The 51,693-nt window shown below is 44.1% G+C and overlaps 3 protein-coding genes across 3 annotated transcripts; 2 read left to right on the forward strand and 1 right to left on the reverse strand.

Annotated features, from left to right (window-relative positions):
- Positions 1-2,358: 2,358 nt before the first annotated feature.
- Positions 2,359-14,132, forward strand: LOC128484148 (adhesion G-protein coupled receptor F3-like). Its single transcript, XM_053460469.1, has 16 exons — positions 2,359-2,394; positions 3,274-3,438; positions 4,053-4,229; positions 5,496-5,599; positions 5,975-6,033; positions 6,125-6,255; positions 6,594-6,821; positions 7,108-7,329; positions 7,755-7,886; positions 8,231-8,430; positions 9,121-9,303; positions 9,474-10,853; positions 11,894-11,932; positions 12,122-12,157; positions 13,166-13,245; positions 13,880-14,132. The coding sequence occupies exons 1-15, from the start codon at positions 2,367-2,369 to the stop codon at positions 13,241-13,243; spliced, it is 3,162 nt and encodes a 1,053-aa protein (XP_053316444.1). The 5' UTR covers positions 2,359-2,366; the 3' UTR covers positions 13,244-13,245; positions 13,880-14,132.
- Positions 14,133-15,481: 1,349 nt separating this feature from the next.
- Positions 15,482-26,332, reverse strand: MEP1A (meprin A subunit alpha). The gene is made up of 14 exons (XM_053461233.1): positions 26,264-26,332; positions 25,734-25,758; positions 25,506-25,559; positions 24,190-24,230; positions 22,938-23,016; positions 22,476-22,593; positions 21,944-22,119; positions 20,467-20,688; positions 20,238-20,387; positions 19,088-19,303; positions 18,110-18,583; positions 17,409-17,582; positions 16,461-16,692; positions 15,482-15,654 (listed from the first exon to the last, which is right to left on the reverse strand). The coding sequence occupies exons 1-14, from the start codon at positions 26,330-26,332 to the stop codon at positions 15,507-15,509; spliced, it is 2,178 nt and encodes a 725-aa protein (XP_053317208.1). The 3' UTR covers positions 15,482-15,506.
- A 3,884-nt stretch (positions 26,333-30,216) lies between these two features.
- Positions 30,217-35,110, forward strand: TDRD6 (tudor domain containing 6). The gene is made up of 3 exons (XM_053460470.1): positions 30,217-34,633; positions 34,858-35,017; positions 35,107-35,110. The coding sequence occupies exons 1-3, from the start codon at positions 30,217-30,219 to the stop codon at positions 35,108-35,110; spliced, it is 4,581 nt and encodes a 1,526-aa protein (XP_053316445.1).
- Positions 35,111-51,693: the final 16,583 nt, after the last annotated feature.

Below are 51,693 nucleotides of genomic sequence, written 5' to 3' on the forward strand. Positions count from 1 at the left end.
CTGAACACCAAACACTTTTGCTTTTGGTCCATTCATTTTTCAGTTTGGATGAAATTTGGAGGGCTCTTTCCATTCAGCAACGACATTCGTTGTTACGCACCCTCACTCACACTCTCACTCCCTCTCAAGCAAGAGAGGGAGTGATTAAGAGTGTGAGTGAGGGTGCTGGGTACCTTTAAGATACAGCACGCCGGGATATGACGCTTCGTAAAGGCACCCAGCACCTTTTATTGTAGTCTATGGAGGCTGTGCTGAGTAGGGTGACCGCGTCGGCCATGTTTTCCAGGACAAGTATAATTTGTAGATATTGCTGACCAGCCCAGATAAAATGCTGCCCTGCAGTATGTGGGATGTATAGACGTATGGAAGAGAACAAATTAGTCAGTTATACATCCTCCATACTGCAGGGCATTTGATCTGGGCTGGTCAGCAATATGTAAAAATGAAATGTGTCCCAGAAAACATGGATCATTATGCAGGGGTGCTGGATTGTCCAAGAGGTTTTGCCACCCCTGGACCTGTCAGGCTAGGCCGGGATTCGTCACTGGGTACCCAGCTGGTGCTTGAGTGCGGGGCCCCTGTCTGCAGAACCTGTCTACATCTGGCTCTCCAGGCTGGTGAACATTACATAAGCTCTGTATTTTACCTCAGGATTCCTGGAACCCGGCCCTCTGCTGTTGGATGCTGGGACGCTCGTATAAGATGCATGCGCGTGTCACCTGTCCACGCTGCCTGTTCGCAGGTTGCTGCAGTCTTTCTCATATACAGTCTATAAGCGCACTCTAATGTGAGACAGAGCGCTAGGCAGCAGTTTAATATCTTTCTGGCGTGTCAGGAACCGCTTTCTCTTCGGGGTCCATTTTTCTCTCCTCAGACTGTTCCCTCCTTTCTCTGGAAAAAACAACCCCTTCCTGTCATTGGTGGATTCAGTCACATGTCCAAAGGGGTTGCTCTGAGAAAACTCCTCCACAGAGCGCTGCAGATCAAACAGATTACATAAGCATTAAATATAAACAGGCTATCTAGAGACTGTTACTCTGGGGGAGTGACTTTATGAAGGGGCGGGCCTAGCCATATAAGGTTGGGGCTTTCAATACAATTGGCGGTTTGCCATGCAAGGGGCGGAGTTAGCCCCCAAAAGTATTAAATGGCACATTACCGCACTCATCATGTGACCGCTGGCCTTAAAGTGCCAGGGACGCCTCATCATCGCCAGCCCTGGTTATGGCAAAATGGATTAATGAATGATGTTTATAATTGATAATAATTACAAAATAATAAATACAAACAGCTCAACAAGTTCAGTAAATCAGAACACAAATAGGTAAACAACATATTGTTTTTCCCTTTTGATAACGCCTCCATCAGGAGAAGTATTGGAAGTTGACAGGGGTTTAATGATGACATTGATAAGCGTGTGGGGGTATGTGTTAGTGTACGGTGTTAGCGTGTGTGGGGGTATGTGTTAGTGTACGGTGTTAGCGTGTGTGGGGGTATGTGTTAGTGTACGGTGTTAGCGTGTGTGGGGGTATGTGTTAGTGTACGGTGTTAGCGTGTGTGAGGGTATGTGTTAGTGTACGGTGTTAAGCGCGGGTGCATAGTAAAGTGAGCTTAGGGTTAGTGTTCCCTAGGAGAGGGGGAGCAGAAGATAGGAAGAGTGTGTGTATATGTGTGTGTTTATGGGGGGAACAGTCCTATGTGGGCATTTACTTTTTTAATCCAGAGGTTAACTCTTACCATGCCTGTGTCACTCACTTTCATATAGCTTTTTGTTTATTAATGTATCTAAATTGTTGGTGTGGATGATCATGTTTTCTTCTGATTCAGACTGGACAGCTAAATTGTGTCTTCTTACATGTATACACAAAGACAACGGCTTTACATTGTGCTTTAGGATGGAAATCTCCCTTGCAGCTGTATTCCTCTGCTTGGCGACGCTTAGATTTGGCCAATGTCACTGGACTGATGAAGATCGCAAGATGATTTCCACTTCTGAAGAGGTAAAGTTATATGGATGGACGGATGGATGCTATTTATACAGCACGACTTATATATCCAGATCTCTGGTACTGGTATAGAATAACTCAATATAGTGAAAGTGAGAAGAAGTACAGAAAACTACCATGAACATTGGAGATTGGAATACAAGGAGTTAAAGGGACCATATAGCCACATGGCAAGTGCTAGAGGAGCTAATTCTGACCAGACCAGATCTCATGATCCTCATTGCTTGCAGGACAGTAGGGCAACCACCTTTTTTTCCAGGGGCCAAGTCAGCCTTAATGTGCAATTGTGAAAAAAAAATTTGGTAAATTTTGAGAAACAAATGTGTATTTATGTTTTGTTTTACATAGGGGGCAAACGCGATGAAGCACAGAATCAGAAGACAGTTGTGTAAGTTAAACGCTGAGTTTTTTGACCAGGCATAAATTCCAATCTTTGAAATGTTCAATGAGGGACACCTTACTTTATTGGGTGGTAACTGGAGAAGCGGCAAAGAGCGGGATTTTACAGCCACTTTTTATGACTTTGTGACTGATTGATGGCTTCTGATGTAATCAAGAGATTTAGAAGAAGGACAATAATTGATTTCTTAACAATTAACTCATTATAGGGTAAATAAGAGGGACATCGGGGAGGAAAGAGGGGAAAGACATCACTAATGGCACCCCATAATCCAAACCTGTACCTCATTGGCCAATAGCTATGTGGGAGGTGCCTAGACAATCAGTATCCGGTTAGATCAGGGACGTCCAAACTGCGGCCCTCCAGCTTCTGCAGGACTACATCTCCCATCCTCCTCAGCTAGCCCCTTAGCTGAAAGAGCATTATGGGAGATGCAGTCCTGCAGCAGCTGGAGGGCCGCAGGTTGGACGCCCCTGGGTTAGATATTAGGTGCACTAGTCATGCGCATGGAGGCTCTTAATGCCTTACTGGATATACAATGACTCCACTGTACTAGCACATCAGCTCTCATTGCAACCTAGGAGAAGTAGCGCCAAGTTGCTCCACACACACAAATTTTAAATGCAGAAGTGGGCGGGGATTGGGGTGAGCCACTCCCACAACCTGGAGTTGTCGCAGATCTCCCTGTTGTCCCACTTCAGATTACTAGATGGCAGCAGAGAGCACCTTGAGACAAGGCTGATGTTTGCAGCTGCATGCTCTGGAACCTCCGCTCTTACATCAGGTTCTAGGTGCAGAATTCAAAGAACTTTTCACTTAGCAAGGTTCCGGGTTTCCATAACACACTTCTTTGCGTATTTCTTCCAGCCACGGCAGTCATGCACGAGTACATGTTGTACACCGATGTTCTTCTAGAGGGTTCCTCCGCTGATGCAGCCGAAAGTTTTCTGATGAATCCCACGTTTCTACCGTACTCACTTGCCCTAAACTCGACCCTGAGAGTCACTCTAGTGCAGCTTTCAATAACTACAGGTAGGTAGCGCATGTATGAGAACCAGATGCACCCATATCAACCCAAAACATGGACATTATATAATCCATGTATGTATTATTATTTATTGTTTTATATAGCGCCATCATATTCCATAGCTCTGTACAGTGAGATGTGAGAAATAATTGTGTATGCTTAAAGTAATAAATATCAAGGTAGAAGGTACGTGCATAAATGGATCTAACAAAATGCAAGTTTATTTCATATGAAGAAAAATGTTAGAACAAGAGGCTGTAAACTAAAACTAGGGTCAGACAATTAGATAAAAGGAAATTTTACTTTACTGAGAGGGTGGTAGATAAGCGGAACAGCCACCCATCAGAAGTGGTAGAGGTTAATACAGAATTAAAAAATGCATGGGACATATGCAGGTTGATTTCAGACCTGAACAGCAGCACTAACGGAAAGAGCATGCGCTTTGTGGTGGACGCATGTTCAGTACAACCGGCAGTGCTGCCAACCAGCATGCGTGTGCCAGCCATGAGGAATCTGAATGAATGAATGAATACACCCACTGATGGTTCGAAGAGATTAGATTTTTCTTTATATGTATCCAGAAAACTCGTCAGTTAACACTATTGTGATATTTTTCTAGAGTGCAACGTTACGGATACAGTGAAGTCTTGCGCTTGCAAAGCAGGGTACCGATGGAATATCACCGTGTGCCACGTGTACCAGGCTTGTAACGGCTCCTCGTTCTGCTCCTGCATTCTCGTGCCGGACGATAATATCCCTTTCTGTGAGCGAGAAGTCATTGTTACCACGCAGAAGGGTAAAGTACCGGCTACGATGTATCAGCGTTCATAGTATTCATAGATCGTGGCATTCCATTATAGAATGCTTGTGATCTGCATGTATGTTTGCCAACCTATTGCCCCCTAGACGCGTGCGTTCGTTTTCGTACGAACTTTATTGTTAACGAAAATTGTCTGTTTCGTCCATTCGTACGACTCAATGATAACGAGGCGATCTCTGACAACACTAAAGAAAACAAATTGCAAAAATGATGACAATTCGTCATGATTTGTACATTCGTCGCCACGTGTAGCCGCCATTACAAACCATTTTGGCGCTCTTTGGCGAGGTAAAGTGGGAGGGGCTGATAGGTAGAAGTAGCCAAAAAATGTGGGTGGTCTTATTGATGGTTATGGCTGTGATTGATGGGTCCAGCAACCAGTTGGAGTTTTTCCTTGCTTTTTTTATTCTGGCCAATCAGCATTTGCAAGGGGAGGGACAAGCGTTAGATATATAAATGTGCGGACGCCATTGTAACTTAGTAGCAGCAGGTACAGAGTGCTGGGAGTTGGAGTGACAGTGGAGACAGTGACAGTTTAGAAGAGCCTGTGATTGGTGCTCATTACTCATATACAATACTGCGATAATGAATAGTTTATTTTAGTGCAGTTGTGGGGCGGCTTGGAGACAATATTGGTGATTCAGTCCAGCTCCACGGGGCTGCATGTTCCTATCATCTGCCAGTGTCTGTCTGCCTAGGCCCAGTTCCCTACCTCTACTGCTACTACTACTAGTAGACCACCCTTACTCTGGGGAAACCTTTGTAAAAAATTCTATAATGAAGGGGGAGTCCTTAAGGTGTCAGGAATATACCCCTTTGGTAATGCCCCCCAAATGTCATTCCGATTAAAAAAAAAAAAAGCCCCCCCCCCGAACAGCCAAGAAACTACATAAATTGCCCAAAAATGTATGCTGCAGAAACAAAGCGATTTTGCCCATTCTCTGATGCCCCCGAGTGTACAGAGACCTAATTGCTCTGGTAATCCCATCTCTCCTACCCCGTGTGTTAAAGGTTTGCCTATGGGACACCCCTACAAAGTCTTGAATAGATAGGCTACGCCTACATTGGATGTATCTCTCTCTCTGTATATATACCGGTACTATACGTAAAACATTAATCACATTCTAAACAAGGTGGCAGCCGTGGTCACATTTGGGTTTAAAGGATTAGGGAAATGTGTTTTTAACCGCAATGTAAACACTGCTCTGCGCCTAACGATAGATGTTTGCTTTATCCCTCCAGTGAACCTTACAGGATCCTTTACACTTAATGAAATATTTACAGTGGATCTCCAAGACCAAACCAGCCCATTATACAAAGCGAAGGCGTACAATATAACACTGGCCGTGAGTATACTTCTTAATGTGACCCTACAACAACTAAAACACTGACGTAGATGTTAACATAAGCAAGTTTTACTTTCCTGAGAGAGTTGTAGATAAATGGAACAGCCTTCCAGGGGAAGTGGTAGAGGGTAATACAGTGAGGGTGTTAAACACACATGGAATAGTCATACGGCTCCTGAATCTATGACGAGACCACCCACTGATTAAGGTACGAGCAGGAAAAATGGGTGACGAGATGAAACATTCTATGTTTCGATGTTTAACTGTGACATAGGCTCCATACAGGAGACCCACGTGTCCTTCCCATTGAACCAGGAGACGGATATGCTCAGAGTCACGAGGTCCTAACTTGCGCCATGTTTTCTTGTCTCCTAGCTGCTTGATGCTTATACAAGAAACTGCAACCTCTTGAATGTATCGGTGGTTGGATTCAGGTAGGAATGAGTTGCGTAGGGACAGAATTATCCATATGTTTTATGATATATCACACGGTGGTTTCTTTTTCTCCGTTAATGTTAGCCAAAGCCCAGGAAGTGTCGTCGCGAATTACAGGATGATGGTGGCTGCTCCGGTGTCCTCCCAGCTGCTGGAAGCCAATAGCCTTTTGGCCGTAGAGTCCATTCCCAATGCTATCTCATCCCAGCTCTCTACATCAGGTACTCTTCGCAGATATTTAGTGACGTTCTCAGAGTATCACAAGAGGAAACTAGTTACTTTATGTCATGATGATACTTACCAAGCGGAAAACATCAAGTTCTATTATGTAGTATTTTTTTTAGTTCATATTATTATTATTATTATTTTTTTATTATTATTATTTATTTATTTTTAATTTTTTTACTTTAATTAATTTTTTACTTTATTTTTTGTTTTTTGTTATTTATTTTTTTATTATTGATTTTGTGTTTTGTTTTGTATTGAGTTTTTCCCTTCGTAATGTGGTTGTTAGCAAAAAAAAAAATATTATAATGTTACGTATTTCGTGCGTTTACAGGTATTTCTGCAATACAACCCGAACAGCTGACAGTCAAATACTGGGATAGAATTCAACTGAGTTGCCAAATCAACGAAACATTGTTAACGGTGAACTGGACTCTGGTGAACAATAACAGCAGTAACATCATCTACAGTGCCGGAGGGAACGTCGACATATCCACCCGGGTTCTATCAAACGCCGCAATCTCTACACTTACGATTATTAAGGCAGACCAGTGGTGGCAAGGTAGGTAGAAATTAAATGTGTGTTTGTATATATATATACGGTATATATATATATATATATATATAGTGGATTGATGATTCAAGAATAACTTTCCAGGGTAGCGATCGATAAAATATAATGGATGTGTAAAGGGTAATTATATTCCAATATATACGTGATTATCCATAATGTTACAAAAAGTTACCAAAAGTTACCATGTTTATAAGACGATTTGGGCTAAAATGGGCTAAAATGATGAGGAATCAATATGAAAATACTATTGGTCCTCCATATTTTTTTTTTGCAGGGACGTATGTCTGCCAGTTTTTTAACGGCAGCTTGGTTCACGAAGCAAAAGCGCAAGTAAACGTTACTCTCCTTCCCACCGAGATCTTCGTCAACCCCATTCAAAAGAGTCTGTCTGCTGGAGAGACCTCCCAGCCGGCGTTAGAATGCTGCGTGCCGTTTGATGGGGAAACGTATGATGTCTCCTGGTCTTATGGCAACGTCACACAGGAGGCGCAGCCTAGTGAGTATATTTCATAAATACCCGGGTCAGGAAAAGGGTCAGCGAAAAATCCCAAGAAATACAAGAGTTCCATCTGGCACAATGGTCTTGCAACACTTCCAGCATTCTAAGAATGAAAGGAAACTCTCTGGAGTTCCTCGATCTGCATTACCCGGGGACTTGCCAAGTCCCACCGACTAACTGGAGCTATCCCTGCCCCTTATCACCTTATTACCCCAGGAGAGCAAGAGCCCCCGGCAGCCAACACTACGAAGCTCCCAGGAACGTCAATCAGCCTTATTCACCGAATTATGGGGCTCCACAAACATTTTAAGCATTTTAACGTTACTATATATTATAAAAAGGCCAATTGCAGCGAGCTGACCCCATCCTAGCCTGCTGGAGAAGTGGGTTTTAATCTGTAGATATCATTTCTGTATTTGCAGGTAAAAGGACCGATTTACGGTGTTATACGCTGGCTCCCCCTCCTCCGGCACAAGATACAATTTATAGTTGCGTATTCACCAATAACGCAGGACAAAAAAAGGAAAACTCCATTTCTATCACCGTGATCCAAGGTATATACTTTAAATGGTTTTATCTATTGGTTGTGTGAACGGACCAATCAGAAGTGCTAGATTTTATGGCCTAATCTCCCACTGGGGAAAGCAAGCAGACTCTTTGGGGGCTTTTTAATAGTTTGAGGACATTTGGTTAAAAGGAGCAAGCATTTTCTGAGAATTATTTTGGGAAATTTATTCTAATTTGCCCTGAGCACATTAAAAAAAAATGCCAGGGTTGTCTGAAGACAGTAGAAAGTTCTAACATCTCTTAGGTCGATTTTGTGTTGGCAAAGACGTTGGATGCGGGAGAAAGTAAAATTATATCTGTATTGGAAAATACTAACTTTTTTCTTTCTTAGCCGAAGACCCGTTTTGTACCGTTAATGTGAGCAGCGGCGTTACCTGGAACGTCACAAAGGCCGGTACTAGGGCCACGGCGAACTGCCCTAGTGGGAGAACTGGAAACTTGACTAGGCATTGTTCACTCGGTGGAGTGTGGCTTACGGTACAAGACAACTGCATCAGCCAGCTTCTGCAGTCTGTTCTAGACAGTGCAAAGGTAAGGCGATCCTCACCAGAACTTCTCCACTAAGGTGCTCGAGAACCCATGGGACTTCAGAATCTCATTAGCTAAACAGATGCAGGGCCAGACTGGGGATAAAAATGGGCCGTGGTACATTAAGGCCCGTGGCCGCACACGCATACATTTACTTTTGGGAATATGCGGACACTGGCCGCATGTACCCAGTTGGTGGCCGCACCCTACAGGGCCAGATCTGCCACGCAAGAAGCTATAAAGATAAGTGACCGGGGGGCCATCTATGGCGTTGTGCATTTACTAGGTTTGCCAGATGGCCAATCCTGGCCAGGACTATGCTTTTCGAGAACTTGATGATCAGCGTTGAGAAACATTGTTACGGGTTCTATAGCTAACATCTTGTTCCTACGCACATCAATGTGGCTTGTAGAGCAGTAGAACATTAAAGCCCAGCAAACATTCTTGGGATATCAGGGGAGGAAAGAGGGGAAAGGCACAGAGCTTTGGGTCTCCAAGAGGGGCTGTTTCTCTTGGACCTTGAGAAATGCCTTATAAATACCCATTTTTAGGTCACAAGAGCATTGAAGTCAAGGTAAAGGCCCACACCATATGCTCACCTCTAACCACAACCCCAGGAGGGACGCTTGGAAGGCAAGCACAGGCAATGTACCTATATTCTATTTAACATCTTTTTTATTATTATTTTTATAGGCTTTGGATCAAGGTCTAGGAAGCTCTCAAGTAAAAGTCCCAGAAATAATACAGCAATTGTCAAGCACGGAGGGGACGAGTATGACTAACGCTGCGGAGGTGTCTGCGTTAGTGAACATTCTCGAGACCATCGCAAAGGTGTCTGCAAATGGAAACAGCGTCTTTGATTCAACTGTAGTAACAGTAAGTATTCCATGTGTATCACTATTTTTTTTATAAGGAATCAAGCCTGGCAAGGGTTGCGTTTGAAGGATGTTCCCCATTGCCCATCTTGACGGTCGTGTGTCTTTTTTTTTTACCCCAAATTACTCCGTTATAACCCTGTAACCTTCAGCTTTACTTTTTTCCCTTAGAATTTCCTCTCTGTCGCAAGTAACCTCACCGATACAACCCACTCGTCGCTTTGGAAACAGGACAACAGCCCGCAAGCCTCTCAAGTCTTGCAGTCGGTAGAACGCTTCAGTCTGCTACTACAGGCAGAAAATGGGACCATAGACATTGTTCTACCCAACATCCAGCTGAAGGGCAGCTCGTACCAGAGAGGAAGCCCGGCGGGACATTACGAGAAGACCTTCGACACGGATCTTGGAGTGAGCGCGGTAATCGGAAAGCAAACCATATCTTCGCTGCTGGACCAAAATAATGTGACCATCACAAGCGTGGTGTTTAACACCATCGGAAATCTGCTGCCTGCAAATACCGGCAAATTTAACAATCACCAGTTAAACAGCATCGTCCAGTCCACTTCCGTCAGACTGTCAGACTCTTCCTCCTTTTCCGGAGACATCTTTATGACGTTCGGAATAAACAACTCAGACGCCGAATATTCTCAGCGTTGTGTTTTTTGGGACTTTCAGTCCAATCCGCCTTCGGGGGGTAGTTGGTCAGATTCCGGCTGCACGTCCAAAGTGGAACGCAACAAAACCTTTTGCAGTTGCACCCATTTGACATCCTTTGCGGTACTGATGTCCATAAACGTGGAGCCTTTGATTTTAATCGAGGAGATTACGTTGGTGGGGTTGGGGGTGTCCATCCTCTCTCTTTGCGTTTGTGTCTGCATTGAATGGGCCGTGTGGAAATCCGTCGTTAGGACCAACATCTCCTATTTCCGCCACATCTCGCTCGTCAACATCTCCTTGTCTTTAATGTTCGCTGACGTCTGCTTCTTGTCTTCTGCGTTTCCAGCCGTGAAGACGCACAGATACATCTGCCTTTCCATCACTTTCTTGAATCACTTCTTCTACTTGGCCCTGTTCTTCTGGACGTTCTGCCAAAGCATGATGCTCCTCCACCAACTCCTCTTCGTTTTCCACCACCTCAGGAAGAAGGTTTACGTTTCTTTCGCGTATTTCATGGGATACTTTATTCCCGCCTTTATAGCCGCCGGTACTTTTTTGTACTTTAAACCTAAAGAGACGTACATGCACGAAAAGGTTTGCTGGCTGAACCCTGGAAGTGGAGCCATCTACGCGTTTGCCATTCCGGCTGGATCGATCATTGTGTTTAATTTCATTACGCTTATCGTCGTCATCGCTAAGTTGTCCCGACCCTCGGTGTCGGACGCCAACACTCCTGAAGACAGGGAAACGGCTAAGAGCATCCTGAAGGCCATCCTGGTGTTAACGCCGGTTTTTGGATTAACGTGGTCATTTGGATTCGCCCTGCTGACCGATCTTGATAATCTTACGAGACAGGTTTTCACGTATGGATTCGCAGGAATGAACGCTTTTCAGGTTAGTGATGTAATGATCATGTTTTGAGCAAAAATCATGCTTTTCCTTTCCATAATACATTATTTAGAATGTCATATGAACGCCTCGGAAGAGACCGGGAGTTTCAGGACAGACCTGATTTGGGATCAGATGCTCCTTCTTAGGTCTGGGTTAGAATAGCCATCTAGAAGGACATTTAATGTAAAGAATATAATAAGTTGGTAAGGGTCCATGTTTTGTTAATTTTAGGCCCACTTTTGCTCCCGATTTCCCTTTTAATTTACCCGGTTGACCTCGGGGTGGGCACTGGGCATGTCAGGGGCACTTTTACTTGGCGGTCCGCACCCCCCTGGTCCTGAGGGCAGCTTTAAGCCTTTGCCTGCTGTGACCCTTGTAGTTACACTACCGTTTATCATATGTAATTGGGGGCTTATTGTTATTGTAGTCTAACCGTTCTTTTTTTATTTCTTTTTAAAGAATTTATTCTTGGTATATATCTTCCTTTTAAATATGTCCCCCCCCCTGTACACGCCATTATTAGAGTTGTAGTTCATACACTTGGTCCTTGGAAATGTCAGCGGGATAGTTAGGTTACATATATTTATAGGGTGCCCCCATAAAACTGTTACAAACCGAAAATGGCATTAACACGCTTTACGACTGGGGCAGAATGAGAAGAGCTCGCAATCTGTGATAGATTTCAGGGCGAGTGACGTAAAAGCGAATGGATCAGAGTAAATCACACGCCGCTGGCTGGCGACGTGTCTGCTTTCTAATGCCGCTGTAATTCTGTATGGAACACATTATGACTTAAGAGCTCAACGAATTATTGTGAAGTCTACAAGGAGTCCGGAGCTTTCAGTTGAAAAGTCGTATGAGCTTTTGGGACCTCAAGACCTGAAGAAGAGAACTCCGAGGTCCCGAAAACTTTCTATCCTTTTTGTACGTTGGCCCAATGGAAGGTGTCAACGAACTAACTCGGTTATAAGTTGCTGAAGCTACCCATTCTTATATTGTGTGTCTATCGTTAATCGCATCGTGTGTGTTTCTTTCTATTACAGGGGTTCTTTATTTTGCTGACTTGTCTAACAGAAAGAAAGGTAAGTTGTTAAAGCGGTCCGGGACCCTCAAACTCAAGGACCACATGAAGTGGCACTTTCTGGGGCTTTGTTTGGCTCCACTATCCTTAGAAACACTAAGGGTTAATGAGATGCACTGGAATTTTTTTTGTGTGGAAACTACAATTATAAAAAGATAAAATTGTAATATTTCTCTAAATTTACATTTAGGTGCGGGAGGCGCTCTGCTCCAAGGTTTCCTCAACTGTACGTATAAGTTGCCACTTTTTTTATTATTTCTGAGCAGTTTCTATCTTTTGTACTTAAAACCTTATCAAGTCTTATATTTTTATGGAAAAAAGGGTGGCACAGACCCAGAAAGGCCGCCTGGCCAATAGCTGGTGGGTCGGTGCCCAATAGAACCCCCGACTTACCCAGCCACCTGCTGGAGCCTCGCTGCAGCAACCATTGCATAAAATAAAAACGTTTTTATTTTTAAGACTTAGGACCCCCACCGATAAACAATGCATATGAAATATTAACTATACTGAGAAGTTGCCCCCTCCGGGGTCCCGTTGATTTCAATGGGAGATATTTCTGCATATGCGCATGGGGGGTCTCTTTGGACCCCTGGAACTCTTGGAGCCAGCTAGGGGTGAGTATAGCATGCATGTGCTTTGGCGAGCAGATGTGTTTGTTCTGGCCTAGGAATCAGGGGATGGGGAAGAGAGCCCATGGGCTTTTGGGGGAATTCTGCAAAGAGGAACCACAAAGTGCGTATGATGGCACGGTGTCCCTTTTAAGGGACCGTTCAGCCGTCACGTGCACTTTAATGCCTATGATAGATGCATGGTCCCTTTAACCTTTAATGCGATCCATTTTGCAAATACCAAGGGGATTCAAATGCATTCCCCCCCCCCAATGCCCTGCAGAAGTTACATTCCGCCAAATGCATCACCTCCCCCCTTCAGGTAGAATGTATATTAAATAACTCATAGAGGGTTAGGGATACTCACAGGGTACTTTAATATACATTCTTTGAAAGTGGGGCTGTCAGGGACATTAAACTGTCCCTTTAAGTATTAAACCTGACCTATCAAACCATAGATATACAAAACCCTTCATTCAACGAACAGCAGCACGTGTTTTATGCTTTGTTTTGCTCTATACATTTTGAAAAGCAGTTTTAAGTTTTAAGTTTTTTTGCCTTTAAGTAGACTTTTTATTATGTTTTTTTTTTTCATTGATTGTTGACTCGTTTCATTGCGATTACAGCCAACCTCCACAACCACCGTGATGTCCGTCTCTGAGGCTCCAAGCAAAACAGGTTCCTCGTTGAAGAAAGAAAAGTAGCGGTGAGCTCACATCACTTAATATTTAAACAAAAAAAAAGTTTTTTCTGATTTCCTTGCTAGTTGAGATGCCACGTTTGGCCAAACGCCGAGACGTTCTAAGCTCTAATATGCGAGGGACTCCTTGGGTCTCTTCTTCTAGATAAGCATTGAGAAATAATTTCGCTCTGTAGTGTTTTAACTGTAGCATCAAAAAACAAAGGGAAGTAGAGTAGATTCCTCCTTAATGGTCTGGGCGCCTGGATATGACGGATGGATCACTAATGGAGGAGCGTGTGCTGGTGGCTGCACATACCTTTGTCACGCATCTTCTGCATCCAGACCGTAGCGAGTGTTGAGGTGGACAGCTGCCGTAGGCCCCTAGGGTAATCCTAGGACAAGTGCCCCTTTTGACACCTATCCAAGATGGCCCTGGGTATCTGATGAGAGACTTTTCAGTGTTGTAATAACAGCTAGATTCACCGAAAACTGGGAGGAAGGGGGCCCGGCTGTATTAAGTAGGTAGTCCCGGTTATATCTGAAGGGCTGGGGAGTGGGTGTAATGTGAGAGGGTAGTGGAGGGGATCCCACCCAGAGATGGAACCGGGGGTTCATAACATGGCAAAAAAAAAATATTTCCTTTCTTCCCAGAACCAAGCTGGAAATATGAAAAGCGGGACGCAGCAGACCGCAGGCAACTAACACACGGCTAACAATAAATGAACGGAAGAGGACTTCTCCTGGATACAAAGATTCTAGATTAGGGTGTTTAACAGAAATGTCCGCAACAAGTCAATGGACTGCTGGTCGGTGGGGTTTATTCACTATACACAGAATGTTAGGAAACAGCCTAGATTCACTCAAAATACACACCTCTTTACTTAACCCTGCTTGGAGAAATCCTAATGTTAGAGGAAAGAGGTCTACTGCTTCAAATATGAATTATCTGTGTCTGCGAAACACTTCATTCACACACTTGTGATGTTTGAATTTGTCAGCCTTCTCATGGTGTGTTGTTTAATTAGGATATATGTAGTAAATGTATATGGGGGGGGCTTACTGCCTCAGAGTCAATAGCCTCAAAGGAAATGTTCTTTGGAATGTTTTTCTTTTAGACCCTTTATAGAGACAGGAGATGATAAATACTTTAAACATGTCATGGTAAACAAAAACCACGAGTTTTAATTTCCACAGTGTCCACGCATCTCTGCTTCAAAAAAGCACTGTTTGTTCATCCGTGGAGACATCTGGTGGGTGGTCTAGATGGTTAGCTGATGGGACAGCAGAAGACCCGCAGGACTGCTAAAGGTGACAAGACCAACTTTTAGACAGCTCCTTCGCCAAACATTAGAATATACTTTGTCATTCTTGGAATGATCATCAGGATCACATTAGCCTGATTCAGGTAATATACAGGAAGATGGTGATCAGATACAGGACAGCAAAATGTCCACAGAGCAGAAGGTCCAAACAAAGGGGCTCCGCGAGATTACCGCATAAAAAAAAAACACGGTAACCCGAATCATTACCTTCATTCTTTACGATCAGGAGGAGGAGGAGTGATTTCTGGTTAAAAACCTGATTATTTTCCCTGAAATTATATTACGGTCTCGTCACTCTGTAGTTAAGTGAAGCGATGGTAATGGATGGAGAGAAGAGACCACCAAAGGCAAAACCAATGTTCTCAAAGCCAACAGAACATCAGCCACAAGATGTAGACGATTTAAGGCTCTGAGGGTTGTCACCATGAACATCACAGTATCCACCGGCTCTAGCCACAAGTGAAAAATTATCCTACCACCAATGTTAAATTGGAGCGGTGTGCTTACAATGAGTTTCTTCACCATTTGACTTACACATTATACAGGGCTTGGTGGAGAAACCTGCCAGTGTTGGTCCTTCAAGGAACCAGCCTTGGTGTAATTTACTCGTCCCACGTCCCCAAAAGGAAGACAACAGAGAAGGCTTGTGCGTTGGCCTTGAGGAGCATTTGGAGTGGTTTCATCCTTGAAGCAGGAGGCCAATAGTAGCATTGACACACCACAGCATCCCTACGAACTTCCTTTGTTTCTTAAAATACTTAATATAAATAGCAGAACACATTTAATTTTATTTTTTTGACCCATTTCCTAGGATGATTTTACTTTCTTATCACTGGAGCGTTTCTTTAAATTGTTTATTTTTATTGTTACATTAAATGAATATATACAAATCATTGTTTAATATTTTATTATTGTGTATTAAGATATTTTTTTTCCAGTTTTCATTTAACGATTAACAGATTTTCATCTTCTGCTCATTACCGCGAGGACGGTTATAGTGAGCGCGATGGTCCCCGCCGCTCCTCCGATCACCATTCCGAGAACGTTAGCGTGGAACTGCGCCGTCTCGCATCGCTCTCCCCTGTAAAAAAACGCCTGACTAGAAGAGCACCTGTAGGGGCAAATAACTGGTTAATACCCTCAAAATTTCAAAATACCTCCCCAAATCTTCATTTTACATCTCAGCCTAATTTGCGTGAATATTCTGCCCCAGACGATGAATCTACCGCTTTGACGCTCTGATACGTCGTCGCAGGTTCAAAGGGAGTGAGAAGAAGCGACGTGGGGTCAGGACAGTTGTTTGAGTAACGACAAAGCACTCAAAAGAATGAAAACAGGCCTTAATTAAGTCTTCACATTTCTGAAACTATTATAAATCTTGAAAAACATAAAAACTTAAAGTTTGTAATTTTTTTTGCTGCAAAATAGATATTTCCGAGACATACGAAAAACCATAATGTCCGTTTGAGGATAATCCTTAATCTGACACTCGTGTCGTTTGGCAAAGAGTGATTTTGCTGCGCTGTCTGTGCCAAGACCTAATCAAGTTGTGACCGACAAGCCAAGGATTTTAGTATCCATCTTGTCTAGAAGCTCCCAAAAGAAATGATTGCTAATGGAACCCAGGTCTACACCCCAACTTAAACGAAAGACTCGACGTTATAATGCTGAGGTAGCATGGAAGGGTCAGTAAGTGGCCACTGGGGTTGTCTAATTTAAAGAAGTGGTCACTAGAATCCGATTTTTTGGAGGTGGGGTACAATTCCAGGTATAACCCCAACCCTCAAAGTCAGACTTAGACATTCCTTCCATCCCTGGACCATTACTACGGCTCTCCTAAAGCTTCTGATGCCGACACCTGCACAAGATACGGATTGGCCTTTCCAGCCTATCTATTATATATATATAAAGATTTACCTGCAGCTGGCAATCCCCCTCTCCATGACACAGACGCCACCGTTCAGACACGGGTTTGGATCACATGCGTTGCTATCCAGGGGCATCAGCTGGACGGAGTAATCGCCCTGGTTGCCATTATTCTGTAGGGCTCGTTTCTTCCTTTCTGGAACAGCCTCTATGGCCGCCTCTTCGGCTGCGGGCTCAGGTCGCTGTCTGATAGGAACTCCAGTTTTTATCAGGTGCGTGAGATCTTTGGGGAAATAACATGTTCAAATTAAGCATGACAAAAATATTTAACCAGGTATTTGCCCATAAGCCAAGCTGAGTCAACGTGTACTGTGACAAGTTCAACAACGTAGGTATTGCGCATGTTATACAGATAACGATGTGTCACTTGATACGGGGTCACATGTCACTTATATATTGTGCTAGCCATCTTGTTAGCAGGCGTACAGACAAAGCAGAACTTTACCTTAAATGTGTTACGTCAGCACAGACATGATTATCACTTGGTGTCACTAGATAAAACGTCGCCTATTCACCCAAGAGTACCAGTAAAACAACTAAACATCGCACACATTACCAGATTTGGTAATCAAAGGAAATTGTTATACTAGGCCAACATTTCCACCAATAAGGTCTTCATCGGGTTAAACCAGAGCAAGCGCATGTCGACAGGACCCCTTTTAGTAGGGAATTAAAGGACTATAGAAAATTCTGTGGAATGTGGGGGAAGGAATCTCACCTTGTGGGGGGCACTTCCAAAAACTATATTATGGCTGTGTTATATTAGACAATGACAGTAAGAGTCACTTACCCCCTGTTCTATACATAGGAACACAGCATTTGCCAGCAAATAAGAACCGTACAGCACGTCTAGTCTGCCCTATCAAAGTTCTTGATACAGTAGAGTCGTAGACATTAGCTTTCTTTCCTCTGTTAATGTTACCTTTAGTTAAAACGTACCTGAAAATTCCACAAAGATGATCAGGTCATCATTTTTCAAAAAGCTCCTCCGCTTCAAATGGTCGTGGGTTATAAACGTACTCCATCCATAATCGGCTGACCGGTTACAGTTGCAAGAGGGGTCATAAGGTCCCGTTAGAGAGGGTCGTTCCCAGCGTGAGATATTATTCATGGCTGCGGGAAAAAAATTAATCATAAAATGATGACTAATACAAATACATGATTTCTAAATGAAGTCCAATCAGATGCTACCTGAACCTATTTAAAATATGTGTTATATGTATTATATATATCTATATATATATACATATATATACCATACGTAATATAGTGTATTCTATATCAATCTATTCCATGCAGCGTATACATGCAAGAATTCTGATCTGGATTGTCCATGGTACATTGACCATGAAACTGCTGGCTAAGAGTGTTGAGAGTAGGAGTCTGGTTGCGGGTGGCAAAAATACCTACATACCAGGTGCGGATGCTAGGCATTAAAAGCAATGTACTAGATGGCCAGGGTAACCCCTGTGAAGGCAATAAATAGCCGTGGATTAAAGTGGATTGCCGTGGAGCTTTAGTGCGGAGTTTGGGGCGAGGATCCCTACACCAGGACAGGAGGCCAAGCTCTTCTCTCTGGGTTACATCCCTAAACGTCCATTGGTGTCCCAGCAGTGTCAGGACCTAGAAGGTTCACTTACATTCAATAACATGAGATGCCGCCGTGGTGAAGCTTCGGCTGGAGGACATCCTTAACGTGATATCCGGGTCCTGGTCGAGCACTGTGATCATAGCCTGTCTGTTGAGAGCAGGCCACTCTAAGACCGCGTCATCTTCTCCGCTGCACAGGTGGAAGGAAATCCCCGTGTAGCCCACATAAGTGGACTGGCTTTGGCCATGAGGGTACAAGCCCACGCCATAGCGGTAGCCCTCTGGACTGGTAAAGCAAGGGCTGGCAACGCGATCCCCTTTCACCGTGCTGGCCAGGACCTGGCTGAAATTGCGGACCACCCATGCTGTATTGGGGCACGCCGTTTCCATGAGCGTGATATCGTCGATCAGAATCCCACCGCTGGTTGCTTTGTCGTCACCCTGGACTCCTTGGAACACGTAGCGGAATTTCTTATCTGCGTTGAGGGTCACGTGTGCGATTTTCCAGTTGTGATCATTATCACCTAAACAAGGAGGCAAAACAAACAAGTTATTCCTCTACGGAATCTCTGGAGTAGCGTTGCACAGAGGTTGAGAGATGATACCGTAGCAATTTCATTAATGGGAACTTTGCACAGACTGCTGCTTACAACAGTGATTTACGGAAACGGACTTGAAGAACGAGGCAAAGTTAATTATCTCCGCTTGTTTTGTTCTGGTAATGCAGATATCGGAGCTTTTGCATCTCTGGTTGGTGTTCTATGTGCTTCACATGGCACAAACTGTGATAAGCTGTGTCATTAAATCTCTAGCTGGGCAGCAGAGACAAAATGCCTTTAACTGCAACCCTTGCCAGGCTGTTCCTTCCAGAACCAGAAGAAAAATACCTCCAAAGCTTTGGGACTTCAAAGGCAATTGAAAAAAAGACATCTGAGGTCCTGAAAGCTTATACATCTTGACCCAAAGTTGGCCTTATTAATGGCAACCCATCCGACTAAAGACTCTAAAGAGCAGAATAACGATAGTACCCAGAATTGTATGAATTTTCTTCATCCTCCTGACGTTTCCGGTGCCGTCGTCTATACGGAGCCAGATAACAAGTTTATCCTGGGGGTTTCCATTCATCTTGTAGAAGAACTGAAGACACTGCTCTGTCCTCTTGGGGTAAAGAATCCTAGATTCAAGGAGGGCTGTGCGGCCGACTGGTCCAGAAACGGTGTCGAAGTGCATGAAATACCCAGATTCTGCAAACAGGAAACGTGGCGAAGAAAACGGAGATAATTAAAAGCGGTGTAGTCATTGACTGGCGTATACGCGGAACAACCTTCCAGCTGAAACGGTAGAGGTTAATACAGCGAGGGAATTTCAGCATGCATGAGACAGACATACGACGATCTTCAACCAACGTAAGGTTTGAGGTTTTACAGCAGGTAGGATAGTTGGGAGACTAGAAGTCTACAAAGAAACAGACATTAGCATTGCCATAAAGCATAAGCTCAGTGTTGAGTTTGAGCTGGGAAAGTTACCCAATATATCACATGACTGACAGCAATGGCCACCTCCAGACATTACTGTATACAGCGCTGGGGGTTATTACTGTATAGTGTGTGGGGGTAATTACTGTATAAGGGCTGGGGGTTATTTCTGTATACTGGGGGGGTAATTACTGTATACAGCGCTGGGGGTTATGCTCAAGGCAATTTTTTTTTCTTTGGTATTTTCACATTAATAAAGCCGTCAATCAAGTACCCAGCAAAATGATCTGCATGCGGCTGCTTAATCTTACGGTTGACACCAAAATCAAAACTCCTTTGACACAGGTGTAAGCCGGGCGATCTCTGCATCGGGTCCCAGCTGAGGCAGAGTTTATGGTTAATGCCCCAGCACTGAAATATTTTTACAAGCCAACAAACATTAGCGGAGTTCATAGTGCACTTCTAGTTATGGACGTTATATAAACGGCTCAGGATGAAGAACTTCATGGCCTCAAATACATTTTTAATTTTCTACTTATCAATAGAGACAAACAAGGCAATCTAACCTTTGTATGGGCAACAGCCTCAGAAACCTGTGTTCATGCCTGCAGTAAAGCCATAATATTTGGCCTTTGACTCGAGATTAGCCTTGCGGTGTAAACTAGAATGTGTTGCCAGGCTGGGGCACGTGACGCCTTATTACCTCTGCAGCGGCCCACAAGCGTGTGATCCTCGGACGATCCCGAGACGCTGAGCTGATGGACCCAGTCGGCGTTATCGTTGGCTCCCTGCACCATGCCGCAGATGTTAATGTACTCAAACGAGCACTGGTCCAAAAGGGTGTGAGAAGCCGCTGCAAAGACAATACATAAAGGGTATATCTGCTCTGAATGTACCATCAGACGTCACGGAAGCCGCTGGATCATACATACTGCAGTTGTACATGCGGTTCAGGCGCTCCAAGTCCAGCTCGGATAAGTCGAGGCGCTGGCCGATGACGTTGTTGAACGCGGGTATCTTGGCGGTAATGGTGGGAACACTCGCGTTCTTGTTGAAAGAGAAAGGGCCGTAGTGCATGACGGACTCGTAATCGTAGGGGGTGTTCAAGTCGGTGATAAAGCCGTCGTCGTACTTATTGAAATTGTGCTCTAAGCCTGCGAAAACAAAATTCAACAGGGTGTGCGTGTTACTCTTTAATCATACCCCTCCCAAGTGTCCCCTGTTTGCCTGTCCCCCTTTAGAATTCAAACCCCTCTTTCCTTTATTCCTCCCCTGATGCCCCTCTAGGAGGTCAGAATGTTTGCTGGGTATGAGGGTATGGCAGGTTTCTACAGCCTTAAAAGCCCCGGTAATGTGTCAAGACATTGCAGGCAATAAACTGTGTAAATAAAATTCATTATTCTTCTAAATATCACACTTGGTTAAATTTATCTACTAACATGTACAGATCTCCTAACATGTACAGCTCACCGGCCTGGGAAAAACAGGTACGCTGGGGGGTATTGTTAATACTGGGGGTATGATGCTGGAGGGTATTATTAATACTGAGAGGTATTGTTAATGCTGGGGGGTATAATGTTGGGGGTATTGTTAATACTGGGGGGTATAATGCTGGGGGGTATTGTTAATACTGGGCGGTATGATGCTGGGGGGTATTGTCAGTACTGGGCGGTATGATGCTGGGGGTATTGTTAATACTGGGGGTGTATTGTTAATACTGGGGGGTATAATGCTGGGGGGTATTGTTAATACTGGGCGATATGATGCTGGGGGGTATTGTTAGTACTAGGCGGTATGATGCTGGGGGGTTTTGTCAGTACTGGGCGGTATGATGCTGGGGGTATTGTTAGTACTGGGCAGTATGATGCTGGGGGGTATTTTTAATACTGGAGGGGTATTGTTAATCAAGAAAGAAAGAAAGCTAGAACAGTGGAATGTCTGATCTGTTGGATTACAAGAAGACAGAAAAAAAGATTGTCCCAAAGAACCAGAAAATTCCTTCTTAACTTCAAGGACAATCATACTTTGTCCCTGGATGAAAGTTATCTCAGCTAAGGTTTAATTTTATGACCCTGCATGCCTGGGTTCACTAGAAAGGCCATGGAACCTTAACTCGATCTGCTAAACAGACTCGCTTCACTCCTATGACCTTAAAGGGACAGTGCGGCGTCTCATGCTGCCGCTAATGAGGGGGGGCTCTGATCTCCATGACCAGACTGCATGGGGGGGCACAAATATGAGGACGGTGTCCATGGAGGAGGCGACGGGGGGCAGAGCCCAAGGTAAATATATCACTCGATACCACTCTCATCTCATTGTCCACAGTACACATCATGAACGTGAAGTCACTTTAAACTGACCCAAAAATGTATCCTGAAGCGCGGGTTCTGGCGATAACATTAAACTGACCTTCTGTGATTTCATTCCACCAAATCTCAACATAATCATCTCTGTCTGTCCGCGACTGCTCATGGTAAAAGCCCAAAGCGTGAAGGATCTCGTGCTCCACGACAGCCTTATGGTCGCATCTTTCGCCAATCGAAAGATCCTGTCCGGCGGGCAGTTTACCGACCATGGACCAGCATCTGAAAACCCAAGCATGAGAATCGAAGCTACGTTTACAGGACGTGTCTCCAACATAACCTGCAGCTCCTTCCGTCTCCGCTGCCTTGTTGCTCTCTACTAAGGGTGACGGTGAGACCTCATACCAAGGCAACGGAGAAGCAAAGCCATTACGAGGTACAAATCCTGCTGCACCCTCCCTCTAGACCACCACGTGTTAGACTCCCAGGCCATGACATCATCCGAACAGGCGGAAATACGGGGGGAGACCCCCCAAGTTCACCGAACTCCAAAGTTTGGTCAGAATTGTCTCTCTTGATTCATTACGGGTGAATAATTGTAAACAGAACAGGAACGTTCAAGGATTCCAATCACTTACCCTCCAAACTTCTGAAAATGGATAAACGCGGGTTCTCCTTCGTAAGGCTTGAAATCGATACAAGATTTAAGACGGAACATTTCAAAAGATTTGAGGATGACTCCTTTCGCATTTAGATCTGGAGCAAAAAATAAATGAAAACAATACAATTAAATTTAAAAAAATAAATCACATTTTTATATACATTTTAAGGCCAATTGGTTGGCCTGTGGTTGTGTGAGGGGCTTCGGAGTTATATCCAACGCCCTCCTCTCACACAGGCTCATCGCTTCGGATCACCGCCGTTTCCCACCCATGTTTCCCAACCCCTTTTTTCTTATCTACGTTTTCTTAACATTGCCCCTACCATAAACTTATATATTATCCAAATACTTAAATAATTTAAAACTAAAGGACGGGTATTTTTCATTTTGGTATTAAGTGATTTTTGTAAGCGTAAAGCCCACAAATAATAGCAATAACCTAGATTGTCGGCCAGTATGTAGGGAATCGGGAAGGTCCATCTGTAGGATTCATTACGGAGGGCATTGCGTGGGCTTCCCTGTAAGAAAGAAATCAGAATGAATGTTGGTTTATATACAGTACTGTGCAAAAGTTTTAGGCAGGTATGAAAAATGCTGACATATTAATAGTTTATTTTCATCATTTAACAAAATGCAAAGTGAATGAACAGAAGAAAAACCCTAAATCAAACCAATATTTGTTGACCACCCTTTCTTTCTTCTAGGTACAGTCGCCCACAGCTTTTTTAAAGAACTCGGCAGATCCCCCACAGCTGCTTCTCTCTCTTCCCGTAATCTCAGACAGACTCGGTGATGTTGAGATCAGAGCTCCGTGGCTCATACCTTCACCTCCAGGACTCCCCGATCTTCTCTAGCTGAAGATTGTTCTTAATGACTTTGGCCGCATGTTTGAGGCCATCACACAGCTCCCTGATGGTATCACATGATGGATAAGTATCTGCCCGCACTTCTCAGCTTTGAGGAGACCATTAATTCTGACTAAATCCACATTTTACAGAGCCAAACTTGCCAGGAACATCCACCACGAATCACGGTTGCCTACAAACACTTATTCTTTTTAACCGTTTTCAGGCCCTTCAGCAAACAAACCGCCTTCTGCTGCAGTCAGCAGTTCCTGGGTTTTCGTGAATAGTTGAGCCGCTTGCCCTTGGAGGTATGGCTTTTTGGCCACAAGTCTTCTAAGATCAGACTTCTCCGGACAGTAAATGGGTGTACCGGGGTCCCACTGTTTTCTGTCAATGCTGAGCTGATGGCGCTGCTGGACATCTTCTGATTGCAAAGTAAGTGTGATGCGTCTCTCACCTGCTGCACTGCGTGTTTCATTGTGTTTTTTTAAAAGAGTTTGGACAGAACATCTGGGAACCCCACATGCGTCTCGATATTTCTGCCTGGGAGGGGAGCCGATGCAGTATAACTACCTTGTGTGTTGTTGCTGTGCTCAGTGTGTAGGACTTTTGACATTAAACCGCCTTCTGTTACAGTTAATGATCATGTATCAACCTACATATTAAATCGATGATCATTAGCACCCGTTTGGCATAATTGTTTAATTATACACCTAACAGAATCGCTGACTTTGTGCGAGCGAACCCAGAAGAAACGATTCTGAATGAAGTCTCTTATTCTGACGTTTCCCCTCCTTTTTAATGCATTTTCCTCCTTCATTTTCTTTATACACTAAACACACTTACCGCCAGCTTGATATCTCCTTCAAACAAATTCTCTCCAGACTCTGAAATGACACAATGATTTTTAATATATCACATAGTAACCCCTACTATGTCATTATTGGTATCAGGTTAAACACACGCTTATATAAATATCGTCTTTTCTTTTTTTATAAGTTTTAGTTTTTCATAATAAAATGTTTTCAGACAGCTGCACATCAGCCATATGTATGAGTTTCAACACTAAAATCACGAAGCTAGATTCTCATGAAACACTAATGAAAGTCTATGGAGGAAAGGACTTCATTAGCATCGCCATAAAGAATGAGCTCAGTGTTGGGTTTGAGCCGAGAAAGTCGCCAAAAACATCACATGACTGACAATGGCCGCCGCCAGGTCTGCAGATAAAGGGAGTTTTATTGGAGTAAAGTGAGATAGACTAAGTATTTCTCAATGTGGACCAACATTACAGTATGGGTGTTATATTACTGTATCCAGCGCCAGGGGGTGTTATATTACTGTATCCAGCACCGGGGGGGTGTTATATTACTGTATCCAGCGCCAGTGGGTGTTATATTACTATATCCAGCGCCAGGGGGTGTTATATTACTGTATCCAGCACCGGGGGGGTGGGGGGGTGTAATATCACTGTATGCAGCACTGGGGTTATAGTTGGGGGGGAGTTTTCTTTGTTTAGGGATGGGTAAGGAAGGCCATGCTAATTTGTTGTGGTTATAGGTACACAGAATAGTAACGGGGAATGTACGATCATCATATACACATATAACGGTATCTTTACCATGGGTACAATTTTGCATAAATTTAAATGTAAGGTATAAGAAACCCAGTTGCCGGTTCCGCCTGCCAGACCGAGGGTGCTGGGAACGTTTTCTAAGCCCAAAAGTCAGCGGTCCTGCTGCTTAGAAACAACTGGGGGTTTCCTGCAACCTCATTTGGAAACGTTTCATTTGACGAATTAAATGTATGAAGGAGCGCTATATGTGCTGATCAAAAGCGATGCGCAGTCTCTTATCAACGAGTACAAGAGCCATAATCTATAATTATATTTTATTCATATATTTTACTATTTATGTTATTTTTATTTTTCCATTCTGTATATATGACTGCCCATTTTCAATGATTCTATACATGTATACATGCATATTACCTGTATACATGCATATTACCTGTATACATGCATATTACCTGTATACATGCATATTACCTGTATACATACATATTACCTGTATACATACATTACTACTCCTATGGAAACTCCTTTCTCATATTAAAGGGTCAGTTCCGGTAAGTAAAAGTCAGAATAACGAATGATCGCTCACCAAGGTTTATTTTAGGGATATCTTCTCTCAGTCCACCGGCGTCAATATCAACATCTGAAACAGCCGAAAGCAAAACAAAAATGTTAGGTATGCGACTCTATCCTTAAATAATAATAGGTATTAAAGAATGTCCCTGCTTAAAACCAGGTGTAAACCATGTATAAGTAGCACCTGTCCCCAAGCAGAAATCTTTGTAATGAGATAGAAGGTGTGGGCTCCTTCACTTACCGTTAATGTTTTGCCTGTTATTGATCTAAAAAAAAAAAAGAAAGAAGAAATATGATTTAATCCTTTACAGACGGTCAAGTTTATATCTAAGCTAGCAGCCACCACATAGCATCTGACGGAGCAATATTCCTTTCCCATGCATGTTTAAATTCCCTTCAGCCTCTACCACTTCTGCTAGGAGACTGTTCCATTTACCCACCACTCTCTCTGTAAAGTAAAACTTCCTAACATTACACCTAAGCCCTTAGTTTTAGATTCTGGCCGCTCGTACTAACATTTCTCGTCCTTTGAGGATCCGTACCGGTGGACGCATTCCGGTTAAACTAGATCCATGCTACAAGAAGACCCTGGTAAAGGTAAAGACGTCCAGAAGGGCTGGGTTAGGTTTGGGTTTTTCCAACTGTTCACCAACAGCTGGATCATTACGGATTTCAACCTCATGTTCTAGAACAGATCCTCTTAATCCGATCTCTTAAATCGCGCAGGTTTCAGGGCAGTTCTACCTTCTGTCATTGAGGAACGCGTCTTACCGAATATGGTGCACCGTATCCACATAAAACAAGCAGGCACCCAATCCGCAGGAGTCCGATGGAGGCCATTGCAGCTGCTTGGAGGAGACAGACTGGACTGGACATCGGACTACGGTATTTAAAGGGCTTTCTTGAACTTCGCACGATTTATCAGGCTCCGGGTTAACCAGTACTTTGAATTTATCGCAGGAAATAATGCGGCAAGCCGGAATGTTGTGCACTCGGCACATTGTTATCTCCAGCGAGGGATCATAAAAACAAATGACCCGATCACGTTTATTGATGAGATTATGATTCAAGTCCGTATCCGAAGCCTAACGGGTTCAGCTGTAGCAGAGAGAGACGCCGAAGTAACTTCTATACCAGTTCATCATTCTCATAGCTGATCGTACGGTACATCGAACGGAGATTTTTGGTTCGTTTGCAGATGGGTGTTTCATGTTGATTCAGATCTCTCCGTGGTTTTAAGTGGATGTCATCTAATACGTTAAACGGTCTGGTGTCCCAAGCAAGAAAAAAGGAAACCGTAGAAGCTGCAGCTCCAGTGCTGCAGCGTAATGCCCCTCTCTGTGTTCACGCTGTGACAGTGGCAGGAACGACCTGGAACCCTCAATGAGCCACTGCTCAAGAAGACTGGTGGCTACTGGTAAGTAGGCACAGGTGCCTTAAAGTGCCAGGGCTACCCGGTCCTCACCAGTCTAGCCTTGGCGATGGGGAAGAGGAAAATGCGTTTGAGGGGATTCTGCAGAATCCTTCCATGGGGAAGCGACATGAAACATTAAAGGGACTTCCGCTATCAGATGTATTAAAGGGCATGCGAGAGCCGGAGTGTCGCTTTAAGTCAGAAACAAACCATTTAAGTATTTTATTAAAGAGCACTTTTGTTACCTGTCTGATGCGCCTGCGGCTCGCTCCTCTTCTTGTCCGTCTGTTCTCGTCAGACAGATGCCGTAGGCAGGCTAATGCACAATCACTGCACATTCTCTAAATCCCATCGTCCCGAAGCGGCTGGATTTACCATTCATGCAGCAGAAGCAACTCTGTCGTTATTTAAGGACGGGCGCGTTTCCGACCCAGCTACCTCTCCTCTTCCGTCCCGGGAGCTCAGGACGTTTGCTGGGCCAGAGGGTATCACAGCAGTCATCAGTCCTAAAAGTGACAATAATGGATTTATAGATTAAGTTGTGTAAAGAAAACAATCCTTTTTCTCAATTCGTATTATCTTTTATTTATATAGCGCCAACAGTTTACACAGCGCTTCATACAATACATATATTCAAGGGGTCTGACAAGACGAGAATTGACAGAATAAGACAAACCGATACATTAGGTGGAGAGGTTCGGCTCGCAAGCTTACAATCTAGAGGGAATGGGGGGAGGACAGACATAAGGTGTAGAGAAAGGTAAGGGGTAGTGTGGGGTGTATCAGTGATGGTGAAGTTATGGCGCAGCTTCTCTGAAGAAGTGGGTTTTGAGATGTTTCTTGAATGTTGGGAGGGAGGGTGAAAGCTGAAGGTTTGGTGGAGGTAGATTCCAGAGATATGGGGGCAGAAGTGAAATCTTGTAGACAGGATTACGGAGGAGCAGTGTTATGGGAGGTAGGATTACGGAGGAGCAGTGTTATGGGGGGCAGGATTACGGAGGAGCAGTGTTATGGGGGGGCAGGATTACGGAGGAGCAGTGTTATGAGGGGCAGGATTACGGAGGAGCAGTGTTATGGGGACAGTATTACGGAGGAGCAGTGTTATGGGGCAGGATTACGGAGGAGCAGTGTTATGGGGGGCAGGATTACAGAGGAGCAGTGTTATGGGGGCAGGATTACGGAGGAGCAGTGTTATGGGGGGGCAGGATTACGGAGGAGCAGTGTTACGGGGGGCAGGATTACGGAGGAGCAGTGTTATGGGGGGCAGGATTACGGAAAAGCAGTGTTATGGGGGGGCAGGATTACGGAGGAGCAGTGTTATGGGGGGGCAGGATTACGGAGGAGCAGTGTTATGGGGGGGCAGGATTACAGAGGAGCAGTGTTATGGGGGCAGGATTACAGAGGAGCAGTGTTATGGGGGCAGGATTACAGAGGAGCAGTGTTATTCGGGCAGGATTACGGAGGAGCAGTGTTATGGGGGCAGGATTACGGAGGAGCAGTGTTATGGAGGGGGCAGGATTTCAGAGGAGCAGTGTTATGGGGGACAGTATTACAGAGGAGCAGTGTTATGGGGGCAGGATTACGGAGGAGCAGTGTTATGCGGGCAGGATTACGGAGGAGCAGTGTTATGCGGGCAGGATTACGGAGGAGCAGTGTTATGCGGGCAGGATTACGGAGGAGCAGTGTTATGGGGGGGCAGGATTTCAGAGGAGCAGTGTTATGGAGGGGCAGTATTTTAGAATGTAATTTGAAAGGTAATGCGTACTCAGTGCTATACAGACTACCAATAACTGACACACAAAAAGCCTCAGTAATGCCCCGCCGTCCCTCTTTGGCAATTTGATATATTGGGGGAGCAGATAAATTGGATTACGGCCTCTTGTTCTAGCCGTGCTGTAATCACATCGGAGAAGAAAGCGGCAGAGCTTGTTGTACGCAGTGTTCTGATTGGTAACGTGGATCCGCAGCACGGGTGTGTAGAGCACGTTCTATTTCGTTGCACAATTTATTTTCTCATTTTAGACCCATTTCTGTACAAGACCCCTATTTTGAGATAGCGTTTAGCTGATGCTGCCTCCCAGCAGAAGTGGTAGAGGGTAATAGCAAGGGAATGTAAACACGCATGGGATAGGGATATGGCTTCTGAATCTAAGACGGGAATAACAGGCGACTAGACAGGATAAGAGGAGAAAAGGCAGGCGGCAGAATCCTGAAATAACAGAACATGCGTGTAATAGTGTATGATCCGCTCTATGCTGCCGGCCTGCTTTATGAAACTAGATGCGAACGATAAACTGCAACTCCCTCAATGCTCAGCAAACATCGGCAGCGATTGTAAATTGAACACCAGGAGGGCCGGGGGCTCTCATACCCCAATCATTACATTTATTGGGCAAATTCACACTTCAATCACTCCAAAAACCCACCAGTATAAAGCCGGATCACCACTCCCATCAATACCATCCTACTTTTATCACTGCCACCTCACTCGCATCTGACTTTAAGTCCCTTTTTTTCCCCCACCTCACTCAGGCCAAGGTTCAGCTCTCATGAATCTCACTATTATCATCAAACTCGCTGCTACCATGTCAAACTTCCACCAATCCCACTACTCTCAGTCAGCCCCCCATATCAATCCTACTACTCTCAGTCAGCCCCCCATATCAATCCTACTACTCTCAGTCAGCCCCCCATATCAATCCTACTACTCTCAGTCAGCCCCCCATATCAATCCCACTACTCTGTCAGCCACCCCCCCCATATCAATCCCACTACTCTCAGTCAGCCACCCCCATATCAATCCCACTACTCTCGATCAGCCACCCCCCCATATCAATCCCAGTGTTTTCAGTCAGCCACCCATATCAATCCCACTACTCTCAATCAGCCACCCCCCCCCATATCAATCCCACTACTCTCAGTCACACACACTCCTATCAATCCTACCACTTTCACACAATACCACCTCCATCAATACCGCCAAAACAAAAATCAGACACTCGCTGCCATCCATCTCATCCCCGCCACGTCAATGCCCAGCACAACCAGTTCGCGCTCTGCCACACGGGACCCCTTTCTCTCCCTACGCCGCCTCTATGATCCTGTAGCTTCAGCGAAGGCGACGCGCGGTGACGTCATCTCCCAGAGCCGCCCGCGCGCTGCGTTCTTTCGCGCTTGTGTAGTTTTGCCGCGAAGGCCCTGAGTCGGATTTAAATATAACCGCCTCGAAATGTCCTCCATCTTCAGATTGGCGGCGCCGGAGTCTGCCGCTGCTGCACCCGAGGAAGCGCTCCCGCCAGCGGCCTTGAGAATGGACTTTTTCTACCCCCATATTCAAGTGGGTGTGACGGAGCCCGTGCTTGTCACCCAGGTGCTGGACCCGCGGCGAGTTTTCTGCCAGCTGCGGAGTTTGTCTCATGAGGTACAGCGCCTTTCAGAGAGCATGCACCATTACTACGAGCTGCAGGCCGGATATGGCGATGCCAGCATGCAGCATTCCTTTATCCTTGGGCAGCCATGTGCCTCTCGTGGCCCTGATGGATGTTGGTACCGCTCGCTATTGCAAGAGTACATTCCGGACAGACGCCTCGCTGCGGTCATACATGTCGACTGGGGCCGCCGGGATGTCGTTCCCATGACCGGCTTGCGGTCCCTGGCCCCTGATTTTTTCCGGATGCCCGTTGTCACTTTCCCCTGCAGCTTGTATGGTGTGTCAGATAGGGGCTCGGGCTGGGATCCCGCGCAGGTCTTCGAGCTACGCTCCTTACTTTACGGAAGACAGCTTACCGCCAAGATTGAGTTTTACAATTCCTACGAGCATTTGTACGTCGTCAACCTGTTCGGAGACGACGGGTTCAACGTAAATCGCCTGTTTGACATGAGGGCTCACACTCTGAAAGTCTGCCAGGCGAACAGGCTGATGGCCGACGGCCCCGTGCCCGTGGAAGAAGTATGTGGCAATGGCAAAGCACGGGTAGCCGACGTTCCCAAGCAACAGTTTTATGTTCCCGCTACCCCTACGCAAGAGCTGAAGGTTGGTAAATTCTACGACGCCTTCGTGGAGTTTGTCTGCGACCCCTCTCGCTTCTGGATCAGGATTGCCGAAAACGCTTCAAACTACAGCAAAGTGGTGAACGGCGTCACGCGCCTGTATTCCCAAGCGTCCAAACTAGATGGCATCATACCGAAGCCCCAGAGAGGACAACTGTGCTGCACCAAGTTCAAGGATAACCAGTATTACCGAGCCGAGGTGGTGGCCACTCACGAAAAGAAAGTCACCGTGTATTTCATTGATTATGGCAACTCAGAAACCGTGGACTGGTATAATGTGAAAGAGCTACCTGCCCAGTTCAGAGATATACCCGGCTCGGCTATACGTTGTTGCCTGGCGGACATCCACCCCTTGGGTGAGGAATGGAGTTCTGAAGCTATTGCTGCCTTCAAAGTGGCTGTCGTGGATAAGAAACTTGTCATTTACATCGTTTGCAAAGAGTCCGATAACTATACGGTGGAGGTTTTGGATCAATCCAGAATAGAAGAAAGAAGTATAGGCAAAGTCCTTGCCGATGCAGGACATGCAAAATTCGAAAGCCACGAGCCTGTAGAGGAGCTCCCGAAGCTTATTACCGCTATGGCTATTGGAAAGGAGAACGACGTTCAATTGAACGATGCGGTTTCTAGTAAAAAGTCCCATAAGACACGCCAGCGAGAGCCTGTACCCAATCGGGCAAAAGGAGACAAAGCCAAAAAGCCCATGTGCTCTCCCTTTGAAGATCAATTTTTTGAGCCCGGGGCTACCATAGAAGTGGTTGTATCTTCTGTTGATCATCCGGGTTTGTTTTGGTGCCAAAACGTTGCACACGCCTCAGACCTCAATCACCTCATGAATAAAATACAGGAGTATTGCTCAAGCACGAGTTGTCCTTCCGATAGACGGTCATCTAGCTGTCTCGCAAGAAGCCCGAGTGACGGCCAGTGGTACAGAGGATTTGTTACAGAGACACCTGTTTGCGCCTCTGATTCAGAAACGGTTGAAGTGCTGTATGTGGACTACGGAAGGAAAGAAATGGTTCCGGCAAGGGATCTCCGTTCGATTAAAAGCGAATTCTTTAACTTGAAAGCCCAAGCCTTCAGGTGCAGCCTGTATAACATTATCGCTCCTCTTGGCAAGGATCCGTTTTGTTGGGACGCAAAAGCAACCGGGCTCTTCAACGAGTTTGTTGAGGGTGCATCAGGAAAGTCCGTGCCGTTCTGCTGTATGTTTTTCGCCGTAGCGTCCATGGACGATGAGATGTTTAACATCGTGGACTTGTTCACTCCGTTTACCAGCGTATGCAATTTGTTAGTAGAACGAAGACATGCCACTCCTCTGTCTCACAAAACGTTGGACCCGTCAGTGCAGCTTCATTCATACTTTTACTCCATGCACGATATTAAGATAGGCTGCGAAGAAGAGATTTACGTCACGCATACTAATCGCTCTCTGGAGTTTTACTGCCAGCTTTCCAGAAACGCCGGAACGGTTGACGAGATCTCATCCGTCGTCGCAAGGGCATCCAGCAAGGCACAGGAATCCAAAGCACCTCTCGGGCCATTGTGTCTCGCCAGATTTACAGACAAGCAGTGGTACCGTGGCTTTATCTGCTCTAACTCTAGCAATCCAGAGGTCTTCTTTGTAGATTTTGGTAACACTGATAAAGTTAACGACAAAGACCTGCTCCCGATAAAACAAAACGAGTACGAGCTGCTGCTTTTTCCAATGCAAGCCATAAAATGCTCTCTCTCCGACGTTCCTCCTAACGTTCCGAGTGATATTGTATCTTGGTTCGAGAAAACCGTTCTGGATAAACCGTTAAGAGCGATCATTGTAGCCAAAGAGACAGATGGGAAGTTGATTGTGGAGCTGTACAGCGGCAACCGACAAATAAATACAAGTATCAAGTCAAAGTTAGGTTTGAGAAGCCAGAAAGACACCGCAAACGCTCTCTTGCATTCTGCGTCTGACAACGTCCGAAACGGTGACACAAAGAAAAGAGCCTACAATGCAAGTAAAGGAGAAACCAGAGATCCTGGGCAAAGATTTTACCAGGTTAATTCCAAAAGAGACGAATCTAGATCTTCGCAAAGTGTTTCACGTAATGCTGCGCCGCGGCAGAAAGCGGACTCTGCAAAAGACAGAATGCTTTCTTCCGAAACCAAGCCCGTGTTAAGTAATAAATCGCCGCAGATGCGCTCTTTTGGGGACAAACTATACAAGGCGAGTCCTCCTCAGATAAAACTGAAAGATTTGCCCAAGAGAAACCTCTTTCCTGGATTACAGTTTCCCGTGTACATTTCCCACATTAACTCGATATACGACTTCAGCGTGCAGATCGCGCAAGACGCGGAGCTTTGTGAAATCTCCAAAATCCTAAACGAAACCAGCAAGCCGGAGAAAGTTTTTGAAAAAGACGTTCAAGCGGGGGACCTGGTTTGTGCTTTTTTTGCAGACGACGAGTTGAATTACAGAGCTGTCGTAACAGAAAAAAGTCCCGATGGGTTACATGTTGAATACGTGGATTACGGTAATACCTCGGTTGTGCCGGTTTCCAAAGTAGCCAGGCTTCCAGAGAAACTGCTGTCGTACCCGGTGATGAGTTTTCATTGTACTCTAAACCGACAGAGTTTCGGCACCTCGGACGACGACCTGCTGCATAAATTTACCGAAAGAACAAACGATCTTCAGCTCTGCTGTGAGTTTCTGCGACAGTGCGGCGATAGGTGGGAAGTCCGCCTGAGCGATCAGCAGGGCTCCGTTACCGACTTTCTGACCTCGTCTGTGTCTGAAGAACCCCCGTCAGCCGAGCCCACAGACGACTTACCTGCGAACGATGCAGGGGATACAACTGAAAACGTTACCTCTAGAGACTCGTTTGTGTGGAACTTGCCGCAGCGCGGTGAAACTGTAGACGTATACGTTAGTGCCGTTGACAGCCCTGAACATTTTTGGTGTCAGCTGACAACATCCGACGTCGACGGGTTAGCGGTTAAAGTCCAGGAGGCAGGGGAGCTGTCTATTGTAGACGATTGCTTTATTTCCGCCATAGAAGTTGGGTCCCCGTGTAATGTGATGTATAGCGATGACAATAACTGGTATAGGGCAGCCGTCACACGCATAGAAGCAGGACTCATAACTGTAAGATTTGTTGATTATGGCAACGAGGAGACTGTTAAGGCCGATCATGTACGGCAGCTTCCGAGCGCATTAACAACGATACCTGTTGTGGCGTTCCCGTGTTGCCTTGCGGGATTTAATCTTTCAGACGGATGCTGGAATTCAGATGCCAATACGTTTTTCTACAATAGAGTCACAGAAGATAGCTTGGAGATTACCGTCGTTGGAATTCAGCCGCCTGGAATAGGCAATATACCGATGGTGTCTGTGAGTGCAAAATACAAAGGAGAGGATATTAATGAAGAGATGAGGCCGTTCTGGTGCGTTGGAACCGATCGTGGCGCGAGTGCTTCGCTTACAGAGGACACCAAAGCACGTTGCGATTCTTTAGAATTCGAAACTGTTTCTGACACCAGTTTACCGGACTCTGACGCACCAGGCGACAACATTCAGGAAAACGTCGATCCTCAAGGAAATGATGAACAAGAAAAACAAGTCGCAGGAGACCGGGAGTGTTCAGGGCCATGGATCTCCTCTCAAGGGGAGGCAGCCATTGAAACAGGTGATGGTGAAGGTGGGTTTCACGCATCATAAATAATACTTTATGGCTCCAGGCCACTGTGTGCGTTTACACAAGCCTCTTATTTCTAATGATATTAACAGTTTGAGTTACCCAGTTAAAAATCTACTGAAGGGGTCGTGGTTGCGTTTTGTTTTTCTTTGCCAGCTAACGCATCACAAAATACATGAACTTAAGCCATGTTTTACTTATGTATTTTTATATTGCATTTTCCACAGAAAGAAGTCCGGGATATTTGTTTTTTAACACGCGACAGGATGAGGCGGCCGCTGGTGATAGAGCAGCTTCGCAAGAGGACGACATGCGGGGTAAATGTCTTAAAATCTACGTGACCCTGCATCTTACTCTGCGTGTAGAGTATGACTGCTCGATATGGCAGTATCCAATTTAAAAGAAAAAAAAAAGGAAAACTAATTTTAATTGCTTTTATGCATTGCATCGTGATCATTGACTGTTTCTTGTTTCAGCTAAGGATACGCTGTGCACAGACTCTCTGGCTACAAGGAAGTCTTCTGGAGCTTATGTGGGATATATCCGGGACCCTTTTCGAGGTAGTGTTGATTTAGAAAACGTTATTTTGCTGACTAATATATACATGGCAGCTTTATGAGATGTACATATAAGAGGGAAATGTGCTAAACTACACAAAAGAAGTTACCTGTGAACTAGGATTCTCTTCCTTAAATGCATAGCCTTCGTTTTGCTCAGTGGAAGTAAATGTGTAAGTGACCCTGAAATCAGTGGCGGAACCTCCTAGGGGGGCCGGGGGCGACCCCTGTGTCCACTTGTTCCTGTCTCCTCGCAACCGGTTCAAAATTGTTTAGAAAAGGCCCTTCTGACCTGGGCCGCACCGATCGAGGTCGGAAGGGCCCCTTTCTAAACTATTTTGAACCAGTTGAGAGACGCCAGGAACGTATAGAGAGTGAGAGCAGCTGGACAGCAAGAGCAGTGGTAGGTAAGTGGGGGCGGACGGGAGGTGGGGTGTATGTATATATGTGAGCATGGATGTTAGTGGGTGAGATGGAGTGTGTGTTGAATGAATGTGCACACATGTGCCAAAGTGTATGCTGGAAAGTGGGGCGCAAGGGGTAATGATAGTACAGACCAGCTGTTGAAGTTGGGGAGCCCTGGGGCAATTTTCTAACCAGGACCCGGTGTTTTCTAGTTATCCCCCTGCCTGAAGTTATATTGCACTGAGATTTTATGCTGCCTTTCAGTGCTTTTAACTGTGCCTTTTTGTCAGTGTTCCTCCCTCTGTCTGTCAAAAAGCCCCTATTTCTTCCTATATATGGGTAGAAATCCGCTGTAAAGCTTTATTTGCTATAAATTTACACACCTACAGCTATGATTTACAATTATTTACTAAAACTGTTAATTAAATGTCCTGCATATTTCATGTTTAACTTTTTTTATTATTATTATTTTAGAACCGGAACTAAGTCCCGTTACTTTGGGAATACCTGAAGATGTTCAGAGGAATGAAATGCATTTAGTCCAAGATTTAAGTGGAGAGGAAGGTAATAGAAATGGCGCTGTAATCTAATATGTATATGCATTTAGGAATCTTGTATTTCCCGTTATGTCGTGCTGGTCTTGTACATGTATGTCCGATGCCGTGTTCCCACACTGTGTCACTGTTCTTATCCGGTAGGTAGGCACAGTTCTTGACTCACTCCCGTGACGACAACAGCCATCCCAGTCTGGATTTTCAATAGATAGTATGCACCGTATGTGCTTAAACAATAGTGATTGCAACAAACTTAGCAGTGTTTTTGTCGCCTATGTCAGACGGAGCTCTGTTTATCTGAGTGTCTCTTTTTATAGGTAATGTATACATGTGATGTAGGTTATGGGTTCCTGGAATTTCCTGTATTCACAATCATTACTTGATGGGTAATTCAAAGTAAGAATCGGACCAACCCGTCGTTAACGGTTCATATTTCTGCATTTCTCAGGGTTTTACCCCACGTACCAAGTACTGTAAAGAGTTTGGATTCTGCACTGTAGTTGCTATAAACACACAGAGGGCAAACGCGGATATTTCTCCTTGATTTTGAGATCTGGGGAAACCCATTTCGAATGGTTATGATCTTGAAAACATATAGCCTTTTAGAGGAGTATAGTAGTTCAGGTATAGGTGTTTCATAATTGAAAGGAAAGTACATTTAAGAAGACGCAAAAATAAAGAGGGTGTGCGTAATGTACAGGGTTTAAAAAATTGCCTACATTTCTATAAATATATATTATTTTTTGCATGTTCTGCCTTGTGTGAAAAATGTACAAAAACAGCTCTGTGCTTCCGGCGTATTGCGGCAGAACTCATGTTGTATACGTGGATTCTGTCCTGATCTGTCTGTCGGCTGGTGAATGTTATGACCAAATCAATATTTCCATTCAGGCTCCTGAAGAACTCCACGGCGGAACTTTTTCTGCTTCTCCTAAGAAATGGGAACACAATATACTTGGATAGCTTTTGCACGCGCCCTTTTGTCACCGCTCCGTTCTCAATGCACATTTATGCCCCGGTATTCCTTTTGGTTTAGACCGGACTTTTAAAGCTGATCTTGGGGAGGGTGGCGAGGCTGAGAAGATGAACGTTCCGGAGCATCTCGGTGCTCCCGGTGAACTCTGATGCCTATCAAAAATATGGCACGCTAATTGGTTAATGCTGTTTTTAAAAGCACTTTTTGATATAAATGTCAATGTCCTGTGTTTGTATATTGTTAAATATCACAGCCAATAAAATTTAAGCCGTGTTGTTAAAGGGCTGCCTTATGTATTGGAATTTCAAGTTGCTTATCTTAGGTAGAAGCTGCAGCTCCTCTCCTCCTCCATGGTCCGACAGTTCTTTGTTATGGTTTTGCTGCTAGAAGGAACCTGTCGGTGGCAGGGAAGCTCTCCTTTTGAAGTCGCTTTCCATAGACTCTTTGAATTTTGTTAGACCTCCCTTGATGTTTGCTAAGCCATCGCTGGAGCTGACTGGGGGTAAGTATATGACATGGCAGGAGAAATGTCCTGCTAAAAATAGCTGGGGGCAAAAGCACATTCTGCAGAATCCCAGCATTCATTGGCAAGGCAGACACCATAAAAATGTAAAGGGACCTAGAGTGTCCCTTAAATGGAGCGGAAATGGCTTCTCTTTTTTCCTTTTGTTTTCACGATAGGGCATCCCATCAGTGGCTGGGGAGCGGGGAGACAGCAGCAGTGCCACCACGATTGTGGGGCCATTTACGTTCCATGACGTACCGGGTATGTCATGGGACCAATGAGCCCACTTGGGCATGATGTACCTGGTATGTCACTGGATGTAAAGGGGTTAATGTGTCACTGGCTTCAGAAATAGTGCATGCTTTTTCTGGCTCCTATGCGTGCATGCCCCTTACTCTTTGGATATTAATCGCCAAAAGTTTTCAGCTGGAATGTGACTCTCTCCAGCGTTTATTCGCAAGCGGAAGAGTTGAAAGGAGAATTGCGTTGACTTTGCCATACAGCATTAAGGGACAACCCCGATGAACCTCTGCTGTAGGAAGCGATTGGCCAGCCCTGTGTAATGTATAGTTAAATCAATATGATTTCCTCAGTCTCTTCGCACGTTAACCTATGCATTATATAGGGCTAGCACAGCACTTGTCAGTTTTGGACATTTATAGTAAGTAGTGAACGGAGATCGTTTAAACCACGTCTTTCCTGCAAACACACCATTTAGTGAATAGACTCTTCTGTATTTGTGTGTTACTATGCGGTTCCAAATCAACCAAATAGTCCTGTCGTGAATATTTACCAGCTTGGTCTTCCAGTTAACACGCTGATACCCCAAAACCTGCACACGTGCGATAACCTTTATTGATGAATTACAGAGAAAACTGGCAGACTTGACGGGCCGAAATATTGGATATTGGATATTACAATGGATATATTGCAGAATCCCCCCGTGTACATTGCAAAAAAAATGTGAAAGGGCCACAAAACTATCGTATGCATTAAAGTGTCCCGATTAGCACAGCGGCCAATGGAACGCGATCAGCATTCAGACGCTACTATAGTTATATTCTAATTAAAACACTTTGAGACCTGTGGAGCTGTGACTTATTTTAACACCAGCATGTTCATACAGACCATTTACCAAATAAAATCACGCATATGGACGCTTCCTGACACCATTTCTGGCAGTAGATCTCTGTGCATGCGCCGAACCCACTGGCTTGCTAGCCCAACCTGCTAGCGATGCTGGGAGAGAGGGGTCCGTGCTAAATTATATTCAATAAATATATTTTAAAATGTGGCATAATGTCTTTTTAAGTCCTTTTTTAAGGGAAAAGCCCTCCAGAGACTATCACGTTCTTCTATAGACCTTCACTACCAATTCTGCACGATTGACTGTCCATATTAGTTCCCTTCTTCCTTAAGAAATTGAAAAGGAGCCTTTACTGAACTAATGGTGTTTCCAGAGATGTTTCTAGTAGCCATTATAAACATTATAAACCCATATAAATATATTATACATTTCTTGGGGGGGAAAAAGTGGTAGAAGCCATACTTTTTTGCTAGCTTAGATCTCTAAGCTGGTTATCAAAGGTCTTGAAGTCAGATTACATGTCGTCATATGATAGACTCTCGTCCACTTAATAATAGAACAAACCATTTAAGAATTCTTACTTTTTAGTGACCTTAAAACCAAACTTGTCCAACCATGTCTTTATGGAGCTGGCTTTGTGCGCTGGGGGGGGCAGTCATGCTGGAGTATAAAAGGGTCTTCCCCAAACTGTTCTCACAAAGTTGGAAGCAGAGCATTGTCCAAAATGTCTCTGTGTGCTGAAGGGAAGAGCACAGAGCTCTGTCCTCAACCCAATCCAACACCTTTGGGAGGAACTGGAATGGAGATTGTGAGCCGGGTGTCTTATCCAACATCAGTGCCAAACCTCACAAACGCTCTACTGGATGAATGGGCAAAGATTCCCACAAAAACTCTCCAAAATCTTGTGGAAATCCTTCCCAGAAGAGCGGAAGCCGTTATAGCTGCAAAGGGGGGCCCAACTACATATTAATGTCTGTGTATTCAGAATGTGATGTCATCGAAGTCCCTGTTGGTGTAATGGTCAGGTGTCCCAATACTTTTGTCCATATAGTGTTTATCTGCTTTGCTGAACAACCTGTTAATAGCATAAACTGTATTGGGATTCATTTTTATATCTTATGTTTCTTTTTTGTTTTTTTAAATTTAGAATTAATGCGATCGTTGCACGGCGTGGGTTTTACCGAAGCCGGTATGCACTCCATAACCTCTAGGGAGTCCAGCGTGAACCTTACAGACTCCTGCCTGCACGGTGAGTACATTCCGTGAACGTAATTCATTCCAAACATGATGGCTTAAAAGAAATTGTATGTCCTTTATCTTCCAATGCATCTCTTCTTAAATGATCATTTTATATTTCTTTATAGATTCTTTCTCTGAGCCAAATGAAACCGGATCTGAGCTTTGTGACGCTGACATTAAGGTCTCTTCGCCATCTCTTCAAGAAGATTGTGGTAATGTGTCTTCTTGGTTTTCATCAGTATCTCTTCTGAAATGTAAATTGTTATCTGCAACCCCCTATACTTTAGCACTGTTGGTACGCATATTAACCCCTTTGCCACAAAAGACTTACCAGGTACGTCATCAGAAAATGTCTCTTGAGGACCAATGACGTACCTGGTACGTGAATTTAATTTAATTTTTTTTAACAAAGTGTTAGGGGCACAGCTTCAGGAAGAAATCATTTGGGTTGTTCTGTCCCCACAAGAGTGTAGGGATCGCTCCATGAGAGCAGTCATGCAGCGTTAACCGTGTCATAGACGCAATTGCAGCATTTTAGTAATTAATAAATAAACTCTTGAGCTCCTGCAACACAGAACATCTAAGACTATCAAAATCTCACATGTCTTTGGGGATGTGTGCTGTGTTACACAGCAAATTGCAACATGGACTTGAACGTTTGGTGGGAATGAGGATTAAACTGCACGCTCAGGGCCGGCCGAAGACTTAACGCCGCCTGGGGCGAAGTTTAAAACGCCGCCCCACCCCCCCCCCCCCCCGCCGACGCCGGGGGGCGAAGTTTAAAACGATGCCCCCCCCCCGCCGACGCCGGGGGGGAGCATTTTAAACTTCGCCGACGCCATACGATCCCCCCAGGCGGCACTTTAGAAGGGGCGGCACTTTGCCGCCCCAAGCGTTTTTTTTTTTTGTAGCGGAGGAGAGAGAGAGAGGGGCACCGAGTGGTTTTCGCTTACCCGCTCGGCGCCCCTCTCTCTCCTCTGCGGCGAGTCTCCCTGCTCTGCCACGGTGCCGGCTTGTAATGCTGAGCGCCGGAAATTGACGTCACTTCCGGCGCTCTGCATTACAAGCCGGCACCGGGACCGAACAGGGAGACTCGCCGCAGAGGAGAGAGAGGGGCGCCGAGCGGGTAAGCGAAAACCACTCGGTGCCCCTCTCTCTCTCTCCTCCGCTACAAAAAAAAAAAAAAAACGCTTGGGGCAATTGCCCCAGTCTGCCCCATTATAGGGCCGGCCCTGTGCACGCTTGCACATAACGCTCTTTTTTTTTGTTCCTCAGGAAATAAATATTTAGAGGTGACTATGAGTGATGTCGCTGATATCGGCATTAAGCAGTCGGACGCAGAACCGGGTACTGCAAGCAAACCTTTTGATGTTACACAAATCCTTTTCCCCTCTCCCCTTAGCTCGCATTTTCTTTACTTTCTGTTGTATTTAATGTATTATTTTATCGTTCATTCACTCACTAGTCCTCTTTCCATGTGTAGAAATATCCACCTATGTGGAGTACCCCGTGCCAGAGGACAGCACCAATGAGATAACAGAGACAGATGTTTCCAACACGAGTGATCTGGAAAGCCAAGGTAATAAAGGTAGCGCATGTTCCTGATTGATTATAAAAAACCTACGATTGTCGTGCTGAAGTAGTAGTTTTTGGAGCACTTTTCAGCAGATCAGGGATGTAATTGTCTTACTTCAATCGGATACTGAAATAGACCAGTAAGCTTCTTATCTATGGCTTGAATTTAAATTTCCCAATATATTCATTGATCCTGCCTGATTTGCTGTTTACTTGCTTATCCTCCTAAAAACAAAAAAAACCCTTATTTTTCGCTTTTTCTTTCCATTCTTTTATCATTTCCTTATCCTCCTCTTTTCCTGTTTTCAGATATTTTTATTATTATTTTGTTTATGATTATACACCTGTATTACTTGCAGATATTTATACTTGTGCTGAACGCGTGGATCCGGATGAGAGAATCGACCTGTACATGAGCGACATATACGAGTCAGGTGTGGCTATTCCGGAAAGTAAGGAAAATCAAAGCGAGTCTAACAAGCATGACAGTAAGTGGTGGTTACTTGCAACTGCCTTCCAGTTGAGTTAGGCTAATGCACGACTTTAGAAATGCTTGGCTTCTGCAAACAATGCAATAATTATGGGGAATCACAATGTGCAGACTAGATTGTAGTGTTTTTTCTCACATGTGTCTGTATATTACTGCATTTAAAGATCCATAACTAGGTCTGTTCTCTTCCATACATGCTTATCTCTCTTATTGACAAGTTATACAATCTTTTTGCGGCTCTATAGCGTGAGCAGATTAAGCAGCTCTGAATACGGGTAGGGAGATAACGACTTTGCCATAATGTTGCCTCCGTACGATGTATTTCTAATAACCTGACCCCGTGTATAGGGGTTTCTAGCTTGTTCAACTCTATTACCTGGGTTAGTACCTTGGGTCCTAGACGTGCCCTCTTTGTACTTGCTCTGTATCTGCATCATCTTTCTGCACTTATCAACTTATGTTTTTATTTGTAATTTTCCTTGCAGGAGAAGCTGTGTATGCGGAGAGCTCGGTGTCCGAGTTCAGCTCCAGTATTATCGACACGAGTGATCCGTGTGAGGCGGCAACCTTGGATCTAGAAAGCACAGAAAACCCAGGTTTGCTTAATGTGTCCTGCATCGTAATAATTGGTACAGGTCTCCAATTCCTTCTATCGTTTGTAGAAGGTTATTACAGCCTAAATATATCTTCGTAGTAGCCTTACCAGAATATACACAAGTTTGGGGTCACTTAGCTGTTTGCATGGGGAGAAAAGGACATTTCTGGCTGTGAACAAAATTGCAGAAACATTTTCTAATGATCAGTTAGACTTTTAAACTTGCATTGGTGAATGCAACGTGCCATTGGAACACAGGAGTGATGGGAGTGATAAAGGGCCATTGGAACACAGGAGTGATGGGAGTAATAAAGGGCCGTTGGAACACAGGAGTGATGGGAGTGATAAAGGGCCATTGGAACACAGGAGTGATGGGAGTGATAAAGGGCCATTGGAACACAGGAGTGATGGGAGTAATAAAGGGCCATTGGAACACAGGAGTGATGGGAGTGATAAAGGGCCATTGGAACACAGGAGTGATGGGAGTTATAAAGGGCCATTGGAACACAGGAGTGATGGGAGTGATAAAGGGCCATTGGGACACAGGAGTGATAAATGGCCTCTGTATGCCTATGAAGATATCCCATCAAAAATCAGCTATTTACAACATTAACACCGTCTGCTCTGTATTTCTCATCAATTTCAAGTTACACCAAAGTTTTGAACGGTAGTGTGTATGGGGAAAAAAATCAGGTCCACACATGCGCTATTTTAGATGACTATTTTTTACTTCTACAAACCCTCTGACATCATAGTATGAAAAATCTGAGTGATCCACTCACTTTATTCCATTATTCTTGGGTTGCTTGGAGGCTTAGTGTATAATTGTGTGTTTGAAGCCCCGTATGATAGGAGCAGATCAACTCAATAGAAGTATTAGAATTGGGGATAGAGATGAGAGGGAAGGTGTGGAGTGATCGGTCTGAGACGTTTAGCAGTAAGAAGTCCAATGTAGTTACACAGCAGCGTGGTGTGTATTAAAATAAGTCATTTTCAGGTTTGTCAATTGATTCTTATACTACGTATAGCTTTGCTTCAGTTGTACACGCATTCAGTAGCACCGTCTTACTCATTCAGGCTTCCTTAACAACCACAAGAACTAATTTAAGGGGGTCACTCTCTGGGGTATTGGCAGTAGACACGTTATTGTCACATACGTTCCGCTGTAACCCCTGGTGTTTGCACTCGATTTCACAGACCATGCAGAGCGGCTGGTAATCCTGGATACTGAACACCGTGTCGGTGAGGATGACGCTTCGGGTTTAGCTGATGACGGAAATCAGGGTGAGTTTTATCCGCTGCAGACAAAACAGGCGCTGTTTACATCCCACATTATTATTTGATGTTGTGCAGAGGTAATTTCATGTAATTTCATGCTGTATGTGTGTACGTGTGTGTGCGGTGCAATTACTGAGCCATGTGTGTATTATTCGAAGTAAGCAGGTTGAACCATGTAACAAACCATAAGCGGTGGAGGAACATGCGGTCCTTGGCCTTAGCCTTTTATTTTGGAGGTTATCAGCCTATTTGTGCCAAAAACCCTCATTCTACACCATCCAGCTTTTCAGTTCTCAGAAGCACACCTTTATTTAAGCAAAAAAGCCTACATTTAGGGAGTTCCGAAGTCCCGCAATAAAAATGTATTTTCTTCCAGACCATACAGACAGGCCAGCGCCATTCACTATCAGCGAGTATACAGAAGGTTTCCGTGAACCAGATGCTGATTATCCCGAAACTGCGGACAAGCGAGGTGAGTCGAGTCCCATTGAACAGGCCACATTTTAATGGTTACAAAGTGGCTAGACCAGACCTGGCATGGTAGCCACATGACGCGAATGACTGTGTAAGGCATTCAACAAAATCTCCACCACCCTTTAGAGGGGAGCTCCCGTGATCGCAGCTTTTAGCATAAGTAAATTTAATTCATTAAAACTACCTATTATTTTTTTCTTTGTCAGTGTAATTGTTTGGGGGATATATGGTTTTTATAGTTATTTCATGAAAGCTGTGATTTGCCACAGTGGAAGAAACCAGCATTACCTGATTCATTTACTGTCCTGAAGTTCCCTACCTTCTCCACCAACTTTACAATGGCTGCCTGAACACAGTTTGAGGTTTAGATGGCAGCTTCCATGGAATGCACATAACATGGGTTTTTAATACATACATATGTTCGCCACCGGCAGCACAGTATGTACACCGAGCTGCAGGTGCCAGTGGCGGACCCACACGTTGTGTACTGAGGTGAAGTGGAATCAGAAGCTTCTGATAAAGATAGCACAGACATCTTCACTTTTGTCTACTATTGAAATAAAGACTATACTTTTAAACTGGAATATACGGTATATTGTTTTTATTCCCATAAGTGCCAGCTGAAGACGGTGACGCGGTATACGCAAGTGACGTTTGTGACTCCAAAGGTGGTGATCTAGGAAGAGAGGACCCTCAAGGTGAGTCTGTTTCAGGGTTTTCCTAATGAGAACAGATTTCAGTTTTGTGCTATTTTGTGTTGCGCAACAAACAAGCGCATGTTTTGGGGGCTTTCCAAGGCTTTCAGCATCTCTCCGCTCTACCAGATTTCTATTCCTAAAGTTCCCGTTCCCTGACCCATTGCTCATCTTGGAGAATTGCGTTAAAGCCCCTCCTGGGAAATTCCTCTGACCCTCATCCTAACAAATAACATAATAAATGTATCGTTTTTGCCTGTAACGGGAATGAATTCATCTCTGTTCGTGCAATAAAGAGACTTCACAATAATAGATAATGTTCCCAGCAGATCTATATGAACCCCTGTATACCAAATGCGATGAGCCAATGGAGAACCCAGACTGTGTGTACAAGGTCGTAATGGAGTCTGAAGCCTCTAATGAAGACGGCACAGATGTCCAAAGTGAGTTTTTTGTTTTTTTTTGCCAAAAAAAATACCCGTCAATAGTAAAGTAAACCCAACGTGAGCGTGTATGCATGCGCTGACATCTCCTCCCTTGTCGCTCTGTTACATACTGTAGTACTGTTTCAGTTCCAGAATTGCCAGAGCGTGCGGAGCCGGCTGATAACGCTGCCGATGTCTTGGAGCCGCAAGCTGGCGACCTAGGAAGGCTGGAGAATCAAGGCGAGTCTACTTTAGCATTGTTTCTAAATGTCTATCGGCATGGCGGGCTGCAAGAGAAACCTTTACGAAGTTGAATGGCCAAAAAAAAACATGCAAAGAAAATTGATGAATGACCTGCCTGCAGTAATTTTTTGGGGGAGTAAAAGGTGTTATTCCTAAAATAGAGTTGAAATTTTCACGCTGTTATTTTTGGCAACATAGGGCGGTAACAAAAATGGGATCATCTATAAACCTTGATGTGTTTCTCACCTTTTAATTCCAACCAGAAAAAAAACATTCCCAGGGTATGTCTTTCCAGTTCATCTACACACAGTTTAACTGATGTCTTATCTATAAATATATAACTCTTTAATCCCAGATGTGTCGGAGAGTCCAGCACCAGATGAACACGAGGACGCGGAACATACATGTGATGTTTGTGACACAGGAGATGGTGGTCTAGAAACAGGTGAGTCTTATGCTGATTTATTTATTTATATATATATATACCTTATTTCTCCTGCGAGGAAATCCATTTTTTTAATTATTATAAGTCTGTGTAAAAAAAGTGTAGGTTTAGCCCTGCTCCTCAGGTGTGTTTTACCTTATGATGTGGATAGCAAAAGCATCAACTTAACCCTTGGTGGGCAATACCCTTATTCTCTTCTAAGTTACTCCGTTGCCGCATTGTTGCACTTTATTCGGGCAAATTCTTGATAAATATATTTCCTTAGACTTACTGGTGTATCCAGAGGACCCGACACCAGTTGGTAGCATCGACAATCTGTATACGACTGATTCCTATGACGCAGCAGCCGGTGATCTAGATGCGGTGCAAATGGAAGGTAAATGATATCATTATTTTGTTTCCTCGCTTCTTTAATGGCAGTCACTGGATGTTTACTATGAACGAGAGTCGCTTTCACAAATAATTCTTGTTAATTCCCGTCAAAGGTAGATTCGTGGAAAACACACCCTGGGGTTAGTTATTCTGCTCTGTGTCCAAAATGCACAACCCTCACGACATGTATTTCCTTCCAGGCTGGCCGGTGAACACAGAGAGTCCTGCACCGGTTGATAACACTGACCAAGCATACAGGACTGAAGCCGATAAGGCAGGAGCCGGTGATCTAGAAAGAGAAGACAGTGAAGGTGAGTCTCGTTCATTTAGCTTCCTTCATAATATAGAGTCTAAAGGTTCCATCATTTTTAAGAATGTCCTTGTAATACAGTAAGGTAATTTAAACATGCATGGGGTCGGCAAATGGCTGCTTTGACTCTTAAGATGAGACCGGACTAGATTGGCCAAGTGGTTCCGATGTGCTGTCAAGTTCTGTGATGCTGTTCCTTTTAGGTATAACGTTGCATGCAGCGTGTCTCATGCCAGCAGTAACCCCAGACCATGTGTATGAGGCTGATACATATAATGCGGATGGTTTAGAAACCAAAGGTAATGTTAAACTTACAGATGTCTTTTTGCTTCACTGAGGAGATGGTAGATAAAGGGAAACAAGAATCTGCAGCAAATAAGCCCAGGATGGAACCAAAGCAGTCTGAGTGTATTCCATTCTCCTCTCTTCCCATCCAGCTGCATATTATATTATATATTTGTATTATATTTATTATAGTAAATGTGATTTCTTCCAGGGTTTCAGTCCACACGCTCTGATGCTGTTTGCGAAAGTGATGTCTCTAAGCCAGAAGCTGGTGATCGAGAGAGACTGGATAATCAAGGTGAGTCTCGTTTAGCATTGTTTCTAAATATCCATCAGCGTGGCGGCCTACAAGAGAGACCTCCGTCGAATCTGGGCGACCAAAAAACATGCAGAGAAAATTTACAAACTCCTCCTTTTTTGTTTTTGATGAATCTTGTCATCTTCCGTATGTTTGGAGAGTATTGGGTGTCATTCCTTGAATATCTGTATTGTATTAAGCGCTGCGTAAACTGTTGGCGCGATATAAATAAAATATAATAATTATGTTTTTGGAACAAAGGCCAGTGGCAATAACGGGGTCGTGCTTTATAAACCTTTTCACGGTTCTTACTTTTTTATTTAACCAAAAAAACATTTTCAGTGAATGTCCGTTGAACGGTCTTTCTAGTTCATGTACACAATGCACACAATTTAAATTACATCATTACTCTATATAGATTTTATTTCTTTTTTTTGTTCCTAGATGTGCCAGCAGAACACGAAGACGTGATACACCCAGGTGATGATTGTGGCCCCGAAGGTGGTGATCTAGAAAGAGGTGAGTTGACCTCGGCACACCTCTAACTCATGTGAAAATGGCCGTTCCCAAGAGCGTACTCGCAGATTTCAGTTCTATACTGTGATATTTTATGTGTTTTGGACGCTCTAAAGATTACCTGGAGGCTCCAAATATTCCTGAAACTCTCTTTCCACTGCCCGACTAGGAGAATTGGAATAAACCCCAAGGAAATCATCTGGCTCTACTGCCCAATGTATTGCATAATAAATTTTAATTTAATTGATTTTGGTTTCTCGAGAATTAAGGGAAACTCATCTTGGTTTTCTGACCCTTCAGATCAAAAACCCCTAAGATGTTTTTTCCTTCTCTGACATCATTGCCCGGGTCAGCATGGGTTACCTTTACTTAATAACTGCTGTGACGTGCTGTGTAGGGATGCCATTTTCTGTCGTGACATATATCAGAAGATCGGGGGCAGATTGACTGCATACAGATGTATCAAAGATAATGAATATACTTCTCTCATATGTTATGTGATTAATTATATAATTTAGAAATGAACCCTTAAAACACATCGATATGTGCCCTGGGGATTGTTCTTCCACTTGGGTCCACGAGAAATGTATTTCCTTCCAGACTGGCCGCTAAACACAGAGAGTCCTGCACCAGTTGATGACACTGAGCGCGTTACCGATGTTTCTAAGTATGGAGCCGGTGATCTAGAAAGAGAAGACGATGATGGTGAGTCTGGTTCGTTTAGCTTCTTCATATTTATAGGTTGTAAAAGTTTGTTTATCTCTAAGAGTTTTCTTCTTAAGAAGCGGTTAATACCTCTTGGAATATGACGCGTGGCTCCTGAATCTAAGACGACACCAATGACCGCACAAAAAAGGGCAGATTATATGGGCAAAATGGGTCTAATTTCACAGCAAATTCTATGGTTCTGTGTGAATGGTACTGGATTAGCCAATGTGTTTGCAAAACTTTTCTTTTTTGCTCCTTTTTTTTTTTTTCTTTTACTCTTTTTGATCAGTTCTTAGTCTAGCGCTCGTTTGCAGTGGACATTGTGCAATATCTGACCGTAATAGATGTTGTTCCCTTCAGGTTTAACCCTGTATACGGAGTGTCTAGTGCCAGTGGAAAGTCCAGGCCATGTGTATGATATTGATACTTGTAATCCAGACACATCCAGTTTGGGTAGTACAGAAACCAAAGGTAATATTAAAATTACTTTATTACATTATTTTTCCTTAAACTGTAGAGATTAATAGTTAGGCAAAGGCATGGGACAGACATACGGATGATTAAGGTCTGAGTCTTTACAGCCGGAAAAAATGTTTTTTATTTGACAAGGTCTGGTACTTTAACTTCAGTGTGGACTTACAACAGCCTTCAATTTACATTTCTTTCACATATTAGCTGTAATTATTGAACTAAATAGGTTGGGTTATGGCTTTGTATCCCACCTTAAACTCAGATGCAGTCTGTTCAGCTGATTAAAATCTCATTTCTTTCTCCATATTACATTTCATTGCAGATTTGGCAGTAGTTACAGAGAGCCCAGTTCCAGCAGACGCCACCGACAACCAGGAGAGTGATGCCTATTGCCCAGAAACCGGTGATCTGGACGGGGTGGATAACCACGGTAAGCAAAACCTATATCAATTCAAAACAAGGAGACCTGAAGACGGCTGCTTGTGTTTAGATAGGAAGCTGGTTCAAGGGAGTATGGTGTGTGTGTCTATATATAAAGGGAGTATGGTGTGTGTGTGTCTATATATAAAGGGAGTATGGTGTGTGTGTCTATATATAAAGGGAGTATGGTGTGTGTGTGTCTATATATAAAGGGAGTAGGGTGTGTGTGTCTATATATAAAGGGAGTATGGTGTGTGTGTCTATATATAAAGGGAGTATGGTGTGTGTGTCTATATATAAAGGGAGTATGGTGTGTGTGTCTATATATAAAGGAGTATGGTGTGTGTGTCTATATATAAAGGGAGTAGGGTGTGTGTGTCTATATATAAAGGGAGTAGGGTGTGTGTGTGTGTCTATATATAAAGGGAGTAGGGTGTGTGTGTCTATATATAAAGGTAGTATGGTGTGTGTGTCTATATATAAAGGGAGTATGGTGTGTGTGTCTATATATAAAGGGAGTATGGTGTGTGTGTCTATATATAAAGGGAGTATGGTGTGTGTGTCTATATATAAAGGGAGTATGGTGTGTGTGTCTATATATAAAGGGAGTATGGTGTGTGTGTCTATATATAAAGGGAGTAGGGTGTGTGTGTCTATATATAAAGGGAGTAGGGTGTGTGTGTCTATATATAAAGGGAGTAGGGTGTGTGTGTCTATATATAAAGGGAGTATGGTGTGTGTGTCTATATATAAAGGGAGTATGGTGTGTGTCTATATATAAAGGGAGTATGGTGTGTGTCTATATATAAAGGGAGTAGTGTGTGTGTGTGTGTGTGTGTGTATATATATAATTTTTTATTATTATTATTTGGATACGTGTTAAGACCCCGCCTGTTGGTTGAATTAATGGTCGAATTCTCCTCAGAAAGATTTCTTTATTCAGATCATGCGCATAATCGAGACAAGGCACACAACACACATAAATCGAAGCGTTGTCTGAATATATGCTAATAGTATATGGTTATATAGCATCTTATCTATTCCTAGTAATATTCCGATTGGTCTATTTCAAGCAGATAACACCTCTTGGCGCAACCTCAAGAAAAGCAGGTGCTTGACCTTGTACAGTTTCGAGGGAAGCCTGTTTTAGACATTTTGGCGCGATTTCAAGGATAGCATAATATTTCTGATAACACAAGCATTTCTATCATAAGCATTTTTCTAACACCGCCTGAGATGTAGTAAATTTGGGCTTTCGAAGTACTTGAAAGCATTTTCTTTTTTATGAAGGCAGACTTTACAGTATAGAGATATTGGACACATGTAAGTGTCTCTTTCTTCTGAACTTGTCATCAGTAGTGGTTTGTAGCTATCATGGGGGCTTCCTTTTAATATTAGAGATTCCCGCATTCAGTGTATACATTTTTTTTTTGCAGTAACGGCAGGTAATATGCAAGGTATATGGAAATATCGCAGCTGCATTTCTAAGCAAAATGCCACCCGTTTACCTAATAGATGGGCATCTGTAAAGCCAACATTTTTATTTATATCTGAGCTTGACTGCTCATTTTATCTATGGGTTGGTGGCTGCTGAGACTCCTTGGATGAACCAGGTTTTTTTTGTATATAGTAGACCCCTTCAGACGCGAACAAAATACTTGAATTCCCCCTGGCGCCTTCTTCTTGATCCCCCCATCGTTTCATTTGAGCTGCGAAGTATTCCGTGTGTTAGTAGCGATGCTGCCCGCGTACTCGCTCACGTCAGCACCTGTATGTTGTGCTCCCTGCAGATATTCCTGTAAATGCAGAACACGACCTGGACCACGCGTGTGATGGTACTCAAGACTCACAAAGTTCTGATCCAGGTGTTTCCGAAAACCAAGGTGAGATTAAAGGGATTGTAGGTGTATTCCCTGCTGTAAAGGTTATCGTATCCTCAGGTAATCCTTATACCATTTATATATCCCATTTACAATGTGAAAAAAGCTTCCTTCCCATTAGCTTTTGGGAATCCCTAGCACCATTTTTGCACAAACATTTTTATAGATATCAAAATAATAAAAAAAATATCTACCTATGAATATTATATTAATCGTGTTTCCGTTTTCCGTGCCGTTTAAAGTGACACAGCAGCCGCATC

This window comes from Spea bombifrons, chromosome 3 (genome assembly GCF_027358695.1).
Source record: "Spea bombifrons isolate aSpeBom1 chromosome 3, aSpeBom1.2.pri, whole genome shotgun sequence".
In the NCBI taxonomy this organism is placed as follows: Eukaryota; Metazoa; Chordata; class Amphibia; order Anura; family Pelobatidae; genus Spea; species Spea bombifrons.

Coding starts and splice junctions, on each gene's coding strand:
- LOC128484148 (XM_053460469.1), top strand. CDS start 2,367: ATGAAGCACAGAATCAGAAGACAGTTGT. Junction 8,431..9,120: donor CTGTTCTAGACAGTGCAAAG/GTAAGGCGATCC, acceptor TTATTTTTATAG/GCTTTGGATCAAGGTCTAGG. Junction 10,854..11,893: donor CAGGAATGAACGCTTTTCAG/GTTAGTGATGTA, acceptor TTTCTATTACAG/GGGTTCTTTATTTTGCTGAC.
- MEP1A (XM_053461233.1), bottom strand. CDS start 26,332: ATGGCCTCCATCGGACTCCTGCGGATTGGGTGCCTGCTTGTTTTATGT. Junction 16,693..17,408: donor CATCTTTGTGGAATTTTCAG/GTACGTTTTAAC, acceptor ATTTCCCCAAAG/ATCTCACGCACCTGATAAAA. Junction 15,655..16,460: donor AGGGGGATTGCCAGCTGCAG/GTAAATCTTTAT, acceptor TTGCCCCTACAG/GTGCTCTTCTAGTCAGGCGT.
- TDRD6 (XM_053460470.1), top strand. CDS start 30,217: ATGGACTTTTTCTACCCCCATATTCAAGTGGGTGTGACGGAGCCCGTG. Junction 34,634..34,857: donor TGAAACAGGTGATGGTGAAG/GTGGGTTTCACG, acceptor CATTTTCCACAG/AAAGAAGTCCGGGATATTTG.